This window comes from Eschrichtius robustus, chromosome X, assembly GCF_028021215.1.
Source record: "Eschrichtius robustus isolate mEscRob2 chromosome X, mEscRob2.pri, whole genome shotgun sequence".
Taxonomy (NCBI): domain Eukaryota; kingdom Metazoa; phylum Chordata; class Mammalia; order Artiodactyla; family Eschrichtiidae; genus Eschrichtius; species Eschrichtius robustus.
Genome location: NC_090845.1, coordinates 90,650,470 through 90,711,417, shown reverse-complemented (window position 1 = coordinate 90,711,417; position 60,948 = coordinate 90,650,470). Strand labels below are relative to the sequence as shown.

The following is a 60,948-nucleotide window of genomic DNA, read 5'->3' as shown; positions in this document are numbered from 1 at the left end:
CTTTTGTGTTTCCATACAAATTGTGAAATTTTTTGTTCTAGTTCTGTGAAAAATGCCAGTGGTACTTTGATAGGGACTGCATTGAATCTGTAGATTGCTTTAGGTAGTAGACTCATTTTCACAATGTTGGTTCTTCCATTCCAAGAACATGGTATATCTCTCCATCTATTTGGATCATCTTTAGTTTCTTTCATCAGTGTCTTATAACTTTCTGCATACAGGTCTTTTGTCTCCTTAGGCAGGTTTATTTCTAGATATTTTATTCTTTTTGTGGCAATGGTAAATGGGACTATCTCCTTAATTTCTCTTTCAGACTTTTCATCATTAGTGTATAGGAATGCAAGAAATTTCTGTGCATACATTCTGTATCCTGCTACTTTATCAAATTCATTGATTAGCTCTAGTAGTTTTCTGGTAGCATGTTTAGGATACTCTATGTATAGTATCATGTCATCTGCAAACAGTGACAGGTTTGCTTCTTCTTTTCCAATTTGGATTCCTTTTATTTCTTTTTCTTCTCTGATTGCTGTGGCTAAAACTTCCAAAACTATGTTGAATAATAGTGGTGAGAGTGGGCAACCTTGTCTTCTTCCCGATCTTAGTGGAAGTGGTTTCAGTTTTGCATCATTGAGGACGACGTTGGCTGTGGGTTTCTCATACATGGCCTTTATTATGTTGAGGAAGATTCCTTCTATGCCTACTTTCTGGAGGGTTTTTATCATAAATGGGTGTTGAAGTTTGTCGAAAGCTTTCTCTGCATCTATTGAGATGATCATATGGGTTTTCTCCTTCAGTTTTTTAATAGGGTGCATCACGTTGATTGGTTTGCGTATACTGAAGCATCCTTGCACTCCTGGGATAAACGCCACTTGGTCATAATGTATGATCCTTTTAATGTGCTGTTGGATTCTGTTTGCTAGGATTTTGTTGAGGATTTTTGCATCTATGTTTATCAGTGATATTGGCCTGTAGTTTTCTTCCTTTGTGACATCTTTGTCTGGTTTTGGTATCAGAGTGATGGTGGCCTCGTAGAATGAGTGTGGGAGTGTTCCTCCCGCTGCTATATTTTGGAAGAGTTTGAGAAGGATAGGTGTTAGCTCTTCTCTAAATGTTTGCTAGAATTCGCCTGTGAAGCCATCTGGTCCTGGGCTTTAGTTTGTTGGAAGATTTTTAATCACAGTTTCAATTTCAGTGCCTGTGATTGGTCTGTTCATATTTTCTATTTCTTCCTGGTTCAGTCTCGGAAGGTTGTGCTTTTCTAAGAATTTGTCCAGTTCTTCCAGCTTGTCCATTTTATTGGCATAGAGTTGCTTGTAGTAATCTCTCATGATCCTTTGTATTTCTGCAGTGTCAGTTGTTACTTCTCCTTTTTCATTTCTAATTCTATTGACTTGAGTCTTCTCCCTTTTTTTCTTGATGAGTCTGGCTAATGGTTTATCAATTTTCTTTATCTTCTCAAAGAACCAGCTTTTAGTTTTATTGATCTTTGCTATTGTTTCCTTCATTTCTTTTTCACTTATTTCTGATCTGACCTTTATGATTTCTTTCCTTCTGCTAAGTGTGGGGTCTTTTTGTTCTTCATTTTCTAATTGCTTTGTGTGTAAGGTTAGGTTGTTTATTTGAGATGGTTCTTGTTTCTTGAGGTAGGATTGTATTACTGTAAGTTTCCCTCGTAGAACTGCTTTTGCTGCATCCCATAGGTTTTGGGTCGTCGTGTTTTCATTTTCATTTGTTTGTAGGTATTTTTTGATTTCCTCTTTGATTTCTTCAGTGATCTCTTGGTTATTTAGTAGTGTATTGTTTAACCTCCATGTGTTTGTATTTCTTACAGAGTTTTTCCTGTAATTGATGTCTAGTCTCATAGCGTTGTGGTGGGAAAAGATACTTGATACGATTTTAATTTTCTTAAATTTACCAAGGCGTGATTTGTGACACAAGATATGATCTATCCTGGAGAATGTTCCATGAGCACTTGAGAAGAATGTGTATTCTGTTGTTTTTGGATGGAATGTCCTATAAATATCAATTAAGTCCATCTTATTTCATGCATCATTTAAAGCTTGTGTTTCCTTATTTACTTTCATTTTGGGTGATCTGTCCATTGGTGAAAGGGGTGTTAAAGTCCCCTACTATGATTGTGTTACTGTTGACTTCCCCTTTTATGGCTGTTAGTATTTGCCTTATGTAGTGAGGTGCTCCTATGTTGGGTGCGTAAATATTTACAATTGTTATATCTTCTTCTTGGATTGATCCCTTGATCATTATGTAGTGTCCTTCTTTGTCTCTTGTAATGGTCTTTGTTTTAAAGTCTATTTTGTCTGATATGAGAATTGCTACTCCAGCTTTCTTTCGATTTCCATTTGCATGGAATATCTTTTTCCATCCCCTCACTTTCAGTCTGTATGTGTCCCTAGGTCTGAAGTGGGTCTCTTGTAGACAGCATATATATAGGTCTTGTGTTTGTATCCATTCAGCCAATCTATGTCTTTTGGTTGGAGCATTTAATCCATTTACATTTAAGGTAATTATGGATATGTATGTTTCTGTTATCAGTTTGCTAATTGCTTTGGGTTTTTTTATTGTAGGTCTTTTCCTTCTCTTGTGTTTCTTGCCTAGAGAAGTTCCTTTCGCGTTTGTTGTAAAGCTGGTTTGGTGGTGGTGAATTCTCTTAGCTTTTGCTTGTCTGTAAAGCTCTTAATTTCTCCATCAAATCTGAATGTGATCCTTGCTGGGTAGAGTAATCTTGGCTGTAGGTTTTTCTCTTTCATCACTTTAAATATGTCCTTCCACTCCCTTCTGGCTTGCAGGGTTTCTGCTGGAAGATCAGCTGTTTACCTTATGGGGATTCCCTTATGTGTTACTTGTCGTTTTTCCCTTGCGGCTTTTAATATTTGTTCTTTGTGTTTAGTCTTTGATAGTTTGATTAATATGTGTCTTGGCGTGTTTCTCCTTGGATTTATCCTGTATGGGACTCTCTGTGCTTCCTGGACTTGATTAAGTATTTCCTCGCGCCCTTCTCTGGAGCTCCTTTAAGCAGCGCTCTTAATCCCCTCTCCTCACGCACCAGGAAACAAAAGAGGCAAGAAAAAGTCTCTTGTCTCTTCGGCAGCTCCAGACTTTTTCCCGGACTCCCTCCTGGCTAGCCGTGGTGCACTAGCCCCCTTCAGGCTGTGTTCACGCATCGAACCCCAGTCCTCTCCCTGGGATCCGACCTCCGAAGCCCGAGCCTCAGCTCCCAGCCCCCACCCATCCCGGCGGGTGAGCAGACAAGCCTCTCGGGCTGGTGAGTGCTGGTCGGCACAGATCCTTCGTGTGGGAATCTCCCCGCTTTGCCCTCCGCACCCCTGTTGCTGCACTCTCCTCCGTGGCTCCGAAGCTCCCCTCTTCGCCACCTGCAGTCTCCGCCCACAAAGGGGCTTCCTAGTGTGTGGAAACCTTTCCTCCTTCACAGCTCCCTCCCACTGGTGCAGGTCCCGTCCCTATTCTTTTGTCTCTGTTTTTTCTTTTTTCTTTTACCCTACCCAGGTCCTTGGGGAGTTTCTTGCCTATTGGGAGGTCTGAGGTCTTCTGTCAGTGTTCAGTAGGTGTTCTGTAGGAGTTGTTCCACATGTAGATGTATTTCTGATGTATCTGTGGGGAGGAAGGTGATCTCCGCGTCTTACTCTTCTGCCATCTTGAAGCTCCTCAGGAGGAAATAATTTGAGGAAGGCAGCTAGGTGGTCAGCATTGTCTTCTGCTAACTGACCTCTGATTTCTAATGGCATTTTATCTCATGTAAGTGTGTGTGTGTGTGCACACACACGTGTGTGTACACATATATAATTAAATATACACACAAGTCCATTTTCATTCTAGTCCTATAGTAGAGGTCACTTGAGTTGGCCCTATGATTCACCACATACTTATTCAATAAGTATTTTGTCCATAGCTAACCCTGGAAGCAAACAAGTGACTCTAGATATCTTCTCAGGATTTCTAAATATTCTCTACTCTGAAGCAGGTTTTTGAAGATGGACCAGAAGACCACAGTCACACTCCTAGAGCTTGCTGCAAAGAGTCTGCTGAATAATGAGCCTGCAGCTATCCATGCCCTGGACGAAATCCCAAGAGACCTCTTTGTTCCATTGTTCAATGCTGCCTTCTTGGGTGGGCATAAGACGATGCTAAAGGCAATGGTGCAGGTTTGGCCTTTTCGCTGTCTCCATATTGGGTCATTGAACACACGAGAGTCATACTATGACATCTTGGAAGCCATGATTGATGGTCTGCAGATCCTCCCTGCCCAGAACTCTTCCTCTTGGTAAGACTATGACCAGTAGAGACACAGGGAGTCAGCAGGAGGGTATGCTGTAGCCTGGGGCAGGGGGATACCTAACCGTCTCCCAACAGTAGCCGATGGTGAATACTGCAGTCTTTGCAGAGCTGTCGGTCAGCACTTGGGGTCACCTTCGGGACTCTATTGCCTTATAGAGTTGATTATAGAACAGAGGTGTTTGAGGACACTATGAATGGATCTGAGTGCGATTACACAGAAGTGGAATATGGGCATTGAGACAGGGAAAGCCCGGAGGTGAAGGAGGGGGTGGGGAAAGGATGAAAGACGCTGCATTTGTGTGGCAAGAACTTCTTGGTGAATGGCAATGAAGTGAAAACCAGGGTTAAAGTGTTCTGTCCCTGCTTCTCATCATTGATCTTGCTGGGTTATATTACAATCAGCTATCTCTCATGTGTTCTGTCTCTTCCTTTCCTTACAGGGGGCCCAAACTGAGGATCCTAGATTTAAGGCGTGACCTGGACTGTGAGACAATATGCTCTGAGATTGGGACCGCATTCCCTTTCTGTTTTCAGTCATGCATTTACTCTCAGCACTCTATCTTTAATATAGAAGACGCTCAGCATAGTGTCAGGTGCCTCGGGATTGGTAATTCCGGGTCTGAGCCTCATTCAGCTCAGGAACCCATGGAATTACTGGTGGATATTTCCCTCAATAGTACCGTGAGAACAGAGCAATTCCTCTCTTTCCTTTGTAGTAAAGTTCAGCAGAACCTTGGGTCCTTGCACCTCTGCTGCAGAGGTTTGCGAATCGATAGAATGTCTGCCCTCAAAAGTATCCTGCAGTTTCTGGATCTGGGGTGCATTGAGCACCTGGAAATGGATCAGGCTAATCTGAGTGAAGTCGTCACCCTTTTGGCTCGGGTGATCCACCTGAACAGCCTGACTCTGTGTAACATCCCCTTTAAATCTTATAAGAGAAGGAACTTCAGATCTTTTCTCCTCTGGCTTGGGCAGCTGGACAATCTCCAGGCGCTCAGCTTGACTTTCTTCTGCCTCACAGATCAACTGCACACACTGCTCAGGTGAGGGGGTGGGGAAGAACCTGGGTTCCCTGAACACCTCATTGTTAAGACAGAAGAGACCATGCTTGGATCTTCCTAAGCTCCTTGTAACCCATTTCTCCTTTTGCCTCAGCATAGGCACTGCTGGGAGTTTGAACCTAGCCGGGGGAGAGAGGGCTACCTTATGGTGAGCAGCAGATGAGGTTAGAAAAGGAAGCTGTGCTCATTCATTCATTCATTCATTCAGTGGCCGTGGGCAGACACTATAATAAGTCTGTAAATATATTGGTGAAAAAGACTCAGTCCTTCTCCTATTGGACTTTACAGCTCTCTAGAGAGGAAGGGGAGGCATTCAGATGGAGAAACATTAAGCTATAGGACTAATGCACATGCCCATGGATGGGCCCCAATAGTTAACACTGCCAGATAGTTTTGCTCCTGTATTTTCCCCAAGGCTTAGACCCTGAACTGAGAGCTTGTCATCTGGGAACTAGTCAAAGGAAACCCTCAGTTGGCTGCTTTCCCAGACCCATCCTCGCCAAATTAGTGAATCATATCCAACACTGATTATGTCGTATATACTAAGTGCATGCAATTTCTTCACTTAATCTTTCCCGCACTTCTGTATAATAATTACTGCTGTGCACATTTTCAAGATTAAAACCCTGTACCTCAGAGTGGTAAAGTAACTTTCTCAGGGTCACAAATCTATAAAGTCTGATCCCAAAGTCCACATTGTTAACCACCTATTGCAAACCATGAACACAGTAGTTTATTCTAGAGCCTTAGGTACCTATAATTTGGGGCTCATTGCCCTCATTCTTCTGAAATAATCTTACTTTTTTCTCTCTTTAGAGTTGTGCCACCTCAGTTGGATACACTGTATCTACCTTTCTGTAGCCTTTCTAACAGAGATGTCACTGTCCTGTCCCAGAGCTCTCAGGCCACCCACCTAAGGGTACTGAGTCTCAGTAACAACCAGATCTTCTCAGAAGTTTATGAGCCCTTCCAGACTCTGCTGGAGAAGGTCTCAAGCACCCTGCAACATCTGGAGATAAATAATTGTATGATAACTGATTCTACTCTCTCTGCCGTCCTCCCAGCCCTGAGCCACTGTACCCACCTCCGTGTCCTTAGCTTTGCCTTCAATCCCATTACGATGCCTGTGCTCAAGAGCCTTCTGCAGCACCTGACATCCTTGATGAAGCTGAAGTACGTGATTTATCCTGTCCCTGTCCATTGCTACGAGGAATGGAATTTTCATGAGAGTTTGGACCGACAGAAACTTGCTGAAGTCCAGGCTCAGTTGGAGGCGATGCTGCACGGGGCACAGCGGGACGACATGACCTGGGCCACTTGTTCAAAGTGATGTCCACAGTACAAGGAGGTGTTTCAACACTGATGTGTGGCCATTAAAGCGTTCACTTTTTTTTTTTTTTTCGCCTGAAACCCAAGTTTGTAGAGACACATATGTAAAGTTCTACTGTTCTAGGAAACTGGGGTTAGGAACACTGGATATGTAAACTGATCTCTATAAAAGAGGAACTTTTAAAAGGAAATACAGGAATTTGAAAGGTCCTCTGGATCTCTTGGCCACTGCCCGCTACGTCTTCTGGTTACTAACCAGAGTGTTGGGTATGTGACGTAAGCTGACCCAGTCATGGTACATCATTTCCTTATCCACACTGATTGGTTCACTTATCCATTTATGGGCACTTGACACAAGTCAGATCAATTGAAACTCTTCCTAGAGGTGGTAGTTGTTGAATAATTTTACCCTCTAGGGACCTGCAAACTTCTTGTGTTTCTGATTACCTCAGGTGGCCTGTGAGAAACCACATGCAACTAAAAGGAAACAAACAAACTATGCCCACTACCTACTGGTATCTTCATCAGCATATTGCTGCCTGATTTCCCAGGTCTCAGACCCCTGGCTCAGTTATTCCTTATTCCACACACATTCACCAAGTATCTGTTATGATTCAGGTACTTTTCCAGGTGCTAAGAAAGATAAAGTCCCTGATCTCACTCAGAGTGTAGACATTCCTATGATTTATCAGTTTCTCTACTCTTTCTTAGAGGACTTGGGAAATTATTTATTCCCACATAACACAGTATTTTTTTCGCTTTTTCCCCTTATATAGTCTGCTCAAATGATGTTGGCCTTTTTATGCTGTTGGATAGCTGCTCAGGCCTCAGGTCATGGCTTACATGTTACCTCCTCAGATAGGTTTTCTCTTACTTCCCCATTTAAGTAGATTTATTCTGCTGCTGCTTTTTCTTAATGTACCATGTATATTTCCTTCATGGTACACGTTGTTGCATATGTATTTGCTCCCTCTGCTCTTCCACTAGAGTTGCACTGCTCGGTATGGTGCACACTTACCATATGTGGCTTCTGAACTCTAGAAATTTGGCTACTCTCAAATGTGATGTACCCTAGGTGTTGAATGCACACTGTGTATCCAAGAGTTAGTAGGAAACAAAGGGTGTAGAATAACTAATTGATAATTTACGTGTATTGTTTACATGTTGAAATGATAACATACTGCATATCAAAGGCAGTACAGATAAAAGAATGTAAATTAAATTCTTTATATCCTTACTTGTTAAAATGATAGCATTGTATTTCAAAGACTTTTAGTAAGAAAAATGTTATAATAATTACCTGTTTATATCTTTACGTGTCAACGTGATAAAACATTGCGTTTCAAAGACTAACTGAGAGAAAATAAAGTTAATTAATAGGTTGTTCCTACTGTTTATATGTTGAAATGGTAACATAGAAAATGTCAACGATCTGATAACAGAAAAGAATGGAAAAATAATTAGTAGTTTGTGTATAGTGTTTCCTTGTTGAAATGAAAACAGATTGCATTTTCCTTGTTGAAATGAAAACAGATTGCAGTTTAAAGACTTAGTAAGAAAGAAGAATGTAAAAGTAATGAATGATGTTTACACTGTTTCCTTGTTGAAATGATAACACACACATTTTAAAGACTCAGTAAAAAAGTTTTTACAATTATTTTTTCTTATTGCTTACATGTTGAAGTGATAAACTGCATTTCAAAAACAGAGAAAATAATGTAACAATTAATAATTAATAAAAGTAGTTAATAGCCTGTTCTTACCTCCATTTTGTTACTGCATTTCTGACTTAGAAAGACAAACAGGTTAAATGAATTGTATATGTTGTTGCTTTGTTGAAATGATAACACATGGCATTTCAAAGACATCATAAAATAAGAATGCAACAAGGCCACCAATACCCTGACACCAAAACCAGACAAAGACACTACAGAAAAAGGAAATGAGAGGGCAATATCTTTGATGAATACAAATGAAAAGGTCCTGGACAAAATATTAGCAAAACAAATCCAACAATATATCAAAAGGACCATACACCATAAATCACGTAGGATCTATTCCAGGGTCACAAGGATGATTCAACATTTGCAAATCAATCAGTGTGAGACACCACATTAACAAAATGAAAGATAAAAATCACATGATTATCTCAATAGACGCAGGAAAAGCTTTTGACACAATTGAACATCCATTCGTGACAACAACTCTCAACAAAGTGTGTATAGAGGGAACATGTCTCAACATGATAAGGGCATTTACGACAAACCCACAGCCAACATCATAGTGAATGGCGAAAAGCTGAAAGACTTTCCACTAAATTCAGGAGCAAGGCAAGGATGCCCACTCTCACCACTTATATTTAACATAGTATTGGAAGTCCTAACCACAGCAATCAGGCGAAAAAAGAAAAGGTACCCACACTGGAAGGGAAAAGGTAAAACCGTTACTCTTTGCGGATGACGTGATACTTTGTATAGAAAGTTCTAAAGCCTCCACCCAAAAACTATTAGAACTAATGAATGAATTCAGCAAACTTTCAGGATCCAAGATTAAAATACAGAAATCTGTTGCATTTCTATACACTAATAAAGAAATATCACAAACAGAAAGTTTTTTTTTTTTTATAACTCCATTTAAAATCACATTGAAAAGAATAAAACACCTAGGAGTAAACCTAACCAGGGAGGTGAAAGCCCTATCTGAAAACTATGAAACACTGATGCAGGAAACTGAAGATGAACAAAGAAATGGAAAGATATCCCATGCTGTTGGATTGGAAGAATTAATATTGTTAAAATGTCCATACTTCCCCAAGCAATCTAGAGATTTAATGCAATCCCTACCATATACCCATGCCTTTTTTAACAGAACTAGAACCAAGAATCCAAAAATTCATATGAAACCACAAAAGACCCCAAATTGCCAAAGCAATCTTGAGCAAAAAAAGGAGTGAAGCTGGAGGTATAACCAGCCCAGATTTCAGACTATGCAACGAAGCTAATCAAAACAGCATGGTACTGGCACAAAAACAGACACATCGATCAATGGAATAGAATAGACAGTCCAGAAATAAACCCATGCACGTATGGTCAATTAATCTACAGAAAAGGAGGCAAGAATATACAATGGAGAAAAGGCAGTTTCTTCAATCAGTGGTGTTGGGAAAACTGGTCATCTACATGTAAAACAAAGATTAGAACGTTCCCTCACACCATATACAAAAATAAAATGGTTGAAAGACCTAAATGCAAGACCTCAAAACATAAAACTCCTAGAAGAGAACATAAGCAGAACACTCTTTGACAAAAATCATACCAATATTCCTTTGGATAAATCTCCTAAAGCAAAAGGAATAAAAACAAAAATAATCTAACGAATCCTAATTAAACGTAAAAGCTTTTGCACAGGAAAGGAAACCATCAACAAAAATGAAAAGAAAACCTAAGGATTGGGATAAAATATTTGCAAAGGATGTGACCGACAAGGGGTTAATATCCAAAATATATAAACAGCTCATAGAACTCAATATCCAAACAACAAACAACCCAATGATAAATGGGCCGAAGACCCGAATAGACATTTTTCCAAAGAAGATGTACAAATGGTTAACAGGCACATGAAAAGATGCTCAGCGTCGCTAATATTTAGAGAAATGCAAATCACAGCAACAATGACATATCATCTCGCACCTGTCAGAATGGCTATCATCAAAAAGTCTACAAATAACAAATATTGGAGAGGATGTGGAGAAAAGGGAATCCTTGTATGCTGTTGGTGGGAGTGTAAATTGGTGCAGCCACTATGGAAAACAATATGGAGCTCCCTCAAAAACTAAAAATAAGACTACCATATGATCCAGCAAATCCACTCCTGGATACACATACAGAAAAATAACAAAAGCATGGATTTGAAAAGATACACGCACCCCAAGGTTCATAGCAGCACTATTTACAATAACAAAGATATGGAAGCAACCCAAGTGCCCATCAACAGACGAATTGATAGAAAAATATGGCATACACACACACACACACACACACACACACAAACACACACAAACACACACAGTGCAATATTACTCAGCCATAAAAAGAATGAAATTCTGCTATTTGCTGCAACATGGATGGACCTAGACAATATTATGCTTAGTGAAATGTCAGATATAGAAAGACAAATACTGTATGATACCACCTATATATGGAATCTAAAAAATAATACAAATGAATGCACATGCACAATGGAAACAGACTCACAGATATAGAAAACAAATTTTTGGTTACCAGAAGGGAGAGGGAAGGTAGGAGGGACAAATTAGGGGCATAGGTTTAAGAGATACAACTACTATGTATAAAATGGGAAAGCAACAATGATATACTGTATAGCACAGGGAATTATAGGCATTATCTGATAATAACTTGTAGTGGAGTATAATCTGAAAAAATGTTGGATCACTCTGCTGTACACCTAAAACCAATATAATATTGTAAATCAACTATATTTCAATTAAAAGAAGAGAAAGGATGCAAAATTATTTAATAATCTGTTCATATTGCTTACATATTGAGGTAATGCACCGCATTTCAAAGACTTACCAAAAAAAAAAAAAGAAAAATTAAATTAATTAACCATGGTGGTTAACACCATGCTTACATATAACATCTTTAGTTATGCCAGTCTGCTTTAAGATGATAACAGCTTAAATTTGATCATATGCAAAATCTCTACACTTTTACCTCTTCCCACCTCATTTTAGGTTATTGATGTCCCAGTTTCTATCTTTTATACTGTGAGTACTAATGAGTTATTGCAACTGTATTTATTTATTTATTATTTTTTTTTAACTTTTTTTTTTTACTATTTGAAATGCATCCTCTTTATTTATTTATTTATTTATGGCTGTGTTGGGTCTTCGGTTCTGTGCGAGGGCTTTCTCTAGTTGTGGCAAGCAGGGGCCACTCTTCATCGCGGTGCGCAGGCCTCTCACTATCGCGGCCTCTCTTGTTGCGGAGCACAGGCTCCAGACGCGCAGGCTCAGTAATTGTGGCTCACGGGCCCAGTTGCTCCGCGGCATGGGGGATCTTCCCAGACCAAGGCTCGAACCCGTGTCCCCTGCATTGGCAGGCAGATTCTCAATCACTGCGCCACCAGGGAAGCCCCCTGTATTTACTTTTAATACTTTTGTCTTTCCGTTTTCATACTAAAGTTAAAAGTGTTTTACCCACCACCATTACAATGTTGGAGTGTTCTGAATTTGACTATATGCTTACTTTTACGTATGAGTTATATGCTTTCGTAGGTTTTCATGTTGTTAATTTTTTGTTTCCACTCAAAGAACTCCCTTTAGCATTTTTTGTAAGGCAGGTCGAGTGGTGAATCACTCCCTCAGCTTTCGTTTGTCTGGGAATGTCATCATCTATCTTTCATTTCTGAAGGACGGCTTTTCTGAATAGAGTATTCCTGGTGGTCGCTTGTTTTCTTTCAGCACTTTGAATATATCATCCCACTCTCTCCTGGACTGCAAGGTTTCTTTTCAGAAATCTCTTGATAGCCTTATGCTGTTCCCTTGTATACGACAAGTGGCATTTCTCTCACAGACTTAACAATTCTCTCCTTGTAAAGGGAACTCTCTTACACTGTTGGTGGGAATGTAAATTGATACAGCCACTATGGAGAACAGTATGGAGGTTCCTTAAAAACCTAAAAATAGAACTACCGTATGACCCAGCAACCCCACACCTGGGCATATACCCTGAGAAAACCATAATTCAAAAAGACACACGCACCCCAGTGCAGCACTATTTACAATAGCCAGGACGTGGAAGCAACGTAAATGCCCATCGACAGATGAATGGATAAAGAAGATGTGGTACATATATACAATGGAATATCACTCAGCCATAAAAAGGAACAAAACTGGGTCATTTGTAGAGACATGCATGGACCTAGAGACTGTCATACAGAGTGAAGTAGGTCAGAAAGAGAAAAACAAATATCGTAGATTAGCACATATATGTGGAATCTAGAAAAATAGTGCAGATGGACCGGATTGCAAGGCAGAAATAGAGACACAGATGTAGAGACCAAATGTATGGACACTAAGGGGAGAAAGTGGAGGGGGGTTGGGGGTGGTGGTGGGATGAATTGGGAGATTGGGATTGACATGTATACACTAATATGTATAAACTAGATAAGTAATAAGAACCTGCTGAAAATAAATAAATAAATAAATAAATAAATAAATAAATAAATAAAATTCCAAAAAAAAATTGCCATTCTCCTTTTGAATATGGATAATGAAATCTTGGAAGAGTTGATGTGCCTGGCCAAGGTCGTGTAGCCTGTGGTACCACTAAGTGGTAAAGCCATAAAACCAGGGATCCAGTCTTAAGATGTTTGATGCCATTACCCCATCTACTGAAAGATGACATTGTAGTGCAAAAATTAAAATGGCCGTGGCTGGTCTACTTCTTTACCTGCAATTAGAGTATCAGAAAAAATGTTGGGCTTCCCTGGTGGCGCACGGGTTAAGAATCTGCCTGCCAATGCAGGGGACACGGGTTCGAGCCCTGGCCCGGGAAGATCCCACAGCCAGGGAGCAACTAAACCCGTGGGCCACAACTACTGAGCCTGTGCTCTAGAGCGCATGAGCCACAACTACTGAGCCCGTGTGCCACAGCTACTGAAGCCCACGCACCTAGAGCCCATGCTCCGCAACAAGAGAAGCCACTGCAATGAGAAACCTGTGCACCGCAACGAAGAGCAGCCCCTGCTTGCCACAACTAGAGAGAGCCCGCACGCAGCAACAAAGACCCAACGCAGCCAAAAATAAATAAAAAGAAAAAAGAAAAAAAAGTGTTGAAGAAAGAAAACAGAAAATAACAAAAGTAAACTAAAGCAAAATAAAAACAAAAAGGAAAACAAACGAACAAAGAAAAACAACCCAGAAAAGCTATGTTCAAATGCTAAGTGTCATGAAGGAAAGTAAGGCTTGTCTGATAAGGTGACAGAGATGTGAGTTTAGTCAGGAAGGTGGTTATAGGGCTATCTGGGGCAGGCTGTTACAGGAAAACACATAATTGTTGGGGAACATGTTTGGTGAGTTAGGGTTAGAGGCACAAAAAAGAGGCTAGTGTGGCTGGAGAGAAATTCATTCAACAAATATTCAAGTATCCAGTGAACCAGGCATTACTATAGGCACTTAGGATATGTTAATGAACAAACCAACAAAGATTCCTGCCCTCCTGGAATTTATATTTTTCCACCACGGGAGATGGCCAATTTACAAAACAGCATATGAATAAAGTGTATTGTATTCCAAAAGGTGGTAAACAATTGGGACCAGAAAAGGAAGCAGACAGGGAAGAAGTGGAATCAGGAGTCCAGGGAGAGGGTTGGAAACAAATACTATTAGCTATCCTTGCAATTGATAGGAGAGGTATCAGCGGGCGGCAGTTTTCTCCATTCCGTTGCTTTTGTCAAATAATGTAAATGCTCTGCTGGCTTTACTGCACAGAGGCAAGAATACATTTTTCCTATCTTTTGGTGGGGACTCGACCGCTTGTTTAATATAGCAGAAACTAACACACCACTGTAAAGCAATTATCCTCCAATAAAGATGTTAAATATAGATATAGATAGATATATATCTATATCTATCTATATCTATCTATCTATCTATCTATCTATCTATCTATCATCTATCTATCTATCTATCATCTATCTATCTATAGCAGAGCCCCAGGGACACTAAAGTCTGACGGCTTTTTGTCATCAGTGGCCACTCGTTTTTAAGTTCACACACCCTGTTGTGTAGCCTATCAATTTGGACGTCAGCTCTCTAGGTTTGAGACGGGGCCTGGCAGAAACCCTGGCCAGGTGTTGCGGAGGCCACGAGGAGAGAGACTGTGCCAAGGAGATGTAGGAGGGTGGGGCTGGCGCCTGAGAAGAACCCTCTCACGCCTAAGGTTCTCTCCCCTCGGTCTCTCTGTGTGGGGTCGGGAATCTGGCCCCGCCTCCCAGTAGATTGAGGTATAGGGGGTCACCTGACCTGAGCTGCACCAATCCGAGTCCTTTTCCGGCGAGTTTAACTTTGAGAGAGAAGCGTTACGACGCCCAGTGCCGGAAACACTGAGGCTTGTCGGCTGCGAGCTTCAGAGAGGGAGGAACGTGCTCCTACTGCTGGGGTCTTGGACAGCTCAAGATTTTTCCAACTCTTGTTCCAATCAGGTAAGTTACAACAGCATTCTTTCTATAAATTACGCCTCTATTGACCTAAATTAAATTACCCAGGGTCAAGGTTTGGGGGTTAATAAGAAAGGCAATCGAACGGATTGCTCGGTCCACTGTCCTGTCCACGCTCCGTGCGTTCCTCTTTCCTCAGCTGTGATTCGCTTCAGTCGTGTGGCTAATCATTTCGCGCTCTCTCTTTAAAATCCCTCGATCAGCCTTCCGCTTCTTAAAAAAAAAAAAAAAGGTATTTCTCCTTTGCACCTCAGTTTTGTTTGCGGTTTGTTTCGATATCTCAGACTTTAAATTGTAAGTATTGAAATGTATGTCTCTCTCCCCCCTCCCCCACCTCTCTCTGTATCTCTCTGGTCTCTGTCTCTCTCTCTCTCTATATGTATGGTATTCCATTGCTTTTATACTTAAAATGGTTATCTTCTGAAGAGCAGATAAATACTCATCTACATCTTGGAGATGACTGCACTTTCATTTATTTTAATGGGCTCTCTAAAGCAGTTTGAAATAGTTTTGTAATGGATGATGCGGCTCGAGCATTTATCCATCCTCCTAACGGTATTTCAATTAGTTAAACTATTATTAAACAGTGTCGTTTATACAATAACCATTCCTTTAACCACTGAATTTTTTTTTAATGCTTTATTTTGAAATAATTTTAGGCTCACAGATACTTTGCGAATAGTATAGAAAGCCTTCACCCAGATTTCCCTAATGTTAACATCTTACATAGCCATAGAAAAATTATCAAAATTAGGAAATTAACATTGATGCAGTACTATTAACTAATCTACATACTTCATTTGAATTTCACCATTTGTCCCAGTAATCTCATTTTTCTATTCCAGCATCCCATTCTGGATACCACATTGCATTTGGCCATCATTTCTCCTTAGTCTCCTCCAGGCTGACAGTTCCTTCAGCTTTCTGGGTCTTTCCCAATCTTGACGCTTTTGAAGATACTGGTCAGGTATTTTATAGAATGTCTGTCGACTTGGGTTTGTCTGATGTGTTCTTGTGATTTGATTGAACTTATACATTTTTGGCAACAATACCTGTTTTATTCTCCTCCCCTTCATCCCATTGGTGATGGAGGAATTTCCACCCTAGTGCTCTGGGGGTGGCTGAACACACGACACCTGACACTGGACAGATACTACCCACAGCAGCTTATTAGTAACATTTACTCACAGCCTGGGGAGGAGGACACTGCTGGCCAGGTAGAGCCTCACAGGAGTCCTTCTCTGGAAGAGAGTGAACAAGCAGGGGCTGTGGGGGGCAGTCTGTAGTAGCAAGAGGACGAGGTGACCCTTGGGTCACATGGGAGGATGTGATTGGCTTGTTTGAATACTTCTGTGAGCTGGTAGGGAACTGAAACCCGATAGTCAGGGGCAAGCGGGCACTGTGGCTAGTTCCCATGATAAGGCTGGTTCTTTGGCTAGGGGACCTTCTTCCTGGGAGCACAAAAGGGGACTGGGAACTTGTGGTTAGTCCATTTGAGACCCTCTGGGTTTTCCCCCGAATGTCAGGGCATACATGTCACTGTGCCTTAATTTTAGGTCTTATACCACGGCGCTGCAAAAGCGATTCTGTTCCCTTCTGCAAGCATCATGTGAGGGGGTACATGGTGTCCATATGTTGTATTAATGATGATATTCATTTGCAACACTTGATTAAGGTAGGGACAGCTGTGTTGCTCCATTGTAATGGTACTGTTTTCCTATTTGTAAGTAATAAATATCGTGTAGGAAATACTTTCAGGCTATGAAAATGTCCTATTTCTTCTCAGACTGTTATTCCCGACTTTTGAAATCCATCTGTTGATCTTGCCTACAACAATTATGACTTAATGGTGACTTTCTATTTCCTTATTCCTACTACATTGGTTCATTGGAATTCTGAAGAGCTGTCTTTTCTCCCCCACTTATTTATTTATAAATTTTCAAGTTGTTTATAAAAATTGTTTTATAAAATTGATTTCAAATTATTGAATCAAATAACATTTATGTCAGTATTGAATCATGAATAACTATGTTATATTGTGACTTATAATCAAATTATATCATTATTTAGTTTCTTGAATTGTTCCAGCTTTGGTGACCGCAAGCTCCTTTTGGTGGGGTCTGTGTTCTTTCAGCATGACCTGATCCTTTTCTGTGTACTTCCTTGCTGGCATTGTAAGGTATTCCTGTTCGTCTTGTGTTCTTGTCCCCACCACGGCCCTGAAATCAAAACACTTCTGCAAAGAGCCATGCTTCCTTTTCTTGGAAAATGACATTTAGAAACCAATATCTCAGTGTGTGTTCGTTGCTATTGCGGTTTCATTGCTGCTACGTCCTCCCTCTCCCTCCACAAATGAAGGAAATATACTGTATGTATATACTCGTGCTTACAGATACTTCTCAATTTCTCTACCTATCTGTATAGATATTGAAAGCCAGGAGCTCATACTGATACTTCTAATTTTAACCCGTTGTAGCCTTGTTTGTAACTTCTTTGTCCGACCTGGCTCTCCTTATCTTCAATATTTACTTACTTGTTCATTCCTGATATATTCATGAAATAGTTGCAGAAATGCTACCCAATACACCTGTTAGAAACAGATTTGATAACTTGTGTTTGTGTACAGTTCTTTATGCCGTAGGCCTCAGAGGATGCAATCAAAGAAGTACTATTTTCCCAAGTTGCTTAGCTTAGCTATTTTCTTTCTCACCTCTTCAGTTGTGGTTAAGACATTCATTTGTAGTATAGTTAGGGTAATTTGTTGGTGTTTGTGTTTGAGTTTGCCTCCTCCCCACGTCTTAGTTGATTTTAATTTTTTATTTAATTCTGGGGTATGTGAAATATTACTGTGACTCAAAGAGTCAGGGCTGCACAGAAACATCTATTAGACAACTGTCACTCTTTCCTCATGCCTTCTAACCCCCTCCCGTTCCCCACTTATTTCCCACACTCCCCCTGTAGATAACCAATCTCTTTAGTTTCTGGTTTAATCTTTCCTGTATTTACTCTGCACGAATGAACTGACACATATATGTGTTCTTATATTCCCTTGTTTATTAAATGAAGGACGGCATTTTGTAATGCTCCTTTGCACTTTTCCTTTTTCAGTTAACAGCATTCCATTAAAAATCTCTTTATGCCATAGAGGGCTTCATTGTTTTTCTTTTTGTTTTTGTTTTTTTACAACTGCATTGGACTCTGCTGACATATGTAGGGGCATTTAACTTGTTTTCAACATTCTGCAACTACAAACAGTGCTGCAGTGAATAACCTTAGGCATAAGTATTTTTGTGTTGGTGGAAATGGATCTTCAAGTTTTATTCCCAGCAGTAGTATTGTTGGGCCAAAAGTTAAGTGCATGTGTAGTTCTGTTAGGTATTTCCAAATTTCTCTCCAGAAGGGTTGTACTGGTTTTCACTCCCACTAGCTACTGTGACTGTTTCCCCACAGACTCACTAAGAGAACATGTTGCCCTACTTTTGTGACCTTTGTTGATGTGGTAGGTGAGAAATGATATCTCGGTATTGTCCTAGTATGCATTTGTCTAGTTAAGAGAAAGTTTGACTATACTTTGAGGACTGTTTTATATATTTTTTGTGAATTTTCTGTTCATATCTTTTCCCATTTTTCTGTAGGAATACAGAGTTCTGTATATACTTGGACTATTATTCATTTGTCCGTGAGGCATGCTGCAAATACTTTATCTCAGTTTGTCAATTGCCTTTTGACTTAGTTATGATGTGTTTGCCGTACGTTAAAAAAAATCCTTTGTAGTCACATAGATCGTTGTTTTCTTTCCTTGCCTCTGGAAATTTGAGTCACAGTTAGAAAGCCTTTCCCTACGCTGAGGTTAAAGCAGAGTCCTGCCATATTTTCTTAAAGATTTTGTTATGGTTTCATTTGTTTAGATTCCTAACCCGTTTACAGTTTATTTTTGTGTATGGTGTGTGATATGGATCTACATTGATTCTTTTCCCAAATGTCTCAGTTGTTCCAGCATCATTTATTGAACGTCCATCTTTGCCTCAGTGATTTTCAATGCCCTTTCATCATATACTGAAATTTCCATATGTTATTGTTGTTTTTCTGGGTTTCCTATTCGATTTCACTGGACTATTTGTCTATTCATGTACCAGTACCACAGTGTTATAATTACCGAGGCTTTATAGCGTGCTTTAATGTCTGGTATCATTACTCCCCACTTATAGGTTTTCTTTTTCACTTATATCCTGGCTATTCTTGCATGATTTAAAAAAAATATATTAATTTTATTATCCATGGATCTAACTCCATAAAAACGTTTGCTGGTATTTTTGAGATTATATTAAATTTATACATTAGTTTAGGGAGAACCGACATCTTTTTAATGTTGAGTTATTCTATCCAAGAACATTGACCAATGTCTTTGTGCTTATTCAAGTTTCCTTCTATGTCGTTCAGGAGTGTCTAAAAATTTTCCTTGCGTAGATGGTCTCATTAAGTTTATTTCTATGCATTTAAGCTTTGCTTTTGCTACTGTATATGGAATTTTCTCTACTAAAGTGTCCTCCAGCTGTGTGTGTGTGTGTGTGTGTGTGTGTGTACACAAAGACCACTGACTTTTGTATGTAACTTTATATCCTACTACCTTGCTGATTTCTCTGATTGTTTTACTTAATCTGTCATTGTTTCTATAGGGCTTTTCAGGTGTACGGTAATATCATCTGCACACAGAGGTGGCTTTACTTCTTGTTATTCATTCTCATAAATCTAATTGATTTCTCTAGTCAACTGAGTAATGCTCGTAGTTGAAGATTGAACAGGAATGATATGATGGGCATACTTTTCTTGTTCCTGACCTTACTGGAAAACCTCTGGTAGTCCCCCACTAAATAAAATACTTGCATGAGGAATTAATTATATATCTTTTATCATGTTAGGAATGCATCCCTCTTTCCCATTCCTTGAGGTTTTTCTTTTCTTAACATGAATGGGTGTTGAAGTTTCCCAAAGATTTGTTTGGCATCTGTGGTTTTAATCATATGATATTTGTCCTTAATTATATTACTATGGTGAATGATATCAATGGAATTCCTAATATAGAACCAGCCTTGTATTAATGGAATCAATTGCACTTGATGACAGAATATTAGTTTCTAAATGTATTGTTGGATGTTTGCTAATATTCTATTTAGTATTTTGGTATCTACGTTTTACCTGTTAGCATCCTACTGGCTTCATAAAAGAAGTTAGGGAAGTTTCCTTCCTTTCTAATGTTCTTACATAACTCATAGAGCTTTGGTACTATTTGTTCTTGGATGGTTTACTAGAATTCACCTGTAAAACCATCTGAGCAAGGTGCTTCTTGGGGGGATTGCTGTAATAACTTTATTTCTTCTATGAAAATTGCCTAATTTAAGCTTTCTAACACTAGAATCAGAGTTTTGGTAATCTGTATTTATCTAGGAAGTTACCTATTTCACATAGATTTTCAAGTTTATTTGCATAGAGGTTGGCAAAGTAATCTCCTCTATTTTCTGTTTCAGTGATTATTTCTCCTTTGTCATTTATTATTTTGTCTATGTGTGATCTCTCCCTTTCTTCCTTCATCAAGCCAGCTAGGGGTTTGTCCGTTTTGAAAAGCAAGATTTCGTCTTTCTATTTTGTATCTCATTCATTTCTGCTTTTATGTTTTGCTTTCTTTAGTTGTTCTTGTTTTCCTAGTTTTTTTTTTTTTGCTTGTTTCATTTTTTGAGGCCATACTTTAATTCATTTATCTTCATTCTTCCATTTTTACTCATAAAAGTGTGTACTGTGTGAACTTGCCTCAGATCACCGCTCTAAATGTATCCCATAGATGCCGATATGTAGTATTTCATAGTCATTCTTTTAAAAAATTTCTTTGCAACTTGAGTTTGCAGCTCCTCTTATATTCAACATTTTTTAAGAGAAGCTTTAAAAATTTTTTTCAGGTGGAAAGGCCTTTCTGTTTTCAATTTTTGTTACTAACTTTTATTGCATTGGGGTTAGAGAGGATTGTTTGTACTATTTCTACTTTATAGAAATTAATTATCTCAACTCTGTGAGATAATTATGATGCATTTTTGACAAGAATATATTCCCTATATAACATTATTGATTAGCTTTCTCTTTTTTTTATATGACTTGATCAGCCTTAGACTGAGTTTGGTGTATTAAATCTCCTACTGTTTCTGTTTCCTGTTGTTATTATTATTACTTTATCTACGTCTTCTTGCATTTTTGCTTTATAAAGGTGTTTGTTTGTTATTGGTGCATAAATATTCCTAAGGCTTATATCTTCATTGTGAGTTTTGGCTTTTATCATTAAGACATGTTTTTGGTCCCGTTTAATGCTTTCTTAAAATCATCCTGAACCACCTGTTTTCTTAACACTTTACTCTCTGGTCTATGCATTTTTTCCTCCAGTATCTTTTAACACTCACCTAGTGCATTATGATAAAAAGTTTGTTCTATTTTCTTCTACTTCTCTCCCTTCTCTCATTTTTAGTTGCACAGTTTCCGTGTCTTTTTTTCACAGCATAAAACTTTTGTACATTAGTCTTCTCCCCTTTCCTCCACCTTGATTTTATTGTTGTATGTAAAATACTCACCATTAGGTATTTTGGTGAAGTTTTCCTTCTCATCGCAGTGGGATCACAATCCCAGTTCCTCTTTTAGATTACTTGGCAAACATTCTGTAAAGAGAAGTATAGGAGATATTGTAAGTTCCTGGGTCACAGTGTCGCTGTCACTCTACTCTGCTACTGGAGTGCAAAAGCATTCATAGACAATACATAAATGATTGATCATGGCTTTGTTCCAATAAAACTTTATTTACAAAATCAAGCAGTGGGCTGGATTTGGCTCAGTGGGCCAGCTTGCAGACCCCTGCTCTAGTAGCTTCCTTAGGAAGGGCTGAGGGGTGCAGAATTTCCTAAGTTTCTACAAGTTGAAAAGCTTTTTCTGTAGGCTGTGATATTTAAAGGACACCCCAGTTGGTTATAAACTCTTTGCTTCAGCCTTTCTTTTTAGTCAATCTCTGTCTTTTGATTTTTTAAAATATTCTATTTAAGGTGGGTTTCATATCCTCCAATGCTTGCTTGAGTATAATTAATTTTGTTTGGAGTGTTGACTTCCAGTCTTTTTCTCCTTCATGGTTGTTTAATATGTGTGCACTTTTGTTTCCTTATCTTTTTTTACAAAGTTTTGTATGGAATTCCCTTCATTCTGTTCATCTGTATGATATTGGTTTTTCAACAAGATTCCTAGTTTAATAATGTGATATGTGTTTTATTGTTTGTAGAGTTTTTGATGATGGCCATTCTGACCGGTGTGAGATGATATCTCACTGTAGTTTTGATTTGCATTTCTCTAATGATTAAAGATGTTGAGCATTCTTTCAAGTGTTTGTTGGCAATCTGTATATCTCCTTTGGAGAAATGTCTATTTAGGTCTTCTGCCCATTTTTGGATTGGGTTGTTTGTTTTTTTGATATTGAGCTGCATGAGCTGCTTGTATGCTTTGGAGATTAATCCTTTGTCAGTTGCTTCATTTGCAAATATTTCCTCGCATTCTGAGAGTTGTCTTTTCGTCTTGTTTATGCTTTCCTTTGCTGTGCAAAAGCTTTTAAGTTTCATTAGGTCCCATTTGTTTATTTTTGTTTTGATTTCCATTTCTCTAGGAGGTGGGTCAAAAAGGATCTTGCTGTGATTTATGTCATAGAGTGTTCTGCCTATGTTTTCCTGTAAGAGTTTGATGGTGTCTGGCCTTACATTTAGGTCTTTAATCCATTTTGAGTTTATTTTTGTGTATGGTGTTAGGGGGTGTTCTAGTTTCATTCTTTTACATGTTGCTGTCCAGTGTTCCCAGCACCATTTATTGAAGACACTGTCTTTTCCCCACTGTATATTCTTGCCGCCTTTGTCATAGATTAGGTGACCATAGGTGCGTGAGTTTATCTCTGGGCTTTCTATCCTGTTCCATTGAGCTATATTTCTGGTTTTGTGCCAGTACCATACTGCCTTGATTCCTGTAGCTTTGTAGTATAGACTGAAGTCCGGGAGCCTGATTCCTCCAGCTCTGTGTTTCTTTCTCAAGATTGCTTTGGCTATTCGGGGTCTTTTGTGTTTCCATACAAATTGTGAAATTTTTTGTTCTAGTTCTGTGAAAAATGCCAGTGGTACTTTGATAGGGACTGCATTGAATCTGTAGATTGCTTTAGGTAGTAGACTCATTTTCACAATGTTGGTTCTTCCATTCCAAGAACATGGTATATCTCTCCATCTATTTGGATCATCTTTAGTTTCTTTCATCAGTGTCTTATAACTTTCTGCATACAGGTCTTTTGTCTCCTTAGGCAGGTTTATTTCTAGATATTTTATTCTTTTTGTGGCAATGGTAAATGGGACTATCTCCTTAATTTCTCTTTCAGACTTTTCATCATTAGTGTATAGGAATGCAAGAAATTTCTGTGCATACATTCTGTATCCTGCTACTTTATCAAATTCATTGATTAGCTCTAGTAGTTTTCTGGTAGCATGTTTAGGATACTCTATGTATAGTATCATGTCATCTGCAAACAGTGACAGGTTTGCTTCTTCTTTTCCAATTTGGATTCCTTTTATTTCTTTTTCTTCTCTGATTGCTGTGGCTAAAACTTCCAAAACTATGTTGAATAATAGTGGTGAGAGTGGGCAACCTTGTCTTCTTCCCGATCTTAGTGGAAGTGGTTTCAGTTTTGCATCATTGAGGACGACGTTGGCTGTGGGTTTCTCATACATGGCCTTTATTATGTTGAGGAAGATTCCTTCTATGCCTACTTTCTGGAGGGTTTTTATCATAAATGGGTGTTGAAGTTTGTCGAAAGCTTTCTCTGCATCTATTGAGATGATCATATGGGTTTTCTCCTTCAGTTTTTTAATAGGGTGCATCACGTTGATTGGTTTGCGTATACTGAAGCATCCTTGCACTCCTGGGATAAACGCCACTTGGTCATAATGTATGATCCTTTTAATGTGCTGTTGGATTCTGTTTGCTAGGATTTTGTTGAGGATTTTTGCATCTATGTTTATCAGTGATATTGGCCTGTAGTTTTCTTCCTTTGTGACATCTTTGTCTGGTTTTGGTATCAGAGTGATGGTGGCCTCGTAGAATGAGTGTGGGAGTGTTCCTCCCGCTGCTATATTTTGGAAGAGTTTGAGAAGGATAGGTGTTAGCTCTTCTCTAAATGTTTGCTAGAATTCGCCTGTGAAGCCATCTGGTCCTGGGCTTTAGTTTGTTGGAAGATTTTTAATCACAGTTTCAATTTCAGTGCCTGTGATTGGTCTGTTCATATTTTCTATTTCTTCCTGGTTCAGTCTCGGAAGGTTGTGCTTTTCTAAGAATTTGTCCAGTTCTTCCAGCTTGTCCATTTTATTGGCATAGAGTTGCTTGTAGTAATCTCTCATGATCCTTTGTATTTCTGCAGTGTCAGTTGTTACTTCTCCTTTTTCATTTCTAATTCTATTGACTTGAGTCTTCTCCCTTTTTTTCTTGATGAGTCTGGCTAATGGTTTATCAATTTTCTTTATCTTCTCAAAGAACCAGCTTTTAGTTTTATTGATCTTTGCTATTGTTTCCTTCATTTCTTTTTCACTTATTTCTGATCTGACCTTTATGATTTCTTTCCTTCTGCTAAGTGTGGGGTCTTTTTGTTCTTCATTTTCTAATTGCTTTGTGTGTAAGGTTAGGTTGTTTATTTGAGATGGTTCTTGTTTCTTGAGGTAGGATTGTATTACTGTAAGTTTCCCTCGTAGAACTGCTTTTGCTGCATCCCATAGGTTTTGGGTCGTCGTGTTTTCATTTTCATTTGTTTGTAGGTATTTTTTGATTTCCTCTTTGATTTCTTCAGTGATCTCTTGGTTATTTAGTAGTGTATTGTTTAACCTCCATGTGTTTGTATTTCTTACAGAGTTTTTCCTGTAATTGATGTCTAGTCTCATAGCGTTGTGGTGGGAAAAGATACTTGATACGATTTTAATTTTCTTAAATTTACCAAGGCGTGATTTGTGACACAAGATATGATCTATCCTGGAGAATGTTCCATGAGCACTTGAGAAGAATGTGTATTCTGTTGTTTTTGGATGGAATGTCCTATAAATATCAATTAAGTCCATCTTATTTCATGCATCATTTAAAGCTTGTGTTTCCTTATTTACTTTCATTTTGGGTGATCTGTCCATTGGTGAAAGGGGTGTTAAAGTCCCCTACTATGATTGTGTTACTGTTGACTTCCCCTTTTATGGCTGTTAGTATTTGCCTTATGTAGTGAGGTGCTCCTATGTTGGGTGCGTAAATATTTACAATTGTTATATCTTCTTCTTGGATTGATCCCTTGATCATTATGTAGTGTCCTTCTTTGTCTCTTGTAATGGTCTTTGTTTTAAAGTCTATTTTGTCTGATATGAGAATTGCTACTCCAGCTTTCTTTCGATTTCCATTTGCATGGAATATCTTTTTCCATCCCCTCACTTTCAGTCTGTATGTGTCCCTAGGTCTGAAGTGGGTCTCTTGTAGACAGCATATATATAGGTCTTGTGTTTGTATCCATTCAGCCAATCTATGTCTTTTGGTTGGAGCATTTAATCCATTTACATTTAAGGTAATTATGGATATGTATGTTTCTGTTATCAGTTTGCTAATTGCTTTGGGTTTTTTTATTGTAGGTCTTTTCCTTCTCTTGTGTTTCTTGCCTAGAGAAGTTCCTTTCGCGTTTGTTGTAAAGCTGGTTTGGTGGTGGTGAATTCTCTTAGCTTTTGCTTGTCTGTAAAGCTCTTAATTTCTCCATCAAATCTGAATGTGATCCTTGCTGGGTAGAGTAATCTTGGCTGTAGGTTTTTCTCTTTCATCACTTTAAATATGCCCTTCCACTCCCTTCTGGCTTGCAGGGTTTCTGCTGGAAGATCAGCTGTTTACCTTATGGGGATTCCCTTATGTGTTACTTGTCGTTTTTCCCTTGCGGCTTTTAATATTTGTTCTTTGTGTTTAGTCTTTGATAGTTTGATTAGTATGTGTCTTGGCGTGTTTCTCCTTGGATTTATCCTGTATGGGACTCTCTGTGCTTCCTGGACTTGATTAAGTATTTCCTCGCGCCCTTCTCTGGAGCTCCTTTAAGCAGCGCTCTTAATCCCCTCTCCTCACGCACCAGGAAACAAAAGAGGCAAGAAAAAGTCTCTTGTCTCTTCGGCAGCTCCAGACTTTTTCCCGGACTCCCTCCTGGCTAGCCGTGGTGCACTAGCCCCCTTCAGGCTGTGTTCACGCATCGAACCCCAGTCCTCTCCCTGGGATCCGACCTCCGAAGCCCGAGCCTCAGCTCCCAGCCCCCACCCATCCCGGCGGGTGAGCAGACAAGCCTCTCGGGCTGGTGAGTGCTGGTCGGCACAGATCCTTCGTGTGGGAATCTCCCCGCTTTGCCCTCCGCACCCCTGTTGCTGCACTCTCCTCCGTGGCTCCGAAGCTCCCCTCTTCGCCACCTGCAGTCTCCGCCCACAAAGGGGCTTCCTAGTGTGTGGAAACCTTTCCTCCTTCACAGCTCCCTCCCACTGGTGCAGGTCCCGTCCCTATTCTTTTGTCTCTGTTTTTTCTTTTTTCTTTTACCCTACCCAGGTCCTTGGGGAGTTTCTTGCCTATTGGGAGGTCTGAGGTCTTCTGTCAGTGTTCAGTAGGTGTTCTGTAGGAGTTGTTCCACATGTAGATGTATTTCTGATGTATCTGTGGGGAGGAAGGTGATCTCCGCGTCTTACTCTTCTGCCATCTTGAAGCTCCTCAGGAGGAAATAATTTGAGGAAGGCAGCTAGGTGGTCAGCATTGTCTTCTGCTAACTGACCTCTGATTTCTAATGGCATTTTATCTCATGTAAGTGTGTGTGTGTGTGCACACACACGTGTGTGTACACATATATAATTAAATATACACACAAGTCCATTTTCATTCTAGTCCTATAGTAGAGGTCACTTGAGTTGGCCCTATGATTCACCACATACTTATTCAATAAGTATTTTGTCCATAGCTAACCCTGGAAGCAAACAAGTGACTCTAGATATCTTCTCAGGATTTCTAAATATTCTCTACTCTGAAGCAGGTTTTTGAAGATGGACCAGAAGACCACAGTCACACTCCTAGAGCTTGCTGCAAAGAGTCTGCTGAATAATGAGCCTGCAGCTATCCATGCCCTGGACGAAATCCCAAGAGACCTCTTTGTTCCATTGTTCAATGCTGCCTTCTTGGGTGGGCATAAGACGATGCTAAAGGCAATGGTGCAGGTTTGGCCTTTTCGCTGTCTCCATATTGGGTCATTGAACACACGAGAGTCATACTATGACATCTTGGAAGCCATGATTGATGGTCTGCAGATCCTCCCTGCCCAGAACTCTTCCTCTTGGTAAGGCTATGACCAGTAGAGACACAGGGAGTCAGCAGGAGGGTATGCTGTAGCCTGGGGCAGGGGGATACCTAACCGTCTCCCAACAGTAGCCGATGGTGAATACTGCAGTCTTTGCAGAGCTGTCGGTCAGCACTTGGGGTCACCTTCGGGACTCTATTGCCTTATAGAGTTGATTATAGAACAGAGGTGTTTGAGGACACTATGAATGGATCTGAGTGCGATTACACAGAAGTGGAATATGGGCATTGAGACAGGGAAAGCCCGGAGGTGAAGGAGGGGGTGGGGAAAGGATGAAAGACGCTGCATTTGTGTGGCAAGAACTTCTTGGTGAATGGCAATGAAGTGAAAACCAGGGTTAAAGTGTTCTGTCCCTGCTTCTCATCATTGATCTTGCTGGGTTATATTACAATCAGCTATCTCTCATGTGTTCTGTCTCTTCCTTTCCTTACAGGGGGCCCAAACTGAGGATCCTAGATTTAAGGCGTGACCTGGACTGTGAGACAATATGCTCTGAGATTGGGACCGCATTCCCTTTCTGTTTTCAGTCATGCATTTACTCTCAGCACTCTATCTTTAATATAGAAGACGCTCAGCATAGTGTCAGGTGCCTCGGGATTGGTAATTCCGGGTCTGAGCCTCATTCAGCTCAGGAACCCATGGAATTACTGGTGGATATTTCCCTCAATAGTACCGTGAGAACAGAGCAATTCCTCTCTTTCCTTTGTAGTAAAGTTCAGCAGAACCTTGGGTCCTTGCACCTCTGCTGCAGAGGTTTGCGAATCGATAGAATGTCTGCCCTCAAAAGTATCCTGCAGTTTCTGGATCTGGGGTGCATTGAGCACCTGGAAATGGATCAGGCTAATCTGAGTGAAGTCGTCACCCTTTTGGCTCGGGTGATCCACCTGAACAGCCTGACTCTGTGTAACATCCCCTTTAAATCTTATAAGAGAAGGAACTTCAGATCTTTTCTCCTCTGGCTTGGGCAGCTGGACAATCTCCAGGCGCTCAGCTTGACTTTCTTCTGCCTCACAGATCAACTGCACACACTGCTCAGGTGAGGGGGTGGGGAAGAACCTGGGTTCCCTGAACACCTCATTGTTAAGACAGAAGAGACCATGCTTGGATCTTCCTAAGCTCCTTGTAACCCATTTCTCCTTTTGCCTCAGCATAGGCACTGCTGGGAGTTTGAACCTAGCCGGGGGAGAGAGGGCTACCTTATGGTGAGCAGCAGATGAGGTTAGAAAAGGAAGCTGTGCTCATTCATTCATTCATTCATTCAGTGGCCGTGGGCAGACACTATAATAAGTCTGTAAATATATTGGTGAAAAAGACTCAGTCCTTCTCCTATTGGACTTTACAGCTCTCTAGAGAGGAAGGGGAGGCATTCAGATGGAGAAACATTAAGCTATAGGACTAATGCACATGCCCATGGATGGGCCCCAATAGTTAACACTGCCAGATAGTTTTGCTCCTGTATTTTCCCCAAGGCTTAGACCCTGAACTGAGAGCTTGTCATCTGGGAACTAGTCAAAGGAAACCCTCAGTTGGCTGCTTTCCCAGACCCATCCTCGCCAAATTAGTGAATCATATCCAACACTGATTATGTCGTATATACTAAGTGCATGCAATTTCTTCACTTAATCTTTCCCGCACTTCTGTATAATAATTACTGCTGTGCACATTTTCAAGATTAAAACCCTGTACCTCAGAGTGGTAAAGTAACTTTCTCAGGGTCACAAATCTATAAAGTCTGATCCCAAAGTCCACATTGTTAACCACCTATTGCAAACCATGAACACAGTAGTTTATTCTAGAGCCTTAGGTACCTATAATTTGGGGCTCATTGCCCTCATTCTTCTGAAATAATCTTACTTTTTTCTCTCTTTAGAGTTGTGCCACCTCAGTTGGATACACTGTATCTACCTTTCTGTAGCCTTTCTAACAGAGATGTCACTGTCCTGTCCCAGAGCTCTCAGGCCACCCACCTAAGGGTACTGAGTCTCAGTAACAACCAGATCTTCTCAGAAGTTTATGAGCCCTTCCAGACTCTGCTGGAGAAGGTCTCAAGCACCCTGCAACATCTGGAGATAAATAATTGTATGATAACTGATTCTACTCTCTCTGCCGTCCTCCCAGCCCTGAGCCACTGTACCCACCTCCGTGTCCTTAGCTTTGCCTTCAATCCCATTACGATGCCTGTGCTCAAGAGCCTTCTGCAGCACCTGACATCCTTGATGAAGCTGAAGTACGTGATTTATCCTGTCCCTGTCCATTGCTACGAGGAATGGAATTTTCATGAGAGTTTGGACCGACAGAAACTTGCTGAAGTCCAGGCTCAGTTGGAGGCGATGCTGCACGGGGCACAGCGGGACGACATGACCTGGGCCACTTGTTCAAAGTGATGTCCACAGTACAAGGAGGTGTTTCAACACTGATGTGTGGCCATTAAAGCGTTCACTTTTTTTTTTTTTTTCGCCTGAAACCCAAGTTTGTAGAGACACATATGTAAAGTTCTACTGTTCTAGGAAACTGGGGTTAGGAACACTGGATATGTAAACTGATCTCTATAAAAGAGGAACTTTTAAAAGGAAATACAGGAATTTGAAAGGTCCTCTGGATCTCTTGGCCACTGCCCGCTACGTCTTCTGGTTACTAACCAGAGTGTTGGGTATGTGACGTAAGCTGACCCAGTCATGGTACATCATTTCCTTATCCACACTGATTGGTTCACTTATCCATTTATGGGCACTTGACACAAGTCAGATCAATTGAAACTCTTCCTAGAGGTGGTAGTTGTTGAATAATTTTACCCTCTAGGGACCTGCAAACTTCTTGTGTTTCTGATTACCTCAGGTGGCCTGTGAGAAACCACATGCAACTAAAAGGAAACAAACAAACTATGCCCACTACCTACTGGTGTCTTCATCAGCATATTGCTGCCTGATTTCCCAGGTCTCAGACCCCTGGCTCAGTTATTCCTTATTCCACACACATTCACCAAGTATCTGTTATGATTCAGGTACTTTTCCAGGTGCTAAGAAAGATAAAGTCCCTGATCTCACTCAGAGTGTAGACATTCCTATGATTTATCAGTTTCTCTACTCTTTCTTAGAGGACTTGGGAAATTATTTATTCCCACATAACACAGTATTTTTTTCGCTTTTTCCCCTTATATAGTCTGCTCAAATGATGTTGGCCTTTTTATGCTGTTGGATAGCTGCTCAGGCCTCAGGTCATGGCTTACATGTTACCTCCTCAGATAGGTTTTCTCTTACTTCCCCATTTAAGTAGATTTATTCTGCTGCTGCTTTTTCTTAATGTACCATGTATATTTCCTTCATGGTACACGTTGTTGCATATGTATTTGCTCCCTCTGCTCTTCCACTAGAGTTGCACTGCTCGGTATGGTGCACACTTACCATATGTGGCTTCTGAACTCTAGAAATTTGGCTACTCTCAAATGTGATGTACCCTAGGTGTTGAATGCACACTGTGTATCCAAGAGTTAGTAGGAAACAAAGGGTGTAGAATAACTAATTGATAATTTACGTGTATTGTTTACATGTTGAAATGATAACATACTGCATATCAAAGGCAGTACAGATAAAAGAATGTAAATTAAATTCTTTATATCCTTACTTGTTAAAATGATAGCATTGTATTTCAAAGACTTTTAGTAAGAAAAATGTTATAATAATTACCTGTTTATATCTTTACGTGTCAACGTGATAAAACATTGCGTTTCAAAGACTAACTGAGAGAAAATAAAGTTAATTAATAGGTTGTTCCTACTGTTTATATGTTGAAATGGTAACATAGAAAATGTCAACGATCTGATAACAGAAAAGAATGGAAAAATAATTAGTAGTTTGTGTATAGTGTTTCCTTGTTGAAATGAAAACAGATTGCATTTTCCTTGTTGAAATGAAAACAGATTGCAGTTTAAAGACTTAGTAAGAAAGAAGAATGTAAAAGTAATGAATGATGTTTACACTGTTTCCTTGTTGAAATGATAACACACACATTTTAAAGACTCAGTAAAAAAGTTTTTACAATTATTTTTTCTTATTGCTTACATGTTGAAGTGATAAACTGCATTTCAAAAACAGAGAAAATAATGTAACAATTAATAATTAATAAAAGTAGTTAATAGCCTGTTCTTACCTCCATTTTGTTACTGCATTTCTGACTTAGAAAGACAAACAGGTTAAATGAATTGTATATGTTGTTGCTTTGTTGAAATGATAACACATGGCATTTCAAAGACATCATAAAATAAGAATGCAACAAGGCCACCAATACCCTGACACCAAAACCAGACAAAGACACTACAGAAAAAGGAAATGAGAGGGCAATATCTTTGATGAATACAAATGAAAAGGTCCTGGACAAAATATTAGCAAAACAAATCCAACAATATATCAAAAGGACCATACACCATAAATCACGTAGGATCTATTCCAGGGTCACAAGGATGATTCAACATTTGCAAATCAATCAGTGTGAGACACCACATTAACAAAATGAAAGATAAAAATCACATGATTATCTCAATAGACGCAGGAAAAGCTTTTGACACAATTGAACATCCATTCGTGACAACAACTCTCAACAAAGTGTGTATAGAGGGAACATGTCTCAACATGATAAGGGCATTTACGACAAACCCACAGCCAACATCATAGTGAATGGCGAAAAGCTGAAAGACTTTCCACTAAATTCAGGAGCAAGGCAAGGATGCCCACTCTCACCACTTATATTTAACATAGTATTGGAAGTCCTAACCACAGCAATCAGGCGAAAAAAGAAAAGGTACCCACACTGGAAGGGAAAAGGTAAAACCGTTACTCTTTGCGGATGACGTGATACTTTGTATAGAAAGTTCTAAAGCCTCCACCCAAAAACTATTAGAACTAATGAATGAATTCAGCAAACTTTCAGGATCCAAGATTAAAATACAGAAATCTGTTGCATTTCTATACACTAATAAAGAAATATCACAAACAGAAAGTTTTTTTTTTTTTATAACTCCATTTAAAATCACATTGAAAAGAATAAAACACCTAGGAGTAAACCTAACCAGGGAGGTGAAAGCCCTATCTGAAAACTATGAAACACTGATGCAGGAAACTGAAGATGAACAAAGAAATGGAAAGATATCCCATGCTGTTGGATTGGAAGAATTAATATTGTTAAAATGTCCATACTTCCCCAAGCAATCTAGAGATTTAATGCAATCCCTACCATATACCCATGCCTTTTTTAACAGAACTAGAACCAAGAATCCAAAAATTCATATGAAACCACAAAAGACCCCAAATTGCCAAAGCAATCTTGAGCAAAAAAAGGAGTGAAGCTGGAGGTATAACCAGCCCAGATTTCAGACTATGCAACGAAGCTAATCAAAACAGCATGGTACTGGCACAAAAACAGACACATCGATCAATGGAATAGAATAGACAGTCCAGAAATAAACCCATGCACGTATGGTCAATTAATCTACAGAAAAGGAGGCAAGAATATACAATGGAGAAAAGGCAGTTTCTTCAATCAGTGGTGTTGGGAAAACTGGTCATCTACATGTAAAACAAAGATTAGAACGTTCCCTCACACCATATACAAAAATAAAATGGTTGAAAGACCTAAATGCAAGACCTCAAAACATAAAACTCCTAGAAGAGAACATAAGCAGAACACTCTTTGACAAAAATCATACCAATATTCCTTTGGATAAATCTCCTAAAGCAAAAGGAATAAAAACAAAAATAATCTAACGAATCCTAATTAAACGTAAAAGCTTTTGCACAGGAAAGGAAACCATCAACAAAAATGAAAAGAAAACCTAAGGATTGGGATAAAATATTTGCAAAGGATGTGACCGACAAGGGGTTAATATCCAAAATATATAAACAGCTCATAGAACTCAATATCCAAACAACAAACAACCCAATGATAAATGGGCCGAAGACCCGAATAGACATTTTTCCAAAGAAGATGTACAAATGGTTAACAGGCACATGAAAAGATGCTCAGCGTCGCTAATATTTAGAGAAATGCAAATCACAGCAACAATGACATATCATCTCGCACCTGTCAGAATGGCTATCATCAAAAAGTCTACAAATAACAAATATTGGAGAGGATGTGGAGAAAAGGGAATCCTTGTATGCTGTTGGTGGGAGTGTAAATTGGTGCAGCCACTATGGAAAACAATATGGAGCTCCCTCAAAAACTAAAAATAAGACTACCATATGATCCAGCAAATCCACTCCTGGATACACATACAGAAAAATAACAAAAGCATGGATTTGAAAAGATACACGCACCCCAAGGTTCATAGCAGCACTATTTACAATAACAAAGATATGGAAGCAACCCAAGTGCCCATCAACAGACGAATTGATAGAAAAATATGGCATACACACACACACACACACACACACACACAAACACACACAAACACACACAGTGCAATATTACTCAGCCATAAAAAGAATGAAATTCTGCTATTTGCTGCAACATGGATGGACCTAGACAATATTATGCTTAGTGAAATGTCAGATATAGAAAGACAAATACTGTATGATACCACCTATATATGGAATCTAAAAAATAATACAAATGAATGCACATGCACAATGGAAACAGACTCACAGATATAGAAAACAAATTTTTGGTTACCAGAAGGGAGAGGGAAGGTAGGAGGGACAAATTAGGGGCATAGGTTTAAGAGATACAACTACTATGTATAAAATGGGAAAGCAACAATGATATACTGTATAGCACAGGGAATTATAGGCATTATCTGATAATAACTTGTAGTGGAGTATAATCTGAAAAAATGTTGGATCACTCTGCTGTACACCTAAAACCAATATAATATTGTAAATCAACTATATTTCAATTAAAAGAAGAGAAAGGATGCAAAATTATTTAATAATCTGTTCATATTGCTTACATATTGAGGTAATGCACCGCATTTCAAAGACTTACCAAAAAAAAAAAAAGAAAAATTAAATTAATTAACCATGGTGGTTAACACCATGCTTACATATAACATCTTTAGTTATGCCAGTCTGCTTTAAGATGATAACAGCTTAAATTTGATCATATGCAAAATCTCTACACTTTTACCTCTTCCCACCTCATTTTAGGTTATTGATGTCCCAGTTTCTATCTTTTATACTGTGAGTACTAATGAGTTATTGCAACTGTATTTATTTATTTATTATTTTTTTTTAACTTTTTTTTTTTTACTATTTGAAATGCATCCTCTTTATTTATTTATTTATTTATGGCTGTGTTGGGTCTTCGGTTCTGTGCGAGGGCTTTCTCTAGTTGTGGCAAGCAGGGGCCACTCTTCATCGCGGTGCGCAGGCCTCTCACTATCGCGGCCTCTCTTGTTGCGGAGCACAGGCTCCAGACGCGCAGGCTCAGTAATTGTGGCTCACGGGCCCAGTTGCTCCGCGGCATGGGGGATCTTCCCAGACCAAGGCTCGAACCCGTGTCCCCTGCATTGGCAGGCAGATTCTCAATCACTGCGCCACCAGGGAAGCCCCCTGTATTTACTTTTAATACTTTTGTCTTTCCGTTTTCATACTAAAGTTAAAAGTGTTTTACCCACCACCATTACAATGTTGGAGTGTTCTGAATTTGACTATATGCTTACTTTTACGTATGAGTTATATGCTTTCGTAGGTTTTCATGTTGTTAATTTTTTGTTTCCACTCAAAGAACTCCCTTTAGCATTTTTTGTAAGGCAGGTCGAGTGGTGAATCACTCCCTCAGCTTTCGTTTGTCTGGGAATGTCATCATCTATCTTTCATTTCTGAAGGACGGCTTTTCTGAATAGAGTATTCCTGGTGGTCGCTTGTTTTCTTTCAGCACTTTGAATATATCATCCCACTCTCTCCTGGACTGCAAGGTTTCTTTTCAGAAATCTCTTGATAGCCTTATGCTGTTCCCTTGTATACGACAAGTGGCATTTCTCTCACAGACTTAACAATTCTCTCCTTGTAAAGGGAACTCTCTTACACTGTTGGTGGGAATGTAAATTGATACAGCCACTATGGAGAACAGTATGGAGGTTCCTTAAAAACCTAAAAATAGAACTACCGTATGACCCAGCAACCCCACACCTGGGCATATACCCTGAGAAAACCATAATTCAAAAAGACACACGCACCCCAGTGCAGCACTATTTACAATAGCCAGGACGTGGAAGCAACGTAAATGCCCATCGACAGATGAATGGATAAAGAAGATGTGGTACATATATACAATGGAATATCACTCAGCCATAAAAAGGAACAAAACTGGGTCATTTGTAGAGACATGCATGGACCTAGAGACTGTCATACAGAGTGAAGTAGGTCAGAAAGAGAAAAACAAATATCGTAGATTAGCACATATATGTGGAATCTAGAAAAATAGTGCAGATGGACCGGATTGCAAGGCAGAAATAGAGACACAGATGTAGAGACCAAATGTATGGACACTAAGGGGAGAAAGTGGAGGGGGGTTGGGGGTGGTGGTGGGATGAATTGGGAGATTGGGATTGACATGTATACACTAATATGTATAAACTAGATAAGTAATAAGAACCTGCTGAAAATAAATAAGTAAATAAATAAATAAATAAATAAATAAATAAATAAAATTCCAAAAAAAAATTGCCATTCTCCTTTTGAATATGGATAATGAAATCTTGGAAGAGTTGATGTGCCTGGCCAAGGTCGTGTAGCCTGTGGTACCACTAAGTGGTAAAGCCATAAAACCAGGGATCCAGTCTTAAGATGTTTGATGCCATTACCCCATCTACTGAAAGATGACATTGTAGTGCAAAAATTAAAATGGCCGTGGCTGGTCTACTTCTTTACCTGCAATTAGAGTATCAGAAAAAATGTTGGGCTTCCCTGGTGGCGCACGGGTTAAGAATCTGCCTGCCAATGCAGGGGACACGGGTTCGAGCCCTGGCCCGGGAAGATCCCACAGCCAGGGAGCAACTAAACCCGTGGGCCACAACTACTGAGCCTGTGCTCTAGAGCGCATGAGCCACAACTACTGAGCCCGTGTGCCACAGCTACTGAAGCCCACGCACCTAGAGCCCATGCTCCGCAACAAGAGAAGCCACTGCAATGAGAAACCTGTGCACCGCAACGAAGAGCAGCCCCTGCTTGCCACAACTAGAGAGAGCCCGCACGCAGCAACAAAGACCCAACGCAGCCAAAAATAAATAAAAAGAAAAAAGAAAAAAAAGAAAAAGTGTTGAAGAAAGAAAACAGAAAATAACAAAAGTAAACTAAAGCAAAATAAAAACAAAAAGGAAAACAAACGAACAAAGAAAAACAACCCAGAAAAGCTATGTTCAAATGCTAAGTGTCATGAAGGAAAGTAAGGCTTGTCTGATAAGGTGACAGAGATGTGAGTTTAGTCAGGAAGGTGGTTATAGGGCTATCTGGGGCAGGCTGTTACAGGAAAACACATAATTGTTGGGGAACATGTTTGGTGAGTTAGGGTTAGAGGCACAAAAAAGAGGCTAGTGTGGCTGGAGAGAAATTCATTCAACAAATATTCAAGTATCCAGTGAACCAGGCATTACTATAGGCACTTAGGATATGTTAATGAACAAACCAACAAAGATTCCTGCCCTCCTGGAATTTATATTTTTCCACCACGGGAGATGGCCAATTTACAAAACAGCATATGAATAAAGTGTATTGTATTCCAAAAGGTGGTAAACAATTGGGACCAGAAAAGGAAGCAGACAGGGAAGAAGTGGAATCAGGAGTCCAGGGAGAGGGTTGGAAACAAATACTATTAGCTATCCTTGCAATTGATAGGAGAGGTATCAGCGGGCGGCAGTTTTCTCCATTCCGTTGCTTTTGTCAAATAATGTAAATGCTCTGCTGGCTTTACTGCACAGAGGCAAGAATACATTTTTCCTATCTTTTGGTGGGGACTCGACCGCTTGTTTAATATAGCAGAAACTAACACACCACTGTAAAGCAATTATCCTCCAATAAAGATGTTAAATATAGATATAGATAGATATATATCTATATCTATCTATATCTATCTATCTATCTATCTATCTATCTATCTATCTATCTATCTATCTATCTATCTATCTATCTATCATCTATCTATCTATAGCAGAGCCCCAGGGACACTAAAGTCTGACGGCTTTTTGTCATCAGTGGCCACTCGTTTTTAAGTTCACACACCCTGTTGTGTAGCCTATCAATTTGGACGTCAGCTCTCTAGGTTTGAGACGGGGCCTGGCAGAAACCCTGGCCAGGTGTTGCGCAGGCCACGAGGAGAGAGACTGTGCCAAGGAGATGTAGGAGGGTGGGGCTGGCGCCTGAGAAGAACCCTCTCACGCCTAAGGTTCTCTCCCCTCGGTCTCTCTGTGTGGGGTCGGGAATCTGGCCCCGCCTCCCAGTAGATTGAGGTATAGGGGGTCACCTGACCTGAGCTGCACCAATCCGAGTCCTTTTCCGGCGAGTTTAACTTTGAGAGAGAAGCGTTACGACGCCCAGTGCCGGAAACACTGAGGCTTGTCGGCTGCGAGCTTCAGAGAGGGAGGAACGTGCTCCTACTGCTGGGGTCTTGGACAGCTCAAGATTTTTCCAACTCTTGTTCCAATCAGGTAAGTTACAACAGCATTCTTTCTATAAATTACGCCTCTATTGACCTAAATTAAATTACCCAGGGTCAAGGTTTGGGGGTTAATAAGAAAGGCAATCGAACGGATTGCTCGGTCCACTGTCCTGTCCACGCTCCGTGCGTTCCTCTTTCCTCAGCTGTGATTCGCTTCAGTCGTGTGGCTAATCATTTCGCGCTCTCTCTTTAAAATCCCTCGATCAGCCTTCCGCTTCTTAAAAAAAAAAAAAAAGGTATTTCTCCTTTGCACCTCAGTTTTGTTTGCGGTTTGTTTCGATATCTCAGACTTTAAATTGTAAGTATTGAAATGTATGTCTCTCTCCCCCCTCCCCCACCTCTCTCTGTATCTCTCTGGTCTCTGTCTCTCTCTCTCTCTATATGTATGGTATTCCATTGCTTTTATACTTAAAATGGTTATCTTCTGAAGAGCAGATAAATACTCATCTACATCTTGGAGATGACTGCACTTTCATTTATTTTAATGGGCTCTCTAAAGCAGTTTGAAATAGTTTTGTAATGGATGATGCGGCTCGAGCATTTATCCATCCTCCTAACGGTATTTCAATTAGTTAAACTATTATTAAACAGTGTCGTTTATACAATAACCATTCCTTTAACCACTGAATTTTTTTTTTAATGCTTTATTTTGAAATAATTTTAGGCTCACAGATACTTTGCGAATAGTATAGAAAGCCTTCACCCAGATTTCCCTAATGTTAACATCTTACATAGCCATAGAAAAATTATCAAAATTAGGAAATTAACATTGATGCAGTACTATTAACTAATCTACATACTTCATTTGAATTTCACCATTTGTCCCAGTAATCTCATTTTTCTATTCCAGCATCCCATTCTGGATACCACATTGCATTTGGCCATCATTTCTCCTTAGTCTCCTCCAGGCTGACAGTTCCTTCAGCTTTCTGGGTCTTTCCCAATCTTGACGCTTTTGAAGATACTGGTCAGGTATTTTATAGAATGTCTGTCGACTTGGGTTTGTCTGATGTGTTCTTGTGATTTGATTGAACTTATACATTTTTGGCAACAATACCTGTTTTATTCTCCTCCCCTTCATCCCATTGGTGATGGAGGAATTTCCACCCTAGTGCTCTGGGGGTGGCTGAACACACGACACCTGACACTGGACAGATACTACCCACAGCAGCTTATTAGTAACATTTACTCACAGCCTGGGGAGGAGGACACTGCTGGCCAGGTAGAGCCTCACAGGAGTCCTTCTCTGGAAGAGAGTGAACAAGCAGGGGCTGTGGGGGGCAGTCTGTAGTAGCAAGAGGACGAGGTGACCCTTGGGTCACATGGGAGGATGTGATTGGCTTGTTTGAATACTTCTGTGAGCTGGTAGGGAACTGAAACCCGATAGTCAGGGGCAAGCGGGCACTGTGGCTAGTTCCCATGATAAGGCTGGTTCTTTGGCTAGGGGACCTTCTTCCTGGGAGCACAAAAGGGGACTGGGAACTTGTGGTTAGTCCATTTGAGACCCTCTGGGTTTTCCCCCGAATGTCAGGGCATACATGTCACTGTGCCTTAATTTTAGGTCTTATACCACGGCGCTGCAAAAGCGATTCTGTTCCCTTCTGCAAGCATCATGTGAGGGGGTACATGGTGTCCATATGTTGTATTAATGATGATATTCATTTGCAACACTTGATTAAGGTAGGGACAGCTGTGTTGCTCCATTGTAATGGTACTGTTTTCCTATTTGTAAGTAATAAATATCGTGTAGGAAATACTTTCAGGCTATGAAAATGTCCTATTTCTTCTCAGACTGTTATTCCCGACTTTTGAAATCCATCTGTTGATCTTGCCTACAACAATTATGACTTAATGGTGACTTTCTATTTCCTTATTCCTACTACATTGGTTCATTGGAATTCTGAAGAGCTGTCTTTTCTCCCCCACTTATTTATTTATAAATTTTCAAGTTGTTTATAAAAATTGTTTTATAAAATTGATTTCAAATTATTGAATCAAATAACATTTATGTCAGTATTGAATCATGAATAACTATGTTATATTGTGACTTATAATCAAATTATATCATTATTTAGTTTCTTGAATTGTTCCAGCTTTGGTGACCGCAAGCTCCTTTTGGTGGGGTCTGTGTTCTTTCAGCATGACCTGATCCTTTTCTGTGTACTTCCTTGCTGGCATTGTAAGGTATTCCTGTTCGTCTTGTGTTCTTGTCCCCACCACGGCCCTGAAATCAAAACACTTCTGCAAAGAGCCATGCTTCCTTTTCTTGGAAAATGACATTTAGAAACCAATATCTCAGTGTGTGTTCGTTGCTATTGCGGTTTCATTGCTGCTACGTCCTCCCTCTCCCTCCACAAATGAAGGAAATATACTGTATGTATATACTCGTGCTTACAGATACTTCTCAATTTCTCTACCTATCTGTATAGATATTGAAAGCCAGGAGCTCATACTGATACTTCTAATTTTAACCCGTTGTAGCCTTGTTTGTAACTTCTTTGTCCGACCTGGCTCTCCTTATCTTCAATATTTACTTACTTGTTCATTCCTGATATATTCATGAAATAGTTGCAGAAATGCTACCCAATACACCTGTTAGAAACAGATTTGATAACTTGTGTTTGTGTACAGTTCTTTATGCCGTAGGCCTCAGAGGATGCAATCAAAGAAGTACTATTTTCCCAAGTTGCTTAGCTTAGCTATTTTCTTTCTCACCTCTTCAGTTGTGGTTAAGACATTCATTTGTAGTATAGTTAGGGTAATTTGTTGGTGTTTGTGTTTGAGTTTGCCTCCTCCCCACGTCTTAGTTGATTTTAATTTTTTATTTAATTCTGGGGTATGTGAAATATTACTGTGACTCAAAGAGTCAGGGCTGCACAGAAACATCTATTAGACAACTGTCACTCTTTCCTCATGCCTTCTAACCCCCTCCCGTTCCCCACTTATTTCCCACACTCCCCCTGTAGATAACCAATCTCTTTAGTTTCTGGTTTAATCTTTCCTGTATTTACTCTGCACGAATGAACTGACACATATATGTGTTCTTATATTCCCTTGTTTATTAAATGAAGGACGGCATTTTGTAATGCTCCTTTGCACTTTTCCTTTTTCAGTTAACAGCATTCCATTAAAAATCTCTTTATGCCATAGAGGGCTTCATTGTTTTTCTTTTTGTTTTTGTTTTTTTACAACTGCATTGGACTCTGCTGACATATGTAGGGGCATTTAACTTGTTTTCAACATTCTGCAACTACAAACAGTGCTGCAGTGAATAACCTTAGGCATAAGTATTTTTGTGTTGGTGGAAATGGATCTTCAAGTTTTATTCCCAGCAGTAGTATTGTTGGGCCAAAAGTTAAGTGCATGTGTAGTTCTGTTAGGTATTTCCAAATTTCTCTCCAGAAGGGTTGTACTGGTTTTCACTCCCACTAGCTACTGTGACTGTTTCCCCACAGACTCACTAAGAGAACATGTTGCCCTACTTTTGTGACCTTTGTTGATGTGGTAGGTGAGAAATGATATCTCGGTATTGTCCTAGTATGCATTTGTCTAGTTAAGAGAAAGTTTGACTATACTTTGAGGACTGTTTTATATATTTTTTGTGAATTTTCTGTTCATATCTTTTCCCATTTTTCTGTAGGAATACAGAGTTCTGTATATACTTGGACTATTATTCATTTGTCCGTGAGGCATGCTGCAAATACTTTATCTCAGTTTGTCAATTGCCTTTTGACTTAGTTATGATGTGTTTGCCGTACGTTAAAAAAAATCCTTTGTAGTCACATAGATCGTTGTTTTCTTTCCTTGCCTCTGGAAATTTGAGTCACAGTTAGAAAGCCTTTCCCTACGCTGAGGTTAAAGCAGAGTCCTGCCATATTTTCTTAAAGATTTTGTTATGGTTTCATTTGTTTAGATTCCTAACCCGTTTACAGTTTATTTTTGTGTATGGTGTGTGATATGGATCTACATTGATTCTTTTCCCAAATGTCTCAGTTGTTCCAGCATCATTTATTGAACGTCCATCTTTGCCTCAGTGATTTTCAATGCCCTTTCATCATATACTGAAATTTCCATATGTTATTGTTGTTTTTCTGGGTTTCCTATTCGATTTCACTGGACTATTTGTCTATTCATGTACCAGTACCACAGTGTTATAATTACCGAGGCTTTATAGCGTGCTTTAATGTCTGGTATCATTACTCCCCACTTATAGGTTTTCTTTTTCACTTATATCCTGGCTATTCTTGCATGATTTAAAAAAAATATATTAATTTTATTATCCATGGATCTAACTCCATAAAAACGTTTGCTGGTATTTTTGAGATTATATTAAATTTATACATTAGTTTAGGGAGAACCGACATCTTTTTAATGTTGAGTTATTCTATCCAAGAACATTGACCAATGTCTTTGTGCTTATTCAAGTTTCCTTCTATGTCGTTCAGGAGTGTCTAAAAATTTTCTTTGCGTAGATGGTCTCATTAAGTTTATTTCTATGCATTTAAGCTTTGCTTTTGCTACTGTATATGGAATTTTCTCTACTAAAGTGTCCTCCAGCTGTGTGTGTGTGTGTGTGTGTGTGTACACAAAGACCACTGACTTTTGTATGTAACTTTATATCCTACTACCTTGCTGATTTCTCTGATTGTTTTACTTAATCTGTCATTGTTTCTATAGGGCTTTTCAGGTGTACGGTAATATCATCTGCACACAGAGGTGGCTTTACTTCTTGTTATTCATTCTCATAAATCTAATTGATTTCTCTAGTCAACTGAGTAATGCTCGTAGTTGAAGATTGAACAGGAATGATATGATGGGCATACTTTTCTTGTTCCTGACCTTACTGGAAAACCTCTGGTAGTCCCCCACTAAATAAAATACTTGCATGAGGAATTAATTATATATCTTTTATCATGTTAGGAATGCATCCCTCTTTCCCATTCCTTGAGGTTTTTCTTTTCTTAACATGAATGGGTGTTGAAGTTTCCCAAAGATTTGTTTGGCATCTGTGGTTTTAATCATATGATATTTGTCCTTAATTATATTACTATGGTGAATGATATCAATGGAATTCCTAATATAGAACCAGCCTTGTATTAATGGAATCAATTGCACTTGATGACAGAATATTAGTTTCTAAATGTATTGTTGGATGTTTGCTAATATTCTATTTAGTATTTTGGTATCTACGTTTTACCTGTTAGCATCCTACTGGCTTCATAAAAGAAGTTAGGGAAGTTTCCTTCCTTTCTAATGTTCTTACATAACTCATAGAGCTTTGGTACTATTTGTTCTTGGATGGTTTACTAGAATTCACCTGTAAAACCATCTGAGCAAGGTGCTTCTTGGGGGGATTGCTGTAATAACTTTATTTCTTCTATGAAAATTGCCTAATTTAAGCTTTCTAACACTAGAATCAGAGTTTTGGTAATCTGTATTTATCTAGGAAGTTACCTATTTCACATAGATTTTCAAGTTTATTTGCATAGAGGTTGGCAAAGTAATCTCCTCTATTTTCTGTTTCAGTGATTATTTCTCCTTTGTCATTTATTATTTTGTCTATGTGTGATCTCTCCCTTTCTTCCTTCATCAAGCCAGCTAGGGGTTTGTCCGTTTTGAAAAGCAAGATTTCGTCTTTCTATTTTGTATCTCATTCATTTCTGCTTTTATGTTTTGCTTTCTTTAGTTGTTCTTGTTTTCCTAGTTTTTTTTTTTTTTGCTTGTTTCATTTTTTGAGGCCATACTTTAATTCATTTATCTTCATTCTTCCATTTTTACTCATAAAAGTGTGTACTGTGTGAACTTGCCTCAGATCACCGCTCTAAATGTATCCCATAGATGCCGATATGTAGTATTTCATAGTCATTCTTTTAAAAAATTTCTTTGCAACTTGAGTTTGCAGCTCCTCTTATATTCAACATTTTTTAAGAGAAGCTTTAAAAATTTTTTTCAGGTGGAAAGGCCTTTCTGTTTTCAATTTTTGTTACTAACTTTTATTGCATTGGGGTTAGAGAGGATTGTTTGTACTATTTCTACTTTATAGAAATTAATTATCTCAACTCTGTGAGATAATTATGATGCATTTTTGACAAGAATATATTCCCTATATAACATTATTGATTAGCTTTCTCTTTTTTTTATATGACTTGATCAGCCTTAGACTGAGTTTGGTGTATTAAATCTCCTACTGTTTCTGTTTCCTGTTGTTATTATTATTACTTTATCTACGTCTTCTTGCATTTTTGCTTTATAAAGGTGTTTGTTTGTTATTGGTGCATAAATATTCCTAAGGCTTATATCTTCATTGTGAGTTTTGGCTTTTATCATTAAGACATGTTTTTGGTCCCGTTTAATGCTTTCTTAAAATCATCCTGAACCACCTGTTTTCTTAACACTTTACTCTCTGGTCTATGCATTTTTTCCTCCAGTATCTTTTAACACTCACCTAGTGCATTATGATAAAAAGTTTGTTCTATTTTCTTCTACTTCTCTCCCTTCTCTCATTTTTAGTTGCACAGTTTCCGTGTCTTTTTTTCACAGCATAAAACTTTTGTACATTAGTCTTCTCCCCTTTCCTCCACCTTGATTTTATTGTTGTATGTAAAATACTCACCATTAGGTATTTTGGTGAAGTTTTCCTTCTCATCGCAGTGGGATCACAATCCCAGTTCCTCTTTTAGATTACTTGGCAAACATTCTGTAAAGAGAAGTATAGGAGATATTGTAAGTTCCTGGGTCACAGTGTCGCTGTCACTCTACTCTGCTACTGGAGTGCAAAAGCATTCATAGACAATACATAAATGATTGATCATGGCTTTGTTCCAATAAAACTTTATTTACAAAATCAAGCAGTGGGCTGGATTTGGCTCAGTGGGCCAGCTTGCAGACCCCTGCTCTAGTAGCTTCCTTAGGAAGGGCTGAGGGGTGCAGAATTTCCTAAGTTTCTACAAGTTGAAAAGCTTTTTCTGTAGGCTGTGATATTTAAAGGACACCCCAGTTGGTTATAAACTCTTTGCTTCAGCCTTTCTTTTTAGTCAATCTCTGTCTTTTGATTTTTTAAAATATTCTATTTAAGGTGGGTTTCATATCCTCCAATGCTTGCTTGAGTATAATTAATTTTGTTTGGAGTGTTGACTTCCAGTCTTTTTCTCCTTCATGGTTGTTTAATATGTGTGCACTTTTGTTTCCTTATCTTTTTTTACAAAGTTTTGTATGGAATTCCCTTCATTCTGTTCATCTGTATGATATTGGTTTTTCAACAAGATTCCTAGTTTAATAATGTGATATGTGTTTTATTGTTTGTAGAGTTTTTGATGATGGCCATTCTGACCGGTGTGAGATGATATCTCACTGTAGTTTTGATTTGCATTTCTCTAATGATTAAAGATGTTGAGCATTCTTTCAAGTGTTTGTTGGCAATCTGTATATCTCCTTTGGAGAAATGTCTATTTAGGTCTTCTGCCCATTTTTGGATTGGGTTGTTTGTTTTTTTGATATTGAGCTGCATGAGCTGCTTGTATGCTTTGGAGATTAATCCTTTGTCAGTTGCTTCATTTGCAAATATTTCCTCGCATTCTGAGAGTTGTCTTTTCGTCTTGTTTATGCTTTCCTTTGCTGTGCAAAAGCTTTTAAGTTTCATTAGGTCCCATTTGTTTATTTTTGTTTTGATTTCCATTTCTCTAGGAGGTGGGTCAAAAAGGATCTTGCTGTGATTTATGTCATAGAGTGTTCTGCCTATGTTTTCCTGTAAGAGTTTGATGGTGTCTGGCCTTACATTTAGGTCTTTAATCCATTTTGAGTTTATTTTTGTGTATGGTGTTAGGGGGTGTTCTAGTTTCATTCTTTTACATGTTGCTGTCCAGTGTTCCCAGCACCATTTATTGAGGACACTGTCTTTTCCCCACTGTATATTCTTGCCGCCTTTGTCATAGATTAGGTGACCATAGGTGCGTGAGTTTATCTCTGGGCTTTCTATCCTGTTCCATTGAGCTATATTTCTGGTTTTGTGCCAGTACCATACTGCCTTGATTCCTGTAGCTTTGTAGTATAGACTGAAGTCCGGGAGCCTGATTCCTCCAGCTCTGTGTTTCTTTCTCAAGATTGCTTTGGCTATTCGGGGTCTTTTGTGTTTCCATACAAATTGTGAAATTTTTTGTTCTAGTTCTGTGAAAAATGCCAGTGGTACTTTGATAGGGACTGCATTGAATCTGTAGATTGCTTTAGGTAGTAGACTCATTTTCACAATGTTGGTTCTTCCATTCCAAGAACATGGTATATCTCTCCATCTATTTGGATCATCTTTAGTTTCTTTCATCAGTGTCTTATAACTTTCTGCATACAGGTCTTTTGTCTCCTTAGGCAGGTTTATTTCTAGATATTTTATTCTTTTTGTGGCAATGGTAAATGGGACTATCTCCTTAATTTCTCTTTCAGACTTTTCATCATTAGTGTATAGGAATGCAAGAAATTTCTGTGCATACATTCTGTATCCTGCTACTTTATCAAATTCATTGATTAGCTCTAGTAGTTTTCTGGTAGCATGTTTAGGATACTCTATGTATAGTATCATGTCATCTGCAAACAGTGACAGGTTTGCTTCTTCTTTTCCAATTTGGATTCCTTTTATTTCTTTTTCTTCTCTGATTGCTGTGGCTAAAACTTCCAAAACTATGTTGAATAATAGTGGTGAGAGTGGGCAACCTTGTCTTCTTCCCGATCTTAGTGGAAGTGGTTTCAGTTTTGCATCATTGAGGACGACGTTGGCTGTGGGTTTCTCATACATGGCCTTTATTATGTTGAGGAAGATTCCTTCTATGCCTACTTTCTGGAGGGTTTTTATCATAAATGGGTGTTGAAGTTTGTCGAAAGCTTTCTCTGCATCTATTGAGATGATCATATGGGTTTTCTCCTTCAGTTTTTTAATAGGGTGCATCACGTTGATTGGTTTGCGTATACTGAAGCATCCTTGCACTCCTGGGATAAACGCCACTTGGTCATAATGTATGATCCTTTTAATGTGCTGTTGGATTCTGTTTGCTAGGATTTTGTTGAGGATTTTTGCATCTATGTTTATCAGTGATATTGGCCTGTAGTTTTCTTCCTTTGTGACATCTTTGTCTGGTTTTGGTATCAGAGTGATGGTGGCCTCGTAGAATGAGTGTGGGAGTGTTCCTCCCGCTGCTATATTTTGGAAGAGTTTGAGAAGGATAGGTGTTAGCTCTTCTCTAAATGTTTGCTAGAATTCGCCTGTGAAGCCATCTGGTCCTGGGCTTTAGTTTGTTGGAAGATTTTTAATCACAGTTTCAATTTCAGTGCCTGTGATTGGTCTGTTCATATTTTCTATTTCTTCCTGGTTCAGTCTCGGAAGGTTGTGCTTTTCTAAGAATTTGTCCAGTTCTTCCAGCTTGTCCATTTTATTGGCATAGAGTTGCTTGTAGTAATCTCTCATGATCCTTTGTATTTCTGCAGTGTCAGTTGTTACTTCTCCTTTTTCATTTCTAATTCTATTGACTTGAGTCTTCTCCCTTTTTTTCTTGATGAGTCTGGCTAATGGTTTATCAATTTTCTTTATCTTCTCAAAGAACCAGCTTTTAGTTTTATTGATCTTTGCTATTGTTTCCTTCATTTCTTTTTCACTTATTTCTGATCTGACCTTTATGATTTCTTTCCTTCTGCTAAGTGTGGGGTCTTTTTGTTCTTCATTTTCTAATTGCTTTGTGTGTAAGGTTAGGTTGTTTATTTGAGATGGTTCTTGTTTCTTGAGGTAGGATTGTATTACTGTAAGTTTCCCTCGTAGAACTGCTTTTGCTGCATCCCATAGGTTTTGGGTCGTCGTGTTTTCATTTTCATTTGTTTGTAGGTATTTTTTGATTTCCTCTTTGATTTCTTCAGTGATCTCTTGGTTATTTAGTAGTGTATTGTTTAACCTCCATGTGTTTGTATTTCTTACAGAGTTTTTCCTGTAATTGATGTCTAGTCTCATAGCGTTGTGGTGGGAAAAGATACTTGATACGATTTTAATTTTCTTAAATTTACCAAGGCGTGATTTGTGACACAAGATATGATCTATCCTGGAGAATGTTCCATGAGCACTTGAGAAGAATGTGTATTCTGTTGTTTTTGGATGGAATGTCCTATAAATATCAATTAAGTCCATCTTATTTCATGCATCATTTAAAGCTTGTGTTTCCTTATTTACTTTCATTTTGGGTGATCTGTCCATTGGTGAAAGGGGTGTTAAAGTCCCCTACTATGATTGTGTTACTGTTGACTTCCCCTTTTATGGCTGTTAGTATTTGCCTTATGTAGTGAGGTGCTCCTATGTTGGGTGCGTAAATATTTACAATTGTTATATCTTCTTCTTGGATTGATCCCTTGATCATTATGTAGTGTCCTTCTTTGTCTCTTGTAATGGTCTTTGTTTTAAAGTCTATTTTGTCTGATATGAGAATTGCTACTCCAGCTTTCTTTCGATTTCCATTTGCATGGAATATCTTTTTCCATCCCCTCACTTTCAGTCTGTATGTGTCCCTAGGTCTGAAGTGGGTCTCTTGTAGACAGCATATATATAGGTCTTGTGTTTGTATCCATTCAGCCAATCTATGTCTTTTGGTTGGAGCATTTAATCCATTTACATTTAAGGTAATTATGGATATGTATGTTTCTGTTATCAGTTTGCTAATTGCTTTGGGTTTTTTTATTGTAGGTCTTTTCCTTCTCTTGTGTTTCTTGCCTAGAGAAGTTCCTTTCGCGTTTGTTGTAAAGCTGGTTTGGTGGTGGTGAATTCTCTTAGCTTTTGCTTGTCTGTAAAGCTCTTAATTTCTCCATCAAATCTGAATGTGATCCTTGCTGGGTAGAGTAATCTTGGCTGTAGGTTTTTCTCTTTCATCACTTTAAATATGCCCTTCCACTCCCTTCTGGCTTGCAGGGTTTCTGCTGGAAGATCAGCTGTTTACCTTATGGGGATTCCCTTATGTGTTACTTGTCGTTTTTCCCTTGCGGCTTTTAATATTTGTTCTTTGTGTTTAGTCTTTGATAGTTTGATTAGTATGTGTCTTGGCGTGTTTCTCCTTGGATTTATCCTGTATGGGACTCTCTGTGCTTCCTGGACTTGATTAAGTATTTCCTCGCGCCCTTCTCTGGAGCTCCTTTAAGCAGCGCTCTTAATCCCCTCTCCTCACGCACCAGGAAACAAAAGAGGCAAGAAAAAGTCTCTTGTCTCTTCGGCAGCTCCAGACTTTTTCCCGGACTCCCTCCTGGCTAGCCGTGGTGCACTAGCCCCCTTCAGGCTGTGTTCACGCATCGAACCCCAGTCCTCTCCCTGGGATCCGACCTCCGAAGCCCGAGCCTCAGCTCCCAGCCCCCACCCATCCCGGCGGGTGAGCAGACAAGCCTCTCGGGCTGGTGAGTGCTGGTCGGCACAGATCCTTCGTGTGGGAATCTCCCCGCTTTGCCCTCCGCACCCCTGTTGCTGCACTCTCCTCCGTGGCTCCGAAGCTCCCCTCTTCGCCACCTGCAGTCTCCGCCCACAAAGGGGCTTCCTAGTGTGTGGAAACCTTTCCTCCTTCACAGCTCCCTCCCACTGGTGCAGGTCCCGTCCCTATTCTTTTGTCTCTGTTTTTTCTTTTTTCTTTTACCCTACCCAGGTCCTTGGGGAGTTTCTTGCCTATTGGGAGGTCTGAGGTCTTCTGTCAGTGTTCAGTAGGTGTTCTGTAGGAGTTGTTCCACATCTGTGGGGAGGAAGGTGATCTCCGCGTCTTACTCTTCTGCCATCTTGAAGCTCCTCAGGAGGAAATAATTTGAGGAAGGCAGCTAGGTGGTCAGCATTGTCTTCTGCTAACTGACCTCTGATTTCTAATGGCATTTTATCTCATGTAAGTGTGTGTGTGTGTGCACACACACGTGTGTGTACACATATATAATTAAATATACACACAAGTCCATTTTCATTCTAGTCCTATAGTAGAGGTCACTTGAGTTGGCCCTATGATTCACCACATACTTATTCAATAAGTATTTTGTCCATAGCTAACCCTGGAAGCAAACAAGTGACTCTAGATATCTTCTCAGGATTTCTAAATATTCTCTACTCTGAAGCAGGTTTTTGAAGATGGACCAGAAGACCACAGTCACACTCCTAGAGCTTGCTGCAAAGAGTCTGCTGAATAATGAGCCTGCAGCTATCCATGCCCTGGACGAAATCCCAAGAGACCTCTTTGTTCCATTGTTCAATGCTGCCTTCTTGGGTGGGCATAAGACGATGCTAAAGGCAATGGTGCAGGTTTGGCCTTTTCGCTGTCTCCATATTGGGTCATTGAACACACGAGAGTCATACTATGACATCTTGGAAGCCATGATTGATGGTCTGCAGATCCTCCCTGCCCAGAACTCTTCCTCTTGGTAAGACTATGACCAGTAGAGACACAGGGAGTCAGCAGGAGGGTATGCTGTAGCCTGGGGCAGGGGGATACCTAACCGTCTCCCAACAGTAGCCGATGGTGAATACTGCAGTCTTTGCAGAGCTGTCGGTCAGCACTTGGGGTCACCTTCGGGACTCTATTGCCTTATAGAGTTGATTATAGAACAGAGGTGTTTGAGGACACTATGAATGGATCTGAGTGCGATTACACAGAAGTGGAATATGGGCATTGAGACAGGGAAAGCCCGGAGGTGAAGGAGGGGGTGGGGAAAGGATGAAAGACGCTGCATTTGTGTGGCAAGAACTTCTTGGTGAATGGCAATGAAGTGAAAACCAGGGTTAAAGTGTTCTGTCCCTGCTTCTCATCATTGATCTTGCTGGGTTATATTACAATCAGCTATCTCTCATGTGTTCTGTCTCTTCCTTTCCTTACAGGGGGCCCAAACTGAGGATCCTAGATTTAAGGCGTGACCTGGACTGTGAGACAATATGCTCTGAGATTGGGACCGCATTCCCTTTCTGTTTTCAGTCATGCATTTACTCTCAGCACTCTATCTTTAATATAGAAGACGCTCAGCATAGTGTCAGGTGCCTCGGGATTGGTAATTCCGGGTCTGAGCCTCATTCAGCTCAGGAACCCATGGAATTACTGGTGGATATTTCCCTCAATAGTACCGTGAGAACAGAGCAATTCCTCTCTTTCCTTTGTAGTAAAGTTCAGCAGAACCTTGGGTCCTTGCACCTCTGCTGCAGAGGTTTGCGAATCGATAGAATGTCTGCCCTCAAAAGTATCCTGCAGTTTCTGGATCTGGGGTGCATTGAGCACCTGGAAATGGATCAGGCTAATCTGAGTGAAGTCGTCACCCTTTTGGCTCGGGTGATCCACCTGAACAGCCTGACTCTGTGTAACATCCCCTTTAAATCTTATAAGAGAAGGAACTTCAGATCTTTTCTCCTCTGGCTTGGGCAGCTGGACAATCTCCAGGCGCTCAGCTTGACTTTCTTCTGCCTCACAGATCAACTGCACACACTGCTCAGGTGAGGGGGTGGGGAAGAACCTGGGTTCCCTGAACACCTCATTGTTAAGACAGAAGAGACCATGCTTGGATCTTCCTAAGCTCCTTGTAACCCATTTCTCCTTTTGCCTCAGCATAGGCACTGCTGGGAGTTTGAACCTAGCCGGGGGAGAGAGGGCTACCTTATGGTGAGCAGCAGATGAGGTTAGAAAAGGAAGCTGTGCTCATTCATTCATTCATTCATTCAGTGGCCGTGGGCAGACACTATAATAAGTCTGTAAATATATTGGTGAAAAAGACTCAGTCCTTCTCCTATTGGACTTTACAGCTCTCTAGAGAGGAAGGGGAGGCATTCAGATGGAGAAACATTAAGCTATAGGACTAATGCACATGCCCATGGATGGGCCCCAATAGTTAACACTGCCAGATAGTTTTGCTCCTGTATTTTCCCCAAGGCTTAGACCCTGAACTGAGAGCTTGTCATCTGGGAACTAGTCAAAGGAAACCCTCAGTTGGCTGCTTTCCCAGACCCATCCTCGCCAAATTAGTGAATCATATCCAACACTGATTATGTCGTATATACTAAGTGCATGCAATTTCTTCACTTAATCTTTCCCGCACTTCTGTATAATAATTACTGCTGTGCACATTTTCAAGATTAAAACCCTGTACCTCAGAGTGGTAAAGTAACTTTCTCAGGGTCACAAATCTATAAAGTCTGATCCCAAAGTCCACATTGTTAACCACCTATTGCAAACCATGAACACAGTAGTTTATTCTAGAGCCTTAGGTACCTATAATTTGGGGCTCATTGCCCTCATTCTTCTGAAATAATCTTACTTTTTTCTCTCTTTAGAGTTGTGCCACCTCAGTTGGATACACTGTATCTACCTTTCTGTAGCCTTTCTAACAGAGATGTCACTGTCCTGTCCCAGAGCTCTCAGGCCACCCACCTAAGGGTACTGAGTCTCAGTAACAACCAGATCTTCTCAGAAGTTTATGAGCCCTTCCAGACTCTGCTGGAGAAGGTCTCAAGCACCCTGCAACATCTGGAGATAAATAATTGTATGATAACTGATTCTACTCTCTCTGCCGTCCTCCCAGCCCTGAGCCACTGTACCCACCTCCGTGTCCTTAGCTTTGCCTTCAATCCCATTACGATGCCTGTGCTCAAGAGCCTTCTGCAGCACCTGACATCCTTGATGAAGCTGAAGTACGTGATTTATCCTGTCCCTGTCCATTGCTACGAGGAATGGAATTTTCATGAGAGTTTGGACCGACAGAAACTTGCTGAAGTCCAGGCTCAGTTGGAGGCGATGCTGCACGGGGCACAGCGGGACGACATGACCTGGGCCACTTGTTCAAAGTGATGTCCACAGTACAAGGAGGTGTTTCAACACTGATGTGTGGCCATTAAAGCGTTCACTTTTTTTTTTTTTTTCGCCTGAAACCCAAGTTTGTAGAGACACATATGTAAAGTTCTACTGTTCTAGGAAACTGGGGTTAGGAACACTGGATATGTAAACTGATCTCTATAAAAGAGGAACTTTTAAAAGGAAATACAGGAATTTGAAAGGTCCTCTGGATCTCTTGGCCACTGCCCGCTACGTCTTCTGGTTACTAACCAGAGTGTTGGGTATGTGACGTAAGCTGACCCAGTCATGGTACATCATTTCCTTATCCACACTGATTGGTTCACTTATCCATTTATGGGCACTTGACACAAGTCAGATCAATTGAAACTCTTCCTAGAGGTGGTAGTTGTTGAATAATTTTACCCTCTAGGGACCTGCAAACTTCTTGTGTTTCTGATTACCTCAGGTGGCCTGTGAGAAACCACATGCAACTAAAAGGAAACAAACAAACTATGCCCACTACCTACTGGTGTCTTCATCAGCATATTGCTGCCTGATTTCCCAGGTCTCAGACCCCTGGCTCAGTTATTCCTTATTCCACACACATTCACCAAGTATCTGTTATGATTCAGGTACTTTTCCAGGTGCTAAGAAAGATAAAGTCCCTGATCTCACTCAGAGTGTAGACATTCCTATGATTTATCAGTTTCTCTACTCTTTCTTAGAGGACTTGGGAAATTATTTATTCCCACATAACACAGTATTTTTTTCGCTTTTTCCCCTTATATAGTCTGCTCAAATGATGTTGGCCTTTTTATGCTGTTGGATAGCTGCTCAGGCCTCAGGTCATGGCTTACATGTTACCTCCTCAGATAGGTTTTCTCTTACTTCCCCATTTAAGTAGATTTATTCTGCTGCTGCTTTTTCTTAATGTACCATGTATATTTCCTTCATGGTACACGTTGTTGCATATGTATTTGCTCCCTCTGCTCTTCCACTAGAGTTGCACTGCTCGGTATGGTGCACACTTACCATATGTGGCTTCTGAACTCTAGAAATTTGGCTACTCTCAAATGTGATGTACCCTAGGTGTTGAATGCACACTGTGTATCCAAGAGTTAGTAGGAAACAAAGGGTGTAGAATAACTAATTGATAATTTACGTGTATTGTTTACATGTTGAAATGATAACATACTGCATATCAAAGGCAGTACAGATAAAAGAATGTAAATTAAATTCTTTATATCCTTACTTGTTAAAATGATAGCATTGTATTTCAAAGACTTTTAGTAAGAAAAATGTTATAATAATTACCTGTTTATATCTTTACGTGTCAACGTGATAAAACATTGCGTTTCAAAGACTAACTGAGAGAAAATAAAGTTAATTAATAGGTTGTTCCTACTGTTTATATGTTGAAATGGTAACATAGAAAATGTCAACGATCTGATAACAGAAAAGAATGGAAAAATAATTAGTAGTTTGTGTATAGTGTTTCCTTGTTGAAATGAAAACAGATTGCATTTTCCTTGTTGAAATGAAAACAGATTGCAGTTTAAAGACTTAGTAAGAAAGAAGAATGTAAAAGTAATGAATGATGTTTACACTGTTTCCTTGTTGAAATGATAACACACACATTTTAAAGACTCAGTAAAAAAGTTTTTACAATTATTTTTTCTTATTGCTTACATGTTGAAGTGATAAACTGCATTTCAAAAACAGAGAAAATAATGTAACAATTAATAATTAATAAAAGTAGTTAATAACCTGTTCTTACCTCCATTTTGTTACTGCATTTCTGACTTAGAAAGACAAACAGGTTAAATGAATTGTATATGTTGTTGCTTTGTTGAAATGATAACACATGGCATTTCAAAGACATCATAAAATAAGAATGCAACAAGGCCACCAATACCCTGACACCAAAACCAGACAAAGACACTACAGAAAAAGGAAATGAGAGGGCAATATCTTTGATGAATACAAATGAAAAGGTCCTGGACAAAATATTAGCAAAACAAATCCAACAATATATCAAAAGGACCATACACCATAAATCACGTAGGATCTATTCCAGGGTCACAAGGATGATTCAACATTTGCAAATCAATCAGTGTGAGACACCACATTAACAAAATGAAAGATAAAAATCACATGATTATCTCAATAGACGCAGGAAAAGCTTTTGACACAATTGAACATCCATTCGTGACAACAACTCTCAACAAAGTGTGTATAGAGGGAACATGTCTCAACATGATAAGGGCATTTACGACAAACCCACAGCCAACATCATAGTGAATGGCGAAAAGCTGAAAGACTTTCCACTAAATTCAGGAGCAAGGCAAGGATGCCCACTCTCACCACTTATATTTAACATAGTATTGGAAGTCCTAACCACAGCAATCAGGCGAAAAAAGAAAAGGTACCCACACTGGAAGGGAAAAGGTAAAACCGTTACTCTTTGCGGATGACGTGATACTTTGTATAGAAAGTTCTAAAGCCTCCACCCAAAAACTATTAGAACTAATGAATGAATTCAGCAAACTTTCAGGATCCAAGATTAAAATACAGAAATCTGTTGCATTTCTATACACTAATAAAGAAATATCACAAACAGAAAGTTTTTTTTTTTTATAACTCCATTTAAAATCACATTGAAAAGAATAAAACACCTAGGAGTAAACCTAACCAGGGAGGTGAAAGCCCTATCTGAAAACTATGAAACACTGATGCAGGAAACTGAAGATGAACAAAGAAATGGAAAGATATCCCATGCTGTTGGATTGGAAGAATTAATATTGTTAAAATGTCCATACTTCCCCAAGCAATCTAGAGATTTAATGCAATCCCTACCATATACCCATGCCTTTTTTAACAGAACTAGAACCAAGAATCCAAAAATTCATATGAAACCACAAAAGACCCCAAATTGCCAAAGCAATCTTGAGCAAAAAAAGGAGTGAAGCTGGAGGTATAACCAGCCCAGATTTCAGACTATGCAACGAAGCTAATCAAAACAGCATGGTACTGGCACAAAAACAGACACATCGATCAATGGAATAGAATAGACAGTCCAGAAATAAACCCATGCACGTATGGTCAATTAATCTACAGAAAAGGAGGCAAGAATATACAATGGAGAAAAGGCAGTTTCTTCAATCAGTGGTGTTGGGAAAACTGGTCATCTACATGTAAAACAAAGATTAGAACGTTCCCTCACACCATATACAAAAATAAAATGGTTGAAAGACCTAAATGCAAGACCTCAAAACATAAAACTCCTAGAAGAGAACATAAGCAGAACACTCTTTGACAAAAATCATACCAATATTCCTTTGGATAAATCTCCTAAAGCAAAAGGAATAAAAACAAAAATAATCTAACGAATCCTAATTAAACGTAAAAGCTTTTGCACAGGAAAGGAAACCATCAACAAAAATGAAAAGAAAACCTAAGGATTGGGATAAAATATTTGCAAAGGATGTGACCGACAAGGGGTTAATATCCAAAATATATAAACAGCTCATAGAACTCAATATCCAAACAACAAACAACCCAATGATAAATGGGCCGAAGACCCGAATAGACATTTTTCCAAAGAAGATGTACAAATGGTTAACAGGCACATGAAAAGATGCTCAGCGTCGCTAATATTTAGAGAAATGCAAATCACAGCAACAATGACATATCATCTCGCACCTGTCAGAATGGCTATCATCAAAAAGTCTACAAATAACAAATATTGGAGAGGATGTGGAGAAAAGGGAATCCTTGTATGCTGTTGGTGGGAGTGTAAATTGGTGCAGCCACTATGGAAAACAATATGGAGCTCCCTCAAAAACTAAAAATAAGACTACCATATGATCCAGCAAATCCACTCCTGGATACACATACAGAAAAATAACAAAAGCATGGATTTGAAAAGATACACGCACCCCAAGGTTCATAGCAGCACTATTTACAATAACAAAGATATGGAAGCAACCCAAGTGCCCATCAACAGACGAATTGATAGAAAAATATGGCATACACACACACACACACACACACACACACAAACACACACAAACACACACAGTGCAATATTACTCAGCCATAAAAAGAATGAAATTCTGCTATTTGCTGCAACATGGATGGACCTAGACAATATTATGCTTAGTGAAATGTCAGATATAGAAAGACAAATACTGTATGATACCACCTATATATGGAATCTAAAAAATAATACAAATGAATGCACATGCACAATGGAAACAGACTCACAGATATAGAAAACAAATTTTTGGTTACCAGAAGGGAGAGGGAAGGTAGGAGGGACAAATTAGGGGCATAGGTTTAAGAGATACAACTACTATGTATAAAATGGGAAAGCAACAATGATATACTGTATAGCACAGGGAATTATAGGCATTATCTGATAATAACTTGTAGTGGAGTATAATCTGAAAAAATGTTGGATCACTCTGCTGTACACCTAAAACCAATATAATATTGTAAATCAACTATATTTCAATTAAAAGAAGAGAAAGGATGCAAAATTATTTAATAATCTGTTCATATTGCTTACATATTGAGGTAATGCACCGCATTTCAAAGACTTACCAAAAAAAAAAAAAGAAAACTTAAATTAATTAACCATGGTGGTTAACACCATGCTTACATATAACATCTTTAGTTATGCCAGTCTGCTTTAAGATGATAACAGCTTAACTTTGATCATATGCAAAATCTCTACACTTTTACCTCTTCCCACCTCATTTTAGGTTATTGATGTCCCAGTTTCTATCTTTTATACTGTGAGTACTAATGAGTTATTGCAACTGTATTTATTTATTTATTATTTTTTTTTAACTTTTTTTTTTTTTACTATTTGAAATGCATCCTCTTTATTTATTTATTTATTTATGGCTGTGTTGGGTCTTTGGTTCTGTGCGAGGGCTTTCTCTAGTTGTGGCAAGCAGGGGCCACTCTTCATCGCGGTGCGCAGGCCTCTCACTATCGCGGCCTCTCTTGTTGCGGAGCACAGGCTCCAGACGCGCAGGCTCAGTAATTGTGGCTCACGGGCCCAGTTGCTCCGCGGCATGGGGGATCTTCCCAGACCAAGGCTCGAACCCGTGTCCCCTGCATTGGCAGGCAGATTCTCAATCACTGCGCCACCAGGGAAGCCCCCTGTATTTACTTTTAATACTTTTGTCTTTCCGTTTTCATACTAAAGTTAAAAGTGTTTTACCCACCACCATTACAATGTTGGAGTGTTCTGAATTTGACTATATGCTTACTTTTACGTATGAGTTATATGCTTTCGTAGGTTTTCATGTTGTTAATTTTTTGTTTCCACTCAAAGAACTCCCTTTAGCATTTTTTGTAAGGCAGGTCGAGTGGTGAATCACTCCCTCAGCTTTCGTTTGTCTGGGAATGTCATCATCTATCTTTCATTTCTGAAGGACGGCTTTTCTGAATAGAGTATTCCTGGTGGTCGCTTGTTTTCTTTCAGCACTTTGAATATATCATCCCACTCTCTCCTGGACTGCAAGGTTTCTTTTCAGAAATCTCTTGATAGCCTTATGCTGTTCCCTTGTATACGACAAGTGGCATTTCTCTCACAGACTTAACAATTCTCTCCTTGTAAAGGGAACTCTCTTACACTGTTGGTGGGAATGTAAATTGATACAGCCACTATGGAGAACAGTATGGAGGTTCCTTAAAAACCTAAAAATAGAACTACCGTATGACCCAGCAACCCCACACCTGGGCATATACCCTGAGAAAACCATAATTCAAAAAGACACACGCACCCCAGTGCAGCACTATTTACAATAGCCAGGACGTGGAAGCAACGTAAATGCCCATCGACAGATGAATGGATAAAGAAGATGTGGTACATATATACAATGGAATATCACTCAGCCATAAAAAGGAACAAAACTGGGTCATTTGTAGAGACATGCATGGACCTAGAGACTGTCATACAGAGTGAAGTAGGTCAGAAAGAGAAAAACAAATATCGTAGATTAGCACATATATGTGGAATCTAGAAAAATAGTGCAGATGGACCGGATTGCAAGGCAGAAATAGAGACACAGATGTAGAGACCAAATGTATGGACACTAAGGGGAGAAAGTGGAGGGGGGTTGGGGGTGGTGGTGGGATGAATTGGGAGATTGGGATTGACATGTATACACTAATATGTATAAACTAGATAAGTAATAAGAACCTGCTGAAAATAAATAAATAAATAAATAAATAAATAAATAAATAAATAAATAAATAAAATTCCAAAAAAAAATTGCCATTCTCCTTTTGAATATGGATAATGAAATCTTGGAAGAGTTGATGTGCCTGGCCAAGGTCGTGTAGCCTGTGGTACCACTAAGTGGTAAAGCCATAAAACCAGGGATCCAGTCTTAAGATGTTTGATGCCATTACCCCATCTACTGAAAGATGACATTGTAGTGCAAAAATTAAAATGGCCGTGGCTGGTCTACTTCTTTACCTGCAATTAGAGTATCAGAAAAAATGTTGGGCTTCCCTGGTGGCGCACGGGTTAAGAATCTGCCTGCCAATGCAGGGGACACGGGTTCGAGCCCTGGCCCGGGAAGATCCCACAGCCAGGGAGCAACTAAACCCGTGGGCCACAACTACTGAGCCTGTGCTCTAGAGCGCATGAGCCACAACTACTGAGCCCGTGTGCCACAGCTACTGAAGCCCACGCACCTAGAGCCCATGCTCCGCAACAAGAGAAGCCACTGCAATGAGAAACCTGTGCACCGCAACGAAGAGCAGCCCCTGCTTGCCACAACTAGAGAGAGCCCGCACGCAGCAACAAAGACCCAACGCAGCCAAAAATAAATAAAAAGAAAAAAGAAAAAAAAGAAAAAGTGTTGAAGAAAGAAAACAGAAAATAACAAAAGTAAACTAAAGCAAAATAAAAACAAAAAGGAAAACAAACGAACAAAGAAAAACAACCCAGAAAAGCTATGTTCAAATGCTAAGTGTCATGAAGGAAAGTAAGGCTTGTCTGATAAGGTGACAGAGATGTGAGTTTAGTCAGGAAGGTGGTTATAGGGCTATCTGGGGCAGGCTGTTACAGGAAAACACATAATTGTTGGGGAACATGTTTGGTGAGTTAGGGTTAGAGGCACAAAAAAGAGGCTAGTGTGGCTGGAGAGAAATTCATTCAACAAATATTCAAGTATCCAGTGAACCAGGCATTACTATAGGCACTTAGGATATGTTAATGAACAAACCAACAAAGATTCCTGCCCTCCTGGAATTTATATTTTTCCACCACGGGAGATGGCCAATTTACAAAACAGCATATGAATAAAGTGTATTGTATTCCAAAAGGTGGTAAACAATTGGGACCAGAAAAGGAAGCAGACAGGGAAGAAGTGGAATCAGGAGTCCAGGGAGAGGGTTGGAAACAAATACTATTAGCTATCCTTGCAATTGATAGGAGAGGTATCAGCGGGCGGCAGTTTTCTCCATTCCGTTGCTTTTGTCAAATAATGTAAATGCTCTGCTGGCTTTACTGCACAGAGGCAAGAATACATTTTTCCTATCTTTTGGTGGGGACTCGACCGCTTGTTTAATATAGCAGAAACTAACACACCACTGTAAAGCAATTATCCTCCAATAAAGATGTTAAATATAGATATAGATAGATATATATCTATATCTATCTATATCTATCTATCTATCTATCTATCTATCTATCTATCTATCTATCTATCTATCTATCTATCTATCATCTATCTATCTATAGCAGAGCCCCAGGGACACTAAAGTCTGACGGCTTTTTGTCATCAGTGGCCACTCGTTTTTAAGTTCACACACCCTGTTGTGTAGCCTATCAATTTGGACGTCAGCTCTCTAGGTTTGAGACGGGGCCTGGCAGAAACCCTGGCCAGGTGTTGCGCAGGCCACGAGGAGAGAGACTGTGCCAAGGAGATGTAGGAGGGTGGGGCTGGCGCCTGAGAAGAACCCTCTCACGCCTAAGGTTCTCTCCCCTCGGTCTCTCTGTGTGGGGTCGGGAATCTGGCCCCGCCTCCCAGTAGATTGAGGTATAGGGGGTCACCTGACCTGAGCTGCACCAATCCGAGTCCTTTTCCGGCGAGTTTAACTTTGA

The 60,948-nt window shown here is 39.5% G+C and overlaps 3 protein-coding genes across 3 annotated transcripts; all 3 read left to right on the top strand.

Moving 5' to 3' along the window:
• Window positions 1-4,010: 4,010 nt before the first annotated feature.
• On the top strand, window positions 4,011-6,705 carry LOC137756371 (melanoma antigen preferentially expressed in tumors-like). Its single transcript, XM_068532650.1, has 3 exons — window positions 4,011-4,300; window positions 4,755-5,357; window positions 6,192-6,705. Exons 1-3 carry the CDS (start codon window positions 4,011-4,013, stop codon window positions 6,703-6,705), a joined length of 1,407 nt encoding a protein of 468 aa, XP_068388751.1.
• Window positions 6,706-27,073: 20,368 nt separating this feature from the next.
• Window positions 27,074-29,768, top strand: LOC137756370 (melanoma antigen preferentially expressed in tumors-like). Its single transcript, XM_068532649.1, has 3 exons — window positions 27,074-27,363; window positions 27,818-28,420; window positions 29,255-29,768. The coding sequence occupies exons 1-3, from the start codon at window positions 27,074-27,076 to the stop codon at window positions 29,766-29,768; spliced, it is 1,407 nt and encodes a 468-aa protein (XP_068388750.1).
• Window positions 29,769-50,137: 20,369 nt separating this feature from the next.
• Window positions 50,138-52,832, top strand: LOC137756368 (melanoma antigen preferentially expressed in tumors-like). Its single transcript, XM_068532648.1, has 3 exons — window positions 50,138-50,427; window positions 50,882-51,484; window positions 52,319-52,832. Exons 1-3 carry the CDS (start codon window positions 50,138-50,140, stop codon window positions 52,830-52,832), a joined length of 1,407 nt encoding a protein of 468 aa, XP_068388749.1.
• Window positions 52,833-60,948: the final 8,116 nt, after the last annotated feature.

Excerpts from the sequence above, each read along its gene's own strand:
- LOC137756371 (XM_068532650.1), top strand. The coding sequence starts at position 4,011 with ATGGACCAGAAGACCACAGTCACACTCCTAGAGCTTGCTGCAAAGAGT. Across the intron at positions 4,301-4,754 it reads GCCCAGAACTCTTCCTCTTG|GGGGCCCAAACTGAGGATCC; the intron begins GTAAGACTATGA and ends CTTTCCTTACAG. Across the intron at positions 5,358-6,191 it reads CAACTGCACACACTGCTCAG|AGTTGTGCCACCTCAGTTGG; the intron begins GTGAGGGGGTGG and ends TTCTCTCTTTAG.
- LOC137756368 (XM_068532648.1), top strand. The coding sequence starts at position 50,138 with ATGGACCAGAAGACCACAGTCACACTCCTAGAGCTTGCTGCAAAGAGT. Across the intron at positions 50,428-50,881 it reads GCCCAGAACTCTTCCTCTTG|GGGGCCCAAACTGAGGATCC; the intron begins GTAAGACTATGA and ends CTTTCCTTACAG. Across the intron at positions 51,485-52,318 it reads CAACTGCACACACTGCTCAG|AGTTGTGCCACCTCAGTTGG; the intron begins GTGAGGGGGTGG and ends TTCTCTCTTTAG.
- LOC137756370 (XM_068532649.1), top strand. The coding sequence starts at position 27,074 with ATGGACCAGAAGACCACAGTCACACTCCTAGAGCTTGCTGCAAAGAGT. Across the intron at positions 27,364-27,817 it reads GCCCAGAACTCTTCCTCTTG|GGGGCCCAAACTGAGGATCC; the intron begins GTAAGGCTATGA and ends CTTTCCTTACAG. Across the intron at positions 28,421-29,254 it reads CAACTGCACACACTGCTCAG|AGTTGTGCCACCTCAGTTGG; the intron begins GTGAGGGGGTGG and ends TTCTCTCTTTAG.